This window comes from Pelophylax lessonae (assembly GCF_965119305.1).
Source record: "Pelophylax lessonae genome assembly, chromosome: 1".
Taxonomy (NCBI): Eukaryota; Metazoa; Chordata; class Amphibia; order Anura; family Ranidae; genus Pelophylax; species Pelophylax lessonae.
Genome location: NC_138768.1, coordinates 849,652,433 through 849,724,521, shown reverse-complemented (window position 1 = coordinate 849,724,521; position 72,089 = coordinate 849,652,433). Strand labels below are relative to the sequence as shown.

The 72,089-nt window shown below is 41.3% G+C and overlaps 2 protein-coding genes across 2 annotated transcripts; both read left to right on the top strand.

Moving 5' to 3' along the window:
- Nucleotides 1-2,094: 2,094 nt before the first annotated feature.
- Nucleotides 2,095-2,988, top strand: LOC309549854 (vomeronasal type-2 receptor 26-like; the record flags this gene model as incomplete). The annotated part of the gene is made up of 1 exon (XM_082250351.1): nt 2,095-2,988. The coding sequence occupies one exon, from the start codon at nt 2,095-2,097 to the stop codon at nt 2,986-2,988; it is 894 nt and encodes a 297-aa protein (XP_082106477.1).
- A 33,091-nt stretch (nt 2,989-36,079) lies between these two features.
- On the top strand, nt 36,080-66,712 carry LOC309549844 (vomeronasal type-2 receptor 26-like; the record flags this gene model as incomplete). The annotated part of the gene is made up of 6 exons (XM_082250343.1): nt 36,080-36,336; nt 42,752-43,043; nt 45,751-46,430; nt 53,705-53,810; nt 62,067-62,190; nt 65,808-66,712. The coding sequence occupies 6 exons, from the start codon at nt 36,080-36,082 to the stop codon at nt 66,710-66,712; spliced, it is 2,364 nt and encodes a 787-aa protein (XP_082106469.1).
- Nucleotides 66,713-72,089: the final 5,377 nt, after the last annotated feature.

Genomic DNA, 72,089 nt, shown 5'->3' with positions numbered 1-72,089 from the left:
GGCACCCTCTTTCTATAACTTCTGCATTGGCTAGCTAGCTCCTGCATCCCTCTGACCTTCTGGAGTGGTCCCCTATCCTAGGCAGACCCCGGGGCAGTTTACAGTACTCACGACACTGCTTTCTTGGAAACTCCGGCCCCCACAGCTCCGCTTGGTCTTCAGCACACTGGATCCCTCTCTGCAGCTCAGCTCAACCCTCTGTCCTCTTAGGCCAGTCGCCTAGGACACCCGTTCCATGCTGACAGGAGGAGAGACACCTGTCAACTCCCTCCTGGGACTCTGCTTCCCACCAAAGACATCCTGCCATGTGCTCCCCACAGACTTATACCCCATCCCAGGATGCATTGCGGCAGAATCTGCCCTCTGGGATGGATACAAGTCCTGGTGTGCTATTGGTCAGGTTTCCTCCACTATCCAATGAGAGCACTCATTGGGATACAGTGGTGAGACTCCCCAACTCAACAGTCACACCTGAGAACACATGACTATCTAGATCAGGGGTGTCAGACTGGTGGCCCTCCAGTTGTTGCAGAACTACAAGTCCCATCATGCCTCTGCCTGTGGGAGTCATGCTGGTAACTGTCAGCCTTGACTTATAGTTCCGCAACAGCTGGAGGGCCCCCAGTTTGGCACCTGTGGCCTAGATGAACAATTGGACCCTGCTAATAAGCAGACAAGGTCTCCCCTATAGGTTACCTAGCACCTACCTGGGAGGGTGCTACATCAGTGAAATGGCGACAAACTACGGTATCTAAAAATCTTCATAGGCGATGCTTTAAAAAATTTTAACGGTTACCATTTTAGAGTTACAGAGGAGGTATTTTGCTAGAACTATTTCTCTCGCTCTGATGATCGCGGTGATACCTCATATGTGTGATTTGAACAACATTTACATTTGCGGGTGTGACTTACATATGCGTTTTCTTGCGAGCACGCTGGGATGGGGGCGCTTTTAAAAAAAAAAAAAAAATACTTATTTTATTTTTTCACTGTCCCTTTAAAACAAATTTTTTTGATCACTTTTATTGCTGTCTCAAGGAATGTAAACATCCCTTCTGACAGTAATAGGTATTGACTCTTTATGGAGGGATCTGTGGTCCCTCCTTTGCCCTTAAAAGTATTCAAAATGCCAAAATCAGCATTTTTGAATACTGTCATTTTTTTTTTTTTTTAATCAATGCCATTGGCAGCTACTAAATTTACAGTAACTAGATCAGTGACCTGATCGAAGCCATATCCAGCTTTGTTCGGGACTCCAGCCAGCTGGCGGACGTGCCGGCTGGTCGCTTGGGTCTCCTGTCCCACTGGGCGGAGTGGAGGAAGGCGGTGGGGTGGGGAGGATTGGCTTGTCCTCTCTCACTCCTTGTGATAGCAGTCATCAGTTGTTATTACTAGAAAGCCGACCTCACGGCTCTACTCTAAAAAAAAATGGTACTGAGGTGATGCCTCTAGCTACAGGCATCACCCTGGTACAACCACTTCCTCAACAGGACAGGTACAGGTACGTCAGTTTGTGGGAAATGGTTAAAGCATTTTTGTTGCAGATTGAAGGTCCAGTAGATTGTACCATCTACCACTGACTAAAACCTCGTACACACGCACCGATTGTTGGGCGTCAATTTTTGGCCAACGTCCGATCGGCCGTTTGTCGGCTTGTTAGTATGATGCTTCCGACAACCGACTGCGACTTTTTGGCCCAACAAAATCTGGTGTGCATGCTATAAAATTTTTGTTGGTCGTCACCAGAACGGCCGATTGTTTGTCAGTCAGTACAGATTTCGGCAGACAAAAGTCATATGAGCAAGACTGGGCATGCTCAGAGAAGAAAAAACACACGGAAAGTAAACCAGCACATGACATCACTTCTGCAGTTGGTTGTTGTTGGCCGACAAAATTTGTGTGCAGTCTAGAGCACATTTCAACCAACACAACACTGGACAAAAGACGGCCGATCGGTCGGCCAACAATCGGTGCGTGTGTACGAGGCATAAGTTTACAAATAAAAGTGATGTGTGGTGACAGGGTCTTTTCAAAAACTTTGACAAAGAAGATCATTGTGTTTGTATTGATCTTCCTGCAGACAGTGAAAACTGCATGAAATGTCCTGACGATGAATGGACAAATGAGAAGAGGGATCGGTGTCTTTCTAAATCTGTGGAATTTCTCTCCTACACTGATGATACAATTGTTGCAGTGTTTACAGCTGTCTCAATCTTCTGTTGTCTTCTGACTGGTTTAATATTGGGGATATTTATACATTACCAGGACACCCCCGTTGTTAAAGCTAATAACCAGAACCTGAGCTATCTTCTCCTGGTCTCCATCATGATGAGCTTCCTCTCTGTCTTCTTGTTCCTTGGCCATCCAGTAGATGTGACCTGCATGCTCCGTGTGACCTCTTTTGGTGTCATCTTCTCAGTTGCTGTCTCTTCTCTACTTGCCAAAAGTATCATGGTGTATATTGCTTTTAAATCCACCAAACCTGGAAGTTCTTGGAAAAAATGGATGGGAGCCAAATTTCCCATTTTTACAATGTCTGTGTGTTCATTGATACAAATAATAATCTGTGTTACTTGGTTGTCTATTTATCCTCCCTTCCAGGATCAGGACACTCATACTTATCAAGGAAAGATCATCCTTCAGTGTAATGAGGGTTCAGTTATCGGCTTCTACTCTGTCCTGGGATATACGGGGCTTCTGGCAGCTGTAAATCTGATTGTAGCTTTTTTAGTCAGAACATTGCCAGACAGTTTTAATGAGTCCAAGTACATCGCCTTCAGCATGCTGGTGTTCTTCAGTGTCCGGATTGCCATGATCCCGGCCTATCTGAGCACCAAAGGGGAAGACATGGTGGCTGTGGAGATTTTTGCCATAATGGCATCAAGTTCTGGACTTCTTGGCTGTATATTTTTCCCAAAATGTTACATAATTCTGTTCAGACCTGATCTCAATACAAAAGTAGGATTTCTTAGAAATAAAGGAGAATAATCTATTTGTATGATGGGAATAATATAAATAATCAAAAAACACAGAATCACTTTTCCCATAACACTTGTCTAAGAGCCGGTTCACACTGAGGCTACACGACTTCGGAGGGCAACCTATGAAGTCGCATGCACCGCTGTGCACTGCGACTTCGGCGTGACTTGCAGGGACTTCACATAATGGAAGTCTATGCAAGTCGCTCCGAGGTCGCCCCAAAGTAGTACAGGACCCTTTTTCTAAGTCGGAGCAACTTGTGTCACTCCTATTAGAATGGGTCCTGTACTACTCAATGGACCGCTACTGACCGCGACTTGTCAGGCTGACAAGTCGCCTGACAAGTCGCGGCAGTGTGAATGGGCTCTAAAGCATTTTGCTAGTCTATTAAGAAGAAAATCTGTTGACCACTTTACCACCGGAGGGTTTTGCTGTCTTCCGTCCAGGCCACTTTTTGCGATTCGGCACTGTGCGATTTTAACTGACAATTGCGCGGTCGTGCGAAGTCATACCCAAACAAAATTTACGTCATTTTTTTCCCACAAACAGAGCTTTCTTTTGGTGGTATTTGATCACCTGTGCGATTTTTACTTTTTGCGCTATAAACAAAAAAAGAGCGTTTATTTTGAAAAAATAACAATATTCTTCACATTTTTTTATATGAAATTCCCCCCCAAAAAAATTTAAAAATCAAAATTTTTTTAAATTTTTGGCCAATTTGTTTTTTGCTACCTATGTTTGGTAAAAAAAATCACAATAAGCGTATTTTGATTGGTTTGCGCAAAAGTTATTGCGTTTACTAACTAAGGGAAAGATTTCTGTCATTTTTGGTGTTTTTTTTTTTTAACGCGTAATGGCGGCGATCTGCGATTTTTTTTGCGGGACTGCAACATTGCGGCGGACAGATCGGACCCTTGACTGACATTTTTGACACTTTTGGGGGTACCAGTGACATTACTACAGTAATCAGTGCTATAAATATGCACTGTTACTGTAAAAATGACACCGGCAGGGAAGGGGTTAATTTTATTGGAGAGGGAGGGGTTAATGTATGCCTGGTGCTTACTGACGTGTGTGGGGGGAGGTGACTGAGTGACACAGGGACAGATCGCAGATTGAGCTATGCTGAACCCTGCAATCTGACCCTGCCTGTCACTTAGGAGATCCACCCGCTTTGTTTACACAAGCGGGCGGATCTCCACACTCGATTCCCCAACGATCGGGGAAGAGCGGCGGTAATCACCGCCGCTCCTCCCCTGGCCCGACTCCTGCTGTGACTGAATACAGGGGAGGGGTTCAGCGACGTAGGTCTACGTCGCTGGATGGGAACGAGCCACATTGCCGCAGTAACAGCAATGTGAGCGGGGGTAAAGTGGTTAAGAAGAAAATATTTCTTCTTGGGGGGGGGGGGGGGGTGGTGTTAAGAATGTAGTTAGTTAATTATTTAACATGGAAAAAATAGTTATATACTAGAGTGTGTGCATGTGACGAGATGAAGGTATTTTTGTACAGAGATAAATAATGATCACATACAGTATATATGTATTGATGGATGTACATAGATCTGTTGTTATACTGGTATATATATATATATATATATATATATATATATATATATATATATATATGTGCGTTTGAGTTTTGACTATTGTACCTATCATGTTGTAGTGTCAATTTCTTCTTTAATAAAAATTATCTGATTGAAAAAAAAAATGAAAGGAACACTTTGAAAACACATTAGATCCAGAAAAATCTCATACTGGATATCTATACTGGTATGGACTGTACAAAAGGATGCCACATCCTTTAATGGAAATAAAAATTATCAATCTACATAGGTCTGAATTCAAAGACACCTCAAAAATCAAAGTGAAAAAATGATGCAGCAGGCTAGTCTATTTTGATAAAATTTCATTGCAGCAACTCAAAATGGTCCTCAGTAGTGTGTATGGCCCCCCATGTGCTTGTATACATGCCTGACAACGTTGGGGCATGCTCCTAATGAGACAACGGATGGTGTCCTTGAGTTTTTCCTCCCAGACCTGAACCAGGGCCTCACTGAGGTGCAAACTGGTGGCGTCGGATGGACTGAAACGTAATGCCCCAGAGGTGTTCTTTTGGATTTAGGTGAGGCGAGCGTGGGGCCTTTCAATGGTATCAATTCCTTCATCCTCCAGGAACTGGCTGCATACTCTCGCCACATGAGGCCGGGCATTGTCGTGTACCAGGAGGAACCCAGGACCCACTGCACCAGTGTAGGGTTTGACAATGGGTACAAGGATTTCATCCCGATACCTAATGGAATTCAGGGTGCCATTGTCTAGCCTGTAGAGGTCTGTGCATCCCTCCATGGATATGCCTCCCCAGACCATCACTGACCCACCTCCAAACCAGGTTATGCTGAACGATGTTACAGGCAGCACAACGTTCTCCACGGCTTCTCCAGACCCTTTCATGTCTGTCACATGTGCTCAGGGTGAACCTGCTCTCATCTGTGAAAAGCAAAGCGCATCAGTGGCGGACCTGCCAATTCTGGTGTTCAATGGCAAAATGCCACTTGAGCTCCATGGTGGCGGACAGTGAGCACAGGGCCTACTTGAGGACGTTGGGCCCTCAGGCCACCCTCATGAAGTCTGTTTCTGATTGTTTGGTCAGAGACATTCACACCAATAGCCTGCTGGAGGTCATTTTGTAGGGCTCTGGCAGTGCTCATCCTGTACCTCCTTGCATAAAGGAGCAGATACCGGTCCTGCTGATGGGTTAAGGATCTTCTACGGCCCTGTCCAGCTCTCTTACAGTAACTGTCTGTCTCCTGGAATCTCCTCCATGCTCTTGAGACTGTGGTGGGAGACACAGCAAACCTTCTGGTAATGGCATGTATTGATGTGCCATCCTGGAGGAGTTGGACTGCCTGTGCAACCTCTATAGGGTCCAGGTATCCCTTCATGCTACCAGTAGTGACACTGACCCTAGCCAAATGCAAAACTAGGCTCGTTCACAGAGGAGTCCGCGTGTGTGACCGGTGGACCCGATGTCCGCCGGTCACACTACGATCGTTGGTAGAGTGGGAGAAAGGCGGGCGGCTTATGTAAACAAGCCGCCTGTCATTCTCTCCTGTGTAAAAATGGAGATTCTACATAGTAGAACCGTTGATCTCTGTTTTTACAATAGTAGACATGTCCCACTACAGTTAGAAGCACGCCCCTAGGACACACTTAACCCCTCCCTCTCCAATACAGTTAACCCCTTCCCTGCCAGTGTCATTTTTACAGTAACAGTGCATATGTATAGCACTGATTACTGCAGTAATGTCACTGGTAACCCCAAAAGTGTCAAAAATGTTAGTCAAGGGTCCGATCTGTCCGCCGCAATGTCGCAGTACCGCAAAAAAAATCGCAGATCGCCGCCATTACTCGTTAAAAAAAAAACACCAAAAATGACAAAAATCTTTCCCTTAGTTAGTAAACGCGATAACTTTTGCGCAAACCAATCAAAATACGCTTTTTGCGATTTTTTTTACCAAACATATGTATCATAAAACAAATTGGCCGAAAATGTTAAAACATTTTGATTTTTACATTTTTCTTTGGGGGAATTTCATATAAAAAAATGTGAAAAATATTGTTATTTTTGCAAAATTTACGCTCTTTTTTTGTTTATAGCGCATGATCAAAAAATCGCACAGGTGATCAAATACCACCAAAAGAAAGCTCTGTTTGTGGGAAAAAAAGGACGTGATTTAGGACGTGAAATTCGTTTAGGTACAGCCTCGCACGACCGCGCAATTAAAAAATCGCAAAAAAAACCCTGGTCAGGAAGGGGGTAAAATCTTCCGGGGCTTAAGTGGTTAAAAAGTGTTCCTTTAATTTTCTTGAGCAGTGTAGATTGTATTTCTTTTTTCCATATTTACAAATACATTCTGTTTGGTGTATTAAATTCAATTTTTAATCATAGTTTGTATGAACCAAAGAAAAAAATCTTTAAAAATGCATGTTTTAAATTAAAATGTACTTTAATTGAAAGTAAAACTACATTTTCTGTACATTACCTAATAAAAACATTTTTTGGTTAGGGTCTAATACAGTATATATGCACAGAACGCCACAGCCCTACCAGCTAAGAAGATGAGCAGAGACCCACCCACAGGGCCGTCTTTAACCACTTAAGCCGTGGAGGATTTGGCTGCTCAAAGACCAGGCCCTATTTTGCGATTCGGCACTGCTTGACTTTAACGGACAATTGTGTGGTCGTACGATGCTGTACCAAAATGAAATTGACGTCCTTTTTTTCCCACAAACAGAGCTTTCTTTTGGTGTTATTTTATTAGCTGTGAGATTTTTTTTTTTTTCTCTATAAACAAAAAAAGTGCGCTAATTTTGAAAAAATAACAATATTTTTCACATTTTTTTTTATATGAAATTCTCAAAAAAAAAGTAAAAATCAAATTTTTTTTAACATTTTAGGCCAATTTGTTTTCTGCTACATATTTTTGGTAAAAAAAAAAAAAAAATGAAATAAGCGTATTTTGATTGGTTTGCGCAAAAGTTATTGCGTTTACTAACTGCGGGAAAGATTTATGTCATTTTTTATGTTTTTTTTTTTAACTAGTAATGGCAGCGATCTGCAATTTTTTTTTGCAGGGCTGCGACATTGTGGCAGACAGATCGGACCCCTGACTGACATTTTTGACACTTTTGGGGGTACCAGTGACATTACTACAGTAATCAGTGCTATAAATATGCACTGTTACTGTAAAAATGACACTGGCAGAGAAGAGGTTAACTTTATTGGTGATCAAGGGGTTAAGTGTATCCCTAGGGGCGGGATTCTAACTGTTAGGGGGCGTGGCTAGTGAAGTAATCACAGAGACATACGATCCTGCATAGCAGGATCGCATAGCCTCTGTCAGTACTTCAGGGAGAATGACAGACGGCTGTGTTTACATCAGCCATCTGTCTTTCTCCCTCTCCTGTGGGAGATCGCGAGTGGCCAGCGAACATCGGAGCCACCGGTCACACGCACTGGCTAGGCAGGGAACGAGCGGGGGCGTGAGCGCGCCGCCAGCGGCGCGCACTCGCCCCCTTTAGGCTCTTTGGCAAGTGATGTAGTACTATATCACTTTGCCTGTAAGCGGCTGCGTGCCGCAGTAAATGTACAGGAGGCGGTTGTTATGTGGTTAATATTGATTGGACCCTGGGCAAACATTTTTTGAGCCCCAACCCAGCCCCAACAGCCCCCCCCCCCACCTGAGCCCCCAGAATGCAATTTTGCTCTCTATCTGGTCTGAGGCATACAGTAATTGTCAGCTAGACTAAAAATCAGTTTGCTGCAGCAGATCAGGCAGCAGTTGCGATTGGTTTCAGAGGTTACAGCACACACAAATGGCTCACTGATTAGTTGCTACCACATGCTAAATGGTTGCTAGAGGTTACTGCACATCATTATTGCTCAGCTATTGTTTGCTAGTGTTTACTGCAAAACCTTACTGCTCCCACTCACTGATTGGTTGCTAGAGGTTACTGCACACCAATACCGCTCACTGATTGGTTCCTAGAGGTTAATGCACATCATTACTGCTCACCCATCGGTTGCTAGAGGTTACTGCACATCATTTCCACTCTGATTGGTTGCTAGAGGTTACTGCACATCATTACCACTCACTGATTGGTTGCTAGTGGTTACAGCACATCATTATTTATCACCCATTGGTTGCTAGAGGTTACGGCAAAACCCTACTGCTTCTGCTCACTGATTGGTTGCTAGAGGTTACTGCACATCAATACCGCTCACTGATTGGTTGCTAGAGGTTACTGCACATAATTACTGCTCACATATTGGTTGCTACAGGTTAGTGCACATCATTACTGCTCACTGATTGGTTCCTAGAGGTTACAGCACATGATTTTACTCAATGTTTTCTAGAGGTTACTGCTCATTATTACCACTCACTGATTGGTTGCTAGAGGTTTCTTCACATAATTACCACTATGTGGTTGCTAGAGTTCACTGCACATCATTACTTCTCTCTGATTGGTTGCTGGCGATTATCGCACATCATTACTGTTAACCGATTAATTGCTAGATAGATTATGCTACAAACTCACACAGCAATCCCCTTGCCAGAGTAGAAGTGTTGTCTTGCACTGCAGTAGAATTTAACATGTGTCAGAAAAGATGGGGTTAATGAAGCCAACCAGGATTACATTCAAAACGGTACTGTAAATGAGCATAGGAAGCAGAGAGGCAGAGATAAGTGGCTTTAGCAAATAAAGCAGTGAAAGTTCAACTCAGCAGAGCAAACTAGCTCATTCAGATTGCCAATTACAAAACATACCAGCTGTCTGCTCATCCACGTCCGACCAGTGTGTGTACATGCAGGCATTCCCAGTTATGTTAATAGCAAGCAAATATCAGTTCCGTCAAGCACATGTTCTATTTCAGATTGTAACTTTCGCACCACTTTTCTTATCTTTGCTGCCTTGGGAATGTCATTGCCTCCTCTATGCGATCCTTCCTCACTCATTTTCTGCCACTGCTTTTTAGCGTCTCTCCACTCAGCCAGCTCCGTTGTCAGGCATGGACACCTCCGATCACTGCTTCCCTTTCCATTCAGCTGCATTATGTGACAGGGAACAATTGTTTGGATGTCGGGCCCCACAACAATGACAGGGCCCAGGGCAGTTGCTCCCTTTGCCCCTCCTTAAAGGTGGCCCAGCCCACCCAGCCTATATAGGCTGACGTTCAAGAGACAGTTGCCTTTGTTTGTGAGTGGACTTTGTTAGGATTAATATGCAAAAGAGAGAAGCTAAACTTACTTCTAAAAGGCGGACTTTGTAGGCACAGAGTAACGCTCTGGTTATTTCTAATTTAGGTTTGGATCTTCAGCTGCAGAAAACCACTCAGCAGTATTGTAGAGAATCTGTTAAGTCACCCGACCTAACTCTCTTTACTCATCACAGTGGTTGGATATTTGATACAAGACACAATTGCTAGCAGAAGCACAGCTTAAACAATTATGCAGCAGTGTGAATAGCAGGTGGCAAGACTGGATACACAGAACTAGGCACATAGATTAGCAAGCGGACATACAGGAGCATATATCCTTCTTAATGCAACGTATATGTGAGCAGAGTTAAAGCATGGTAATGATAGTAGTACTGGTATAGACATGGGGGTCCCCAGTGGTGTACTTCAGTAGTAGTAATCTCTGAGGCAGTAGTAACAAGCAGGGTATATGAGACGTGTAGTAGGAGATGCTCCGATGGGTACTTCAGCGGTGCAGGGTCTCTGGTAAGGCTTCCGGTATGAGCGGTTGCATGAACAGTTTGTTTGTGCAAACCGCTGGTTGAAATAGGCGCCTAGAGTATATTGAAGTCCCACAGTGAAGTCGATAGATATAGTGTCAATGTAGATTACCAAGACGCGGCCCAATGTTGCTCCATACTTAAATGTCAATGCGTTTCGCAAGATATACTTGCTTCGTCAGGACTGATTGGGTGGGTGCTGGTATTAGAATCAAAAACACATATCAAAATCAGTATATGTTCAGTTATTACTTGTATCTTTACAAATTATCAGCATATATTATTGTCTACACACAATAATACATTGTATATTTCTGATTCCAATAACAGCACCCACCCAATCAGTCCTGAAGAAGCAAGTATATCTTGCAAAACACGTAGACATTTAAGTATGTCTTAGACATTTAAGTATGTCTTAGTGATCTACATTGAAACTATATCTATTGACTCCACTATTGGACTTCAATATACTCTATGATATACTGTGGTTCTTTATCTCCATAAAATAGTATTGGGTATCTGTTGGCTCCTTGTAGATGGAGGGTGTTATTTAATGCTTTTCTACTTTTGTCGTATTTTACTGCAGTAATGTCACTGGTAACCCCAAAAGTGTCAAAAATGTCAGTCAAGGGTCCGATCTGTCCGCAGCAATGTCGCAGTACCGCAAAAAAAATCGCAGATCGCCGCCATTACTCGTTAAAAAAACCCACCAAAAATGACAAAAATCTTTCCCTTAGTTAGTAAACGCAATAACTTTTGCGCAAACCAATCAAAATACGCTTATCGTGATTTTTTTTTAACCAAACATAGGTAGCAGAAAACAAATTGGGCAAAAATTTAAAAACATTTTGATTTTTACATTTTTTTGGGGGGGAATTTCATATAAAAAAATTTGAAAAATATTGTTATTTTTTCAAAATTTACGCTCTTTTTTTGTTTATAGCGCAAAAAGTAAAAATCGCACAGGTGATCAAATACCACCAAAACAAAGCTCTGTTTGTGGGAAAAAAAGGACGTAAATTTCGTTTGGGTACGGCATTGCATGACCGCGCAATTGTCAGGTAAATTCGCACAGTGCCGAATCGCAAAAAGTGGCCTGGACGTAAGACAGCAAAATCCTCCGGTGGTAAAATGGTTAAGGACTAGGAACATTCCGTTCCTTTTGAAAGTAGCACAAAAGTTGTAGGCTGTATAAGGAGCAACTCCAACTCCACTGTAGACACTGATCCCAGTTCCACTGACTGCAGGAACTACCAGCCCACCTGGCTGCTATTGAAGATTTCCCATGCCAAGGTAAAGGAAAGATATAAAACCAGTGCTACCTTCCAGAAAGGCTTGCTACATGTGACAGTCTTTCCCCTTATAAGTTCCTGACGGTGCTGATGTACCCACACTGTTCTCTTTGCTCTTGCTGCTTCCTCTGCAAGATTCCTTTCAGGTTGAGATGCTGCCAGAATTCTCTCAGGCCCTCCCAAGGCAGAGCCCTTCTCCCGCCCCCCCCCCCCCCGAAATAGGGGTTCTCCTCCCACAATCTCCTCAGCAATCCATCTTCCACCCAACCTCCTTGCAAGCATGACTTATCCATATTTAAGGACTGGCCCATCTGACATGTCAGGCCCACTGCCTGTGGATAGGCTGAGCTCCCTCAAGTATGCAGATCAACCCTCCTGGCCCTCACCCTCCAGTTTCCAGAAGGTTCTCCATCTTTCCAGAACTAGGGGGAGGCACCAGAGACCTTCCTGTATGAGTCATCCAACCCTGAACTGAAGTAAACTTTTCACCCAGATTCAAAGACTTATTTTACCATGAGCCAAAAACAATTGCCTGCAATCCCACAATAGCACACTAAAATGTGCTACAAATGTATAACTATTCTTTCAAATGGAACTCCAAGAAAAAAAACTGAAACAACACAAATTAAATAAATAACAAATATACTAGGTGAGGATGGTTACTGGGTACTGTAAAAATCATACTGCCTGGGTTCAATTCAAGGGATGAATGGTATTGCAAACACAATTGAATTTAATAGGGAGAGAATCTTTGGGAATCTGTTTTCTCCATTTTCAAGGCTAGTAGACAAGGGATTGTAAAACAAAAGGTAGCGGGGCACTCCATAGGAGGACATGAACCAATGCAAAAAATGTTTAAAAAACATTTGGTGAGGAGCAGATCATTTAAAAAGGCTCAAAGTAAAACATACCAAATGCATTTTTCCCTTAACCCTTTCCCAGCCACCAATGTGTAAATGTTGGGCCTCTTCCCCACAACCCTGGGCTGTTTTTGTGGGGCTCTGTGGGCAGGGGGGCTTATCGGAATCTGGTGTATGCTGGGTCAGTGACGTCACAAGGGAGTGGTGCCATCAGGTGATGTCGCTAGGGGGCTCCTCCCCTTAATTATATAAGAACTGTCTACTGGGGAGCCTGCAGTAGACAATTAGCCTTCATTGTGGGTTGAGCATTTTTTTTTTCTTTTTTCATGTTCAGCGGTCTGCATCAGGGGACTTTTTTTTTCTTTTAATAAAGGAATTGTCAAAAATGTTGTGTGTGTTTTTACCCCATACTCATTAACATGGGGGGGGGGGATCTCGGGGCCCCCTTGTTAAAGGGGCTTCCAGATTCTGATAAGCCTCCTGCCAGCAGACTCCCCACCCCAAAGCACCCCCCCTATTTTGAGGGCATGTGGCCTGGTATGGTTCAGGGGGGGCTGCCTAGTATGGATTTTGGGGGGACCCCAAAGGGCCTGGTATGGATTGGGGAAGGACCCCCACGCCGTTTGTTTCACATTTTATTGCCGACAATGGTATTGTATTGCCGACAATTTAAATGCCATTTTTTTTCTTTATAAATGTCTGTTTTGCAGCAGTAGGTTCTATAGACATTTATAGATGAGCCACTTTACAGGCAGACTAAGGGGACTCCCCCCTGGCATGATATTTAAAGGAATTTTTTATTTTTATTGTTCAACTTTTAGCATCATTAAAATCACTGCTCCTTTAACAACAATCTTTTTTAAACTTTTTTTTGCATTGATACATGTCCCCCAGGGCAATAGTTGGGCCCCCATCCCCTAAATATGCATATAACCCTTCAAAATAGGCACTTTTGATTTTTTCTTTTTTTCTTTTTTTTTTTTTAAGTTCGGGCCCCATAGGCGGAGTTCAAACTTTTGCTACGTTCAGAACTTCTGGTGCAAACCCAACTGGAGGGGGGTGTTCGGCCCATCTCTAGTTTACCATCTTAAACCAAAGCTCACAGGAGCAGGTCTTTTGATGGCCTCAGTTCTCAGCCACACCATGATTCCTAAAGCCGCGTACACACGATCAGATTATCGAACGATCTGTCGTCTGTTTTTTGTGGCATGCTCGTCTGATGTGGAAAGTGAAGAGGTTATTTTCATACGAATTTTCCCGTACGACAGAATTCTACTTCAGAAGTGATGTCATGTGCTGGATTGTTTTGTATGTGTTCTTTCTCTCTGAGCATGCCTAGTCTTGCTCTTAAGATTTTTTTCCGTCGAAATCTGTACTAATAAGATGAAAATCGGATGTTGTTTTGACGGACGACAACAATTATATAGCCTGCACATCAGGATTTTGTCAGCCGAAAAGTCGGAGTCGGCTGTCGAAAGCACCATACTAACAATCCGAAAATCGACAGATTGGTCGTCGGACGAATTTTCCCTACAGATTTTCTTATCATGTGTACGGGCCTTTAAATAGCATTAACCAAGGGGGCGCATGCACGGAGCAAAGCTGGACGGACGTTAGAGTCACAGCTCCGCCGGAGGGGAGAGAGAAATACCGCTTCCTCGGGGCCAGATCGCAACTATCTTGGCAAAAAATACTCATCACCCCCGCAGGAATCTCTCGTGCATGCCTTCGGCTAAAAAAAAGCAACGGGGCCGCCCGCCACAGCATTCCTTAACGACATATCTTCTCCGCACCAAGGAGTGTACAAGGATGACCAAAGATGGCGCCCAGCCCTCACCTTCACCTACACAGCCTACAGAGTCGGCTCCGTCACCTCCAGCAGACAACAGCAACCCAAGGGACCGTGAGTACCCCCAAACAGTCACCAAAGCAGATCTGGATGCTGGTTTTGCAGCGATCTATGAAAAGCTTGCTGACAAATTCCAAACCGAGATCCACAAATCCACACATACCCTGACACAGGAAATAACAGCTCTGGGAGGCTGCACTGACCTGCTTGAAACCAAGCATGATGAGCTCGCTATCGCCCATAACGACCTAAGGAAGAATTTTGAGCTCCTTTCAGATAATTATGTTCTGCTCCAATCCCAGGTGGAGGACTTGGACAACAGGAATCGCAGGAATAACCTGCGTCTTAGGGGGATCCCTGAGTCGGTTGTTGATCTCTTCCCTGCAGTCTCCAAATTATTTAATGACCTGCTCCCTGATAAACCAGTCTCAGCATTTACCTGTGACAGGATTCACAGAGCCCTGCGTCCCTCCCCCGGATAAACCTCCTAGGGACATTATTTTATGTCTTAAGGACTTCCTTGTTAAGGAGGACATACTCCGGGCTTCCAGAAATACCCCAAACATTGTGCTGGACGGCCATAGAATTCAAATCTACCCGGATGTCTCACAAGCTACATTAGAGAAATGCCGCAAAATGAAAGAGGTTACCACGTTGCTACAGTCAGCTAGGATCCGGTACAGATGGGGTTTTCCATTTAAGCTTACGGTCCCTCACAATGGCTCAGTATATGTCGTATACAATCTTGCAGAGGGCAAAGAGCTGCTTGTTAAGTTGGGCCTTATGGAGGCCATGCCACCGGCCGCCAACAGATCACCCCCAGACCATCACCCGTCTGGTCTACCCCTGCGACAAGGAGAGACCAACGCAGATGGCGTAACCCCTTCAGAGACAGCTCTCTGTGACACTACAAGATGACCACTTCAAATACACTAAATACGTTTTAACAGTTTTTTTCTTTTTCATGGTTTTTTTTTTGTGGATATCGTGCTGCTCGGTTTGTAGTGAGTGGCGTGGTCGCCCAGTTCAGCAACTACAGGACGCTCTGACTTGTCCTTGGATGTTCATCATTTTTTGTGCTGCACAAGTTATGAATCCTAGACCTAGTTAAATGGTGGCCTTAAAGATCCAAACTATATAGGTTTTTTGCCCCCGTTGCTTTTTTGGCGCTCACCATACCTGATGACTTAATGGGACTGGATAGTCAGACACCTCAGCAGTGTTATACCATCTCAGTTTAATGTTTATATATACCTATCGTGCCTAATGAATATGAGATCTGGGGGGTGATAGTTTATAACTTTTCATATGTTCTCCAGCCCATATAGCATATTTTTGAAATACGGATTGCAGATTTGGATCCAGGGCCTTGTTTTATAACCTTCATTTTTTTTTCTCTCTCCCCTCCTGCTGGTTTGCCCCTACTTGACCGCCTGTGCTGTTACGCGTCTTGGCCACGCTGTTGCACCAATATAGTGGAGCGCGCCTGGATGGGCTGCGTCCCGGCTTGGGCGGTTTTTGGACTTTTTTGTCCATGGGTATTGAAATTTTTTGGATGGGTTTATTGTTTCAGCCCATCCCCCTAGTGGGGCACCCTTACTGGTTGTTCATTTTATTTGTTATATTTTTGCTATTAACGTTCTTTTCAAAAGAAAAGTATAGTTTGTGTTTCAGAAAGTCATCTTCACTGTTGTATGCAATGCTCACCTACCCAGTGGGGCGGCCTCCGGGGACCCTCCCACTCGGCCTTCTCACAGATCTAAGTTTTGCTGTGGCTAATGTGACATATCATTTTCCTCCCCTTCATTCCAGCCATCACCATTAAACATATAGGCTCTTTCTCACTTTTAAACCAATCCTCCTGCAGAGCCCCTTGTTCTTTTGTAATTAACTATGGGTATTAAAATTATCTCACATAATGTGCAAGGTTTCAATTCCCCCCACAAGAGACATAAGGCTTTTAAACACCATAAAAGGCTGGGGGTAGATATAATACTGCTGCAAGAGACACATTTTGCCAAAGATAAACACCCAAAGTTTTTTGATAAAACATTCCAGCAATATAGATGTTCTTCATTTAATATCAAATCTAGAGGGGTTGCAATTTTCATACGTAATGGCATTATGTTTGATATAACATCCTCCTATTGCGATCCTGAGAGCAGATTTCTGATTCTTAGGGGTAGCATAGGGGGAAAGGGGATCACTATAGTTTCTCTTTACGCCCCTAATGATGCTCAAGCATCTTTTTTTAGATCTTTTTTTGAGGTACTTAATCGGTTTGAATCATCCCATATGATTGTTGGAGGAGACTTCAATCTGACGGCATACCCCCTACTAGATAGAAGTAGAATAGTCCCCTCCTCCAAGGCCTTTCCTAAAAGCCTGTCTCGCTCCCTTAGTGATATGAAACTAGTGGATACATGGAGAGCACATAATGTGGGATGCTGGGCATACACATTTCACTCACACCCCCATAATAGTTCAGCAAGGTTGGACTATATCTTTTGTACCCCGGTTCTCCTTGCTAATTCTAGTGATGCTCATATTCGGGTATGCCCCTGGTCAGATCACCAAATAGTCACGATGGAGACAAGCAGTATTGGGATGGATAGATCTTCATTTAATTGGAGATTAAATGACTCTTTACTAAATGACCCCTCACTTACCTCTCAAATATCAACCTCGTTAGAGGAATATTTTACAATTAATGAAGCCTTTGACACCCCTGCCTCCACTATCTTAACAGCCCATAAGGCCGTGATCAGAGGTAAAATCATTGCCCTTGCCTCAGCTAAAAACAAAGCTAGATTGGCCAGTATTCAATCTTTGACAAAAGATTTGGATCGTTTGTATAACCTCCTCGGGACCTCCTCCTCACCATCTCTGTTAGAACAAATCTCCAGTAAAAGAAAGTCCCTGGATGAAGTCCTCTCTAAAGATTCAGAGAGGGCCCTCAGGTGGTCCAAGGCCAAGTTTTTCCTCAGTAGCAACTCAGCTTCCACCATGTTTGTTAAAAAATTGTCTCAAAACATTAGACAAACCCATGTATACAAACTCAGGAGACAGGATGGTAGAGTTGTTTCCCACCTCAAAGAGGTTCTTGATATTTTCACTCAATTTTATAAAAATTTACTCACAGATACCCTCCCCCCCACTGAGCCAGTACCTAACATTACCACATGGATGGACGGTTTGCATCTGCCATCGCTCTCTCCAGAACAGAGAGAGTCTATAGACGCCCCTTGCACAGAGGAGGAACTGCTGTCCATAATTAAATCCTTAAAAACCTCTACGGCCCCAGGCCCAGACGGGTTTTCTGCCCTTTATTATAAATCATTTTCCTCTCTCCTGATTCCTAGACTAACCAAGCTTTTTAACGAAGTCTTGCGTGGGGGCGCCTTCCCGGATGAAATGCTCCTAGCCAACATGTCCCTCATCCCCAAACCAGATAAGGATCACACACTCCCCCAAAACTATAGGCCTATTTCAGTCATGAATAATGAACTAAAGCTCTTCGGCCGTCTCCTAGCAAACAGACTAGCCAGTAGTATAACCCATCTAATCAACCCAGACCAAACGGGCTTTATCCCCGGCAGACAACTTACAGATAATATCCGGTTAGCCGCAAATATTATCCAAGATGCCAACTCATCTAAATCCCCAACATGCCTAGTTAGTCTTGATATTCATAAGGCATTTGACAGCGTTAGCTGGTCATACCTTGAAAACATCCTACCTAGATTTGGTTTGGGAACAGGATTCATTCACGGCTTTAAAGCCCTGTATAACTCCCCACAAACAAGGATACGTTTACCTGGTTGCAATTCTGAATTCTTTCACCTCAAACGAGGCACTAGACAGGGATGCCCCCTTTCCCCCCTGCTCTTTGCTTTGGCAATAGAACCGCTAGCATGTTCCATTAGAAATAATGAAAAGATCTATGGGTACCTGAAGGGAGGAAGGGAATATAAACTCAGCTTGTACGCGGACGATGTGTTGCTATTCCTGTCCAACCCCCACATATCCTTACTAGGGATGATCGAACGGTTCGGGTCCACCATCGGTTCGGCCCGAACATTGGGTGTTCGAGGTTCGGCCGAATTTAGAACTTTTTGCCCAAAAAGTTCGGAATTCGGCAACCAGAACCGCCCAAAATGCAATGCTTCAGGAAATGGGCTTTAAAAGCCCGTGATTGGACCAGAACCATTAGCAAAAGCCAATTGAGGAGGCAGGAGAATGCTAGGAATGTGATTGGAGTGACTAGGGGGTCCCTAGACCAATCATTAGTGAATACGCCCCCCAGTATATAAGATCGCCCCCGCCATATTCCCAGCATTGTTATACTGGACATGGAAGAGAGTGGAAGCAGTTCTGTTAATTTTACTTTAAAAGTGTCATTTAGCTATTTTTAGTGTCAGGAAAGGGATATCTAGTGTAGTTAGAGTGCTCCTTTACACTTAAGTTAGCTTCAAAAATTTAGTTTCTGTAGGGAAAGTGTTAAGTGTCAGGGGACCGTAGTGTAGTGTAGGGTTAACTGACAGTGACTGCTATGGCAGGGTGACAAAACCCTTCCATAGCAGGGTGACCGCTATAGAGAAATGATCATTTCTCTGTGTTGCTTCGGGACAGGCATGTGGCTTCTCACCAGCAAGCATTTTTTATGCTGCAGGGGCTGCCACTGCCAGTGCTTTTTTGAGGACATGTTTGATGTCAGACATGACATCTGAATATGTGTATAGGGGGAATATGTAGACATATATGTCTGAATATATACCCCTAGACATATATAGGTGTGATAGTAGCAGAAATAAATGCTTGCGCTAATGAAATCATTTACAGTAATATATTTCTGCTACTATCACACCTATATATGTCTAGGGGTATATATTCAGACATATATGCCTATATATACACCCTATACACATGTTCAGATGTTTTGCCTGCCTCAAAAGAACCCCAAAAAATGCCAAAAAAACGCTAGCGTCAAAAAAAAAAGATGCCCAGGTGTGTTTTTGCTGGCATTTTTTGGGGGGTTTTGGAGGCAGGCAAAACATCAGAACTTGTGCACAGTACCACTATACACAAGTTCAGATGTTTTTCCTGACTGCAAAGAACCCAAAAAAATGCCTGCTATTAAACCGGCAAGGTGTTACAGCAGAGAAGCCATATTCCTGTGCTTAAAGTTTTCTAATACAAACAATCTTTTTTTTTATGGTTCTGGACATGCTACAGAGCTGAAACTTCACAGGTACACCTTTTAGACCCCCCAGACACAAAATCACACAAAAAAAAGTTCTTAAAAATTGTCATTTTTGATAAAAAAGCCAATTATTGAAAAATTAAAAAAAAAAAAAAAAAAAAAAAAGAGATTTTTTGATTTTTACTTTGGATTTAGTATCTGGGGGGTCTAAAAAGTGTACATGTGAAGTTTCAGCTCTGTAGCATGTCCAGAACCCCCCAAAAATTAGCATTTTCTTATAATTTTTATTAGAACAGGAATACGGCTTCTCTACGGCGCTTTTTCTTGCATTTATCGGGCATTTTTGGAGGCAGGCATGACTTTTTTTGGATTTAGTGTCTGGGGGGTCTAAAAAGTGTACCTGTGAAGTTTCAGCTCTGTAGCATGTCCAGAACCAGAAAAAAGATAATTTTTCAGTAGAGCAGGGATGGTGGGACCCCTCTTTTACACTTATATGATCTTTTTTTGGGGTTCTGGACATGCTACAGAGCTGAAACTTCACAGGTACACCTTTTAGACCCCCCAGACACAAAATCACACAAAAAAAAAGTTCTTAAAAATTGTCATTTTTGATAAAAAAGCCAATTATTGAAAAATTAAAAAAAAAAAAAAAAAGAGATTTTTTTGATTTTTACTTTGGATTTAGTATCTGGGGGGTCTAAAAAGTGTACATGTGAAGTTTCAGCTCTGTAGCATGTCCAGAACCAGAAAAAAAAAAAGATCGTTTGTATTAGAAAACTTTAAGCACAGGAATATGGCTTCTCTGCTGTAACACCTTGCCGGTTTAATAGCAGGCATTTTTTTGGGTTCTTTGCAGTCAGGAAAAACATCTGAACTTGTGTATAGTAGTACTGTGCACAAGTTCTGATGTTTTGCCTGCCTCCAAAATTCCCCAAAAAATGCCAGCAAAAACACACCTGGGCATTTTTTTTTTTTGACGCTAGCGTTTTTTTGGGCATTTTTTGGGGTTCTTTTGAGGCAGGCAAAACATCTGAACTTGTGTATAGTGGTACTGTGCACAAGTTCTGATGTTTTGCCTGCCTCCAAAACCCCCCAAAAAATGCCAGCAAAAACACACCTGGGCATTTTTTTTTTGACGCTAGCGTTTTTTTGGCATTTTTTGGGGTTCTTTTGAGGCAGGCAAAACATCTGAACATGTGTATAGGGTGTATATATAGGCATATATGTCTGAATATATACCCCTAGACATATATAGGTGTGATAGTAGCAGAAATAAATGCTTGCGCTAATGAAATCATTTACAGTAATATATTTCTGCTACTATCACACCTATATATGTCTAGGGGTATATATTCAGACATATATGTCTATATATCCCCCCTATACACATGTTCAGATGTTTTGCCTGCCTCAAAAGAACCCCAAAAAATGCCAAAAAAACGCTAGCGTCAAAAAAAAAAATGCCCAGGTGTGTTTTTGCTGGCATTTTTTGGAGGGTTTTGGAGGCAGGCAAAACATCAGAACTTGTGCACAGTACTACTATACACAAGTTCAGATGTTTTTCCTGACTGCAAAGAACCCAAAAAAATGCCTGCTATTAAACCGGCAAGGTGTTACAGCAGAGAAGCCATATTCCTGTGCTTAAAGTTTTCTAATACAAACAATCTTTTTTTTTTCTGGTTCTGGACATGCTACAGACCTGAAACTTCACAGGTACACCTTTAAGACCCCCCAGATACTAAATCCAAAGTAAAAATCAAAAAATCTCTTTTTTTTTTTTTTTAATTTTTCAATAATTGGCTTTTTTATCAAAAATGACAATTTTTAAGAACTTTTTTTGTGTGATTTTGTGTCTGGGGGGTCTAAAAAGTGTACCTGTGAAGTTTCAGCTCTGTAGCATGTCCAGAACCAGAAAAAAAAGATCATATAGGTGTTAAAGTTAAAGGAGGCTCCCGAACCACATCCCTGTTCTACTGAAAAATTATCTTTTTTTTTTTTTCATGGTTCTGGACATGCTACAGAGCTGAAACTTCACATGCACACCTTTTAGACCCCCCCAGATACTAAATCCAAAGTAAAAATCAAAAAAATCTCTTTTTTTTTTTTTTTTTTAATTTTTCAATAATTGGCTTTTTTATCAAAAATGACAATTTTTAAGAACTTATTTTGTGTGATTAATAGTTAATGGGGCATGACCCAGAACCCTAGGCACTTTTTAGGGGCATTTATTGTGTTTTAGGGCTTAAAAATTGTGTTTTTTGATTACAGAAGTTCGGGTCCCATTGATTTCAATGGGGTTCTGAAATCCGGGCCGAACTTTTTTGAAGTTCGGGTGTTCTGGTCGAACCGAACTTTTCAAAAGTTCGATCATCCCTAATCCTTACCCCAACTACTAAGTATTTCTCACGCCTTATTACGACTCCCTTTATTTGACTAATTTCCCTCCACTGTTTAAAAAACCGAACGCCCTGCTACAATCCTGGTCGTCATATTTCATCTCCTTCCTTGGGAGATGTGTGGCGGTGAAAATGATCATCCTACCAAAACTCCTTTTTTGTTTTAGAGCTCTTCCCATCAACATCCCCAAATCCCATATAACCTCCTTCCAGAGGGATATTTCCAGGTTTGCCTGGCATGGAAAGAGACCTAGGTATAGCAATCAGACGGTTCACACCCCACACCACATGGGGGGCCTGGGTCTCCCAGACTTATGGTCCTATTACCTATCAGCCAAACTCTCCCAAATAGCACAATGGCACTCCAGGGAGGAAGTAATCCCGTGGCTAACCTTTGAGGAGGATTCCATTACCCCCCTTTTTCTTAAAGCTACACTGGTAAACTCCTTGATACTCCCAAGACACTCCCCTTTGCCTAACAAAATAGTTAATCACTTAAATATTTTATGGAGTAAATATAGTTCCCCGTGTGGCCTCCTGTCAGAAGTCTCTCCCTTATTTACATTTTTAGGGGTCTTGGGGTCCCCGACATTCCCCCTGAGCCTTGAGGAACTTACCCCCTGGATAACTAGAGGCCTGACCTCCCTACAATCGCTATCAATAAGTAATTATTTTTGCTCCTTTGACCATCTTATGAGACTTCATAAGCTCCCTGAATCAGAAGAACCCCATTATGAGACCATCAGAAAAAATTTCCAACTTCACTGCTCTCTGACACTACATCCCCCTTACACTACATTTAAATCCATCTGTTGCTCCTCACCCAGAGAGAAAGGTCTAATCTCAAGGTTATACAGACACCTTATTTGCTCCCCATAACCAGATAAATTGAAATACATGCTGAAATGGGAGGAGGAACTAGGTTGCCCGATCTCAACGTTAGAGTGGAACAGTATGCTTTCTAACATGCGCAAATGCACACAATCTTTATCAAGTAGAGAATCATCATTTAAACTCTTTACAAGGTGGTACCTGACTCCTCCCTTGATCCATTCATATTACAACTCGGTCTCCCCCCTTTGTTTCAGGGGGTGCGACCAAGAAGGCACCTATCTGCATCTCTTTTGGAGCTGCGACCACCTTAAACCCATATGGGACAGAGTAAAGAGGTTCTTATCCAGGAAGATGAACACTGAGGCAACCATTAACCCCAGAATGTGCCTACTGTTTTCCAGGGTCCCGGACGCCCCTGCCCCCACATCCAGGCTATTTCACACCCTCATGTCATCAATTCACTGGATGATCGCTTGTAACTGGAGATCTAATAACCTAGTTTGGTCTCAAGTGTTATCTAGGATGGAGAAAGTGAGACTCTCCGAAAAAATATTTCACTCCTTAAACAATACTATGAATGCGTTTAGTGTGAAATGGAATCTCTGGGACCCGCCAAATGAGTGAATTTATTCCCTTTTCTTTGATCCTCTCGATAGTTAATATCTTTAATATAAGATCTTGTGATGCTGGATATTCTGTTGCCTGCTATATCTGATTATGTACACTCCCTGACATGGACACACACATTGTTTGCCTTCAGGATCTGTGTTTCCAACACTGGACTACTTCTCCTACGGTTTCTTTGTAATACTCTTATGTATGATATTTCTGGGTATTGATTATATTCATGCATTGCAATTGTTGTGTTACTGTTTTTTGATATGACTTTCTAATAAAAACTTTTGAAAACAAAAAAAAATAGCATTAACCATACCTGTAAGACCAGGTTGAGGGGCACCACTGTAGGGATCCTTTAAACTGCCTAGTAAGAAAATGTAATTTTCTGCCACAAACCACTGCAAAAACCTTACCTCCTAAAGATCCCTTATTACTAGCTACACTTTATTCTTCTTACCCTATTAAAGCTAGGGAGGTGAATGAGACAACTTTTCCTTGTTGCTGCACATCTGAAAGCGATCAGCCCTGCCCTCCCTCAAAAAGATATGACCATAATCTTAAATCATAGTTTAAGAAATTACCCTTGCGCTATCACTTAAGCCTCGTACAAACGTAACGAATTTCCGCCGACCGGTCATCCGTCTTTTGTCCAGAGTGTGTGTCTGTTGGTTGGAATGTGCTCTAAACTGCACATGAATTTTCCCGCATGACAGAATTCTACTTCAGAAGTGATGTCATGTGTTGGTTTGCTTTCTATGTGTTCATTCATCACTGAGCATGCCCAGTCTTGTTCATAAGATTTTTCCCCATCGAAATCTGTATCACTGAGATGAAAATCGGATGTGTTTTGACGGTCGACAAAAATTATATAGCCTGCACACCAGGATTTTTTCAGCCGAAAAGTCGGAGTTGGTTGTCGGAAACACCATACTAACAAGCCGAAAATCGGCAGATCGGTCGTTGGACGAAATTTCCCGGCCGCATTTCTTCTCGTGTGTATGGGGCTTTAGTAACAGAGATATCTCTTGCAGGAATCAGGTGTAAAGGACAGGATCTCCTGCAGCTCTCAACTCAGCCTTTCAATTAAAACCGTATCAATCAAAGTAGGTATATAATAATAAAGCCGCACTTATCCTAACATAATTAATATCTATAATCAATAAATAAATGTGAATAAACAATTAATAATGTGCTTGATCAATAATAAATGAATAATATATTCAAAGTGCTCCTAGTGCCATCCAATGTGTAAAAATAAAATATATAATAGCATGAATAGTCCGTGAGGTGCAAACTGCTGTGACAAAGGTGTAAGAAGATTATATATAAATCCAGGGACGTCAATACTCAGACAAGTGGGCCGTGACGATACGCGTAGAGACGCAGGGACAGCGACTGGATGCGGAAGTGCGGTATCACTGACCGCTCGTAACGGACAGCTGCATACACCAACTACTGTGAATTTAAATGTAAGTTGCTACTTTTTTTGGTCAATAAATGTTGTGAAATACTACACCAGAGGAAGTTTTTCTTTTTGTCTGCCCCCATTTGGAAGCACACAGGACATAAACAGCTCCCTCCCTCACCCCTGGAAGGTGGAAGTCGGATAGGATCCAATCTAAATACCCCCTTCCAGCATCCCCTTTGGATACACACAGGAACACGGGATTGACACCATCCAAATGCTGTAACCTTACAGCAATAAGGTAAGGGTGTATCGCACCCAGAAGCTTTGCACATCTCCCTATTACACCTCACTGGTTGATTCCTGGAATCACTCACCTGATTTTACACCACCTGATTTGATACCACTTTCACTGCATGATGATTGAAGCTGCAAAAAATCACTGCATGGACTTGATTTATGGGATTTTTTTGATTTCATTGTTTATTAGTTTTATACATCTTATTATCATAATCTTAAACTGGCAAGATATACAATAAGTTCAAAATAAATCTTAGAAAGTATTTTTTTCCCTAAAGTGTAGTGGACACTTGTACTAGACTTCTAGCTGAGTTGTAGTGAGTCAATAAACTGTAATTAAATGTAAGAATTATTGTGATAAACATACAGTAGGTCTATACTCAAAAAAAAAAAAAAAAAACAAAGACAAATAGTAAAGAAATGGGCTAACGTGATGGAGCAGGTAGTGTTTTCCTGCAGTATTCCATGTTTCTAATTTTCCAAACCAAATCTATTTTCATCTTGACCCACATCAAAGAAGCAAGTAAATCCCCCTCTCACAACAGTTAATTTGGCTTTGTTTCACTCCTTTATGTGCCTCTCCTCCCTTAGTAATGAAATCCTTTCAGCAGAGTTGCCTGAAACCTGCCTCCAGGTTTCTCTTTTATTTTATAAAAGTTGGTCTTATCCCGGCTAAATTTTTATTGTGTAATTCATAAAAGGCTTAATGAAAAAAATAAAAACATGATTATTACAGCCTCATGGCACCTTAGGTTGTTGTTAAAGCCCAACTCTATAAAAATAAAAAACATTCACCCTTGCTATGCCCCCACCCCCACACGGACACACTGCAAGGGTTAATTGCTCGGTATTAGGGATGGGTGAATGCTTTGGCCCGAGCATGAGTTCAGGCCGAACATTTGCCTGTTCAGCCGTTCCCCTGAACACCTGAATTTGCAGGCTGTTCTCCGGGTGTTCGCCCATATGAACACCCTGCAATGCACTGAACGCTGCACAGTGCATTCTGCTGCCTGATTGGGCAAAGCTTTGTCCAATCAGGGCACAGTGTAAGCTGGTTGTTAAGGAGCAGGGTTGGGAAGCCAGCCGCGTCGTCCTTAGAAAACCGATAAGTCATCAGCTGTCAATAGGTTTCCCCACTGACAGCTGAACAATAATAAACCATACAAGGCCACATGCCCTCAACATGGGGGGTTGGTGCTTTGGGGCATGGGGGCTCTGCCCCCCCCCACCCTAAAGCACCTTGTCCCCATGTTGATGGGGACAAGGGTCTCCTCCCCACAACTGTGGCTAGTGGCTGTGGGGTTCTGTGGGTGGGGGCTTATTGGAATCTAGAAGCCCACTTTTCAAGGGGGCCTCCACATCCCACCCCCAATGTGAATAAGTATCGAGTATATAGTACCCATACCCATTCATCAAAAAAGTGTCAAAAAGTAGTAAACACAAGAGACAAGTTTTTGAAATTACTTTTTAAAAAAAAGAAAAAAAAGTGTTTGTACAGTAAATCTATTGTCTATCACATTTCTTATATAGGTGGGGCCACCTGGCCATGTCACCTGGTGGCACTGCCCCTTCTGACATCACATGCCCAGCATGCACCAGTCTGTGACTTAAGAAGGGGCGGTGCCACCAGGTGATGTAGCCAGGAGGCCCTACCCCTTACCTATATAAGAAATGTCAAATAGCAGAGCAGGCATTCAGTGGGAGCATTTTTTATTTCTTTTATTTTTTGGGTTGACGGGCAGTGTGATTGATGATGGATTTACATATTTTTTTTATTTTTTACTTTTCAATAAAGGATTTGTCAAAAACTTGTCTCTTGTGTTTATCACTTTTTAAAACTTTTTTTGTGAATGGGTAGGGTACTATATACCCAATACTTTTTAAAGGGGGATTCTAGATTCCAATAAGCCCCCTTCCCGCAGACCCACACAACCACAGCTCAGGGTTGTGGGGAAGAAACCCTTGTCCCCATCAACATGGGGACAAGGACCTTTGGGGTGGGAGGGCAGATCACCCCTGCCCCAAAGCACCAACCCCTCTATGTTGCACCCAACACCCTTTGTTGAGGGCATGTGGCCTGGTATGGTTCAGGAGGGGGGCACTCGTTCATCCCCCCCTTTCCTGACATGCCAGGCTGCATTCCCCAATAAAGGCCCATACACACGAGTGGAAATTGGTTTACTGAATAATTCTCTCCACACAAATGTGAAAAAAGCTGCCTTTTTCACATTTGTATGGAGAGAATTATTCAGTAAACCGTCTTGCATTGAAGATCGTGTCCCTGCTTTTCTTTCTCTTTGATTGGGAGTCCACCGTGACAATACTTCTATTATACTATTTGGACGCCTGCCTCATGACATGCTCATGAACTTTAATAGCATCCAGTCTTAAGCCTCGTACACACGAGTGGAAATTCGGCCGGGAATTTTCATCCGACGACCGATCTGCCGATTTTCGGCTTGTTAGTATGGTGCTCTCGACAACCGAATCCGACTTTTCGGCTGAAAAAATCCTGGTGTGCAGGCTATAAGATTTTTGTCCTCCGTCAAAACACGTCCGATTTTCGTGCAGCCAGTACAGATTTCGATGGGGAAAAACCTTATGAGCAAGACTGGGCATGCTCAGAGATGAAAAAACACAAAGAAAGCAATCCAACACATGACATCACTTCTGAATTAGAATTCTGTCGTGCGGGAAAATTCGTGTACAGTCTAGAGCACATTCCAACCAACAGACACCACTCTGGAAAATGACGGATGACTGGTCGGCGGAAATTCGTTGCGTGTGTACGAGGCTTAAGAGTCTGTTATGGATTTTGGGGGGGACCCCCAAGGCATTTTTTTTTTTCAATTTTGGCCTGTGGTTCCCCTCCAAATCCATACCAGACCTGAAGGGTGATGGCACTTTTTAACCACGAGTCATTTTAAATGGGATTTGATTGTTTTTTTTTTCCCTTTATAAATGCCATTTTTGCTGTAGCATGTTTTATGCATGCTACAGATGTGCCACTTTACAGGCGCATTAGGGGACCCTTCAGGGACTATATTTAAATTAATTTTTCATTTTTATTGTTGCACTTTAGGAATAATTAAAATCACTGCTCCTGAAAAAACTATTGTTTAACCACTTCCTGCGAATCAACGTACCTGTATGTCGGCTTGGAGAAGTGGTTGTACCGGGATGATGCTTGCAGCTGCAGGCATCATCCTGGTACCGTTCTTTAGAGCCCGTAGTCTGCTTTCAGAAGATAACAGTCGATGCGGCTCAGGAGCCACTCGGCTGTTATCCCAGCGAGTGGGAGGGGCCTTTCCGAGGCGCTGCCCTGGTCTGCCGTCCCACCGGGACACCCGAGCAACCAGTCGGCACGTCCGTTGGCTGGTTGAAGCCCCGAACAAAGCCGGATTCCAGTTTACACGACAGCTAACAGCACCAAATTTAAAAAACTGTCAGTATTCAAAAATGCAGATTTTAGACCCCCGATCCCTCCATAAAGAGTACCTGTCACCACCTAATACCGCCACAAGGGATGTTTACATTCCTTGTGACATCAAAAAAAAGTGATCAGATTTTTTTTTTATTTTCATTTTTTAAATAGTGCTAAAATGTAATAAAATAAATAAATAAAAAAATAAATATTTTTTTTTTAAAGCGCCCCTGTCACAGTGAGCTCGTACCCAAAAGAAAACGTTTATGTAAGTCGTGCCCGCAAATGAAAAAAGTGTCCAAACCATACATGTGAGGTGTTGCACCCTGTATTACCTGCAGTCCTAACTCTAGTGAATTTATGAGAGTCTTCTCAGTGGAAGCACATGCAAGCTAATGGATAGATAGGGGGCAGATGAGCCTATTTTGACGCAAACTGTTAGTGAGTTTGGCCACCGTATTCCACCTGAGGCATTTTCATCCAGAGGGAGGACAGGAGGAAGCAGGCTACCCATTATCTAGTAGCACCTGTGTGTGCAAAAAGCGGGTTTGGCTCATTATAATCTGTGAGCCAAACCAGGAGGTGAGCGGCCAGCATTATCATCAATGCACTAAGTCACCTTATGAATTAAAAGCACCAGCACCTGTTCACCTGATATCCGCACAGCGCAGAAAGGATCACCTATTTTTATGAACTTTGCACCATTTGTTGATGATATTCCACTTATTTATATTAATTCATTATTATTAACTAGCACGGGTACCTTATTTTGATATTTTTATATTAAGTTATTATTAATCACAGCTATAGTCTCTTATCACCTGGATTCAAATAATCCGTCATCACATGATTTAAGAGCACGTGCACTTTTATTGTGGTACTCACTTATTTATTTATTGATTTTTATTGTGGTACTCACTTATTTATTTATTGATTTATCATCAGCTCATTGACAGATTTCATCAGTGGTGAACTTGTTTGAAAGCTGGTTGTTAGTTGATTTAAAATGTTTAGGCTAAAAAGCTAAAAATGCAGTTAGTTAACAGTAAAATAAGCATTTTAACGCCTGAACAGCTGAATATCAATATACCTTCCAGGTTTGTCTTACCTTTTTATTGAAGATGAAAGACATACTATAAAATTAATATGCGAATAAAGGCTACAGGAAGATAATGTTGATTTTGAATGTCAGAAGGACACAATCACATAAAACAATTGCATAATAAATGTCCAGCAATTCGCCAGTCAACAGCTTGGGACCCAACAAGAACAAATGGGAAAGGATTAAAAGTTGACCGGGGGACATAGTAAAAAGTTCTGATTGTGTACCAAGAGGTCAAAGCAGTGTTTTGTTTGAAATTTTGCTTGATTAACATTGGTTAAAGCATCAATAAACAACAAAAATACTTCCATAAATCACAGTATCTGTATTTCATTCCATAGAGTTGTTTCAGTCCAGTTCATTTCAAAGGCAAACATCAGTCCAAGAAGATATTTAAGAAAGGTGGCTCGGGATAATTCCTATATAGTTTAAGACAAGTGTACATCCATAAAATGAGGGTTTGAAAGAGTTTTGTTCCCCTAGCAAGTGATCCAAAGGGTTCTCATAGTCAGTAGGTGTAAGAATACTATTTATAGGAGAAACATATTTGTAGGGAAGAAAAATGTTTAGAATGTAGGAAAGGGTAAACCCTCATCACTGCTTTGAATATCAGTTGTTTTCAAGTAGAAGAGTTCATAATGGATTTGACTGTAAGAGCCTTTGAAGGGATCTGTCCTGAAAGCGGAGTTCCGCCCTATTTTACAACTTTGCAGTTTCTGTTAGCTTAAAACAACCTGAAAAAGAATTGGATAGTTATTATTTTTTTGTTTGTTTCACTTACCTTATTTTTTCTGAAAATTAACTTACCTTCCTTCCACTTCCTCCCTCTACGGCCGCGGCCCTTGACGTCACTTCCTGCTTTGCATTGACTCCTGGGAGATGAGCGTCATCAATCCCAGGAGTCAATGCGCCTGCACCGGCGTCACTCGTCACTTCCGGTGCAGGTGTGTCATTCCCTGCTGAATCAATTAGAACAGCTTCTGGGCATGCGCAGAACCAGCTGCGGGATGATGCGCCTGCACCGAAAGTGATGAGCAGGGCATTCTGGGACTCCGACATCACCGAAGAGGACATGAAGAGGGACGCTATGGCTTCAGCTGCCCACCACGCAGATGGCAGCGCTAGACAAGAAATTTTCGAGGTAAGTTTTTCTTCTTACAGGTAAGCTAAACAGGGGACAGTTCAGAGGCTATTGTTGCTTTAATGCACTAGCCCTGACTGCCCTAGGGGTATTTTTAGTTAAAAAATGTATTTTAGGGTGGAACTCCGCTTTAAATATACTATTACTCTAGACTGTCAGAAAGCCAGAAGTACCCCAAAATCGGTGGAATTGGGGGGACTGACTATTTAAATGATATCAAGTTTATGCCAGGCAGACCATCATGAATGAGGAGGATTAAAAACAACCTCCAAAGGTAAAAGTTCTTTATGTGCGGTATAGTATTTTGATCCAGATCAGCTTTTATGAAAATTATTGTAACATGAATCCTATCAAACAAAGACATATCATGAAAGCAATTGCTGTAAGTTTTACAACTTCACATCAGGGAGGTTGAGACTGATTGTAAAAACATAAAGGTCAATTTTGAATAATCTGTATGATTGTCTTTGTCTGATCATGCATATTGTGGAAAGCAATGGCTAGAAACTAATAATAACGTGAGACTTTTTCTATAAAAATAAAATATTGAAAAAATGAAATTACATTTTTTTAAATGTTATTTTTATGACTATGCTAACCCATTAAGACATCCAAAAGGGAAGCAGGAAAAATACCCCAATAACTTATTTTAGTAAAAAAACAAAAATGTCACATAATGCAAATTCAACATCAATCACATAAATCAGATGATTGTCCAGTAATGCAGATCCACATCAATCACAATGCTTGACACCCATGAACCTGCCAAAAGAAAAGACCTGCAGCCCATCAACACATACCCATTGATGGACTTTCGCCAAAGGACATTTCGGCAGAAGGTAGGCCAAAAGACTAGACATGTGGCTTTATTCATTTTTTTTTTTTTTTTTTAATAAAACTTTTTATTGAAAAATTTTCACATAATACAAAAACTGTAACATTGTAAACATCGCCAAAAATGAGCAAACAATAATTCCAGTAAATAAAACATGGCCGTGTAGAATACATATGGAAGATAGTAAGGCACTCTTTATGCATATAGTGAGATGAAGAATCAAATAAAAGGCAAGTAGTCATATATAAACAACAAGGTTAACCCAGCATTATATAAAAGCCGAGGCATTGAAGGCAGAATGAAAGGCTTTATTCATTTTTTTCTTTGGGTGGGTCAGTGGGTTGGTGGGGCATCAGGCATCATGATTAATGTGAATCTACATTGCTAGAAAACATGAATAACAGTGAAAGTACATTGTACATGTACATTTTTGTATTTATTTATTCTTACTAATTAAATGATTTGACAAAAGCTGTGTTTTTTTTTGTTTTTTATACACAGAACAGGGAACAACCCCTCCAGGAGAGCCATGCAAATGCATGCCCTGCCCCTCCTCTGCAGTCCCGATCTCCCATTTATTCTGTTATGTCCCTGGCTGGGACGATCCAGAAGCGATCCAGTGTGTGGATGGATCTTGTCTTCTGAGTGCAAATCGTGTGGTTAAAAGAATGTTGGACTCCCATGCAGCACACATGTTTCTGTGAAAGGGGCTATGGAGGCAGCAGATAAAAAAATAGAACACCATCTCTACATCCTGGCTGCTTGAGCCCAGGGAAGAGCAGTCTGGGACCAAAAAACTGAGTTTCTCTCACCCCCTCTCTTTCTCTCACCCCCCCCCATTTCTTCTCTATCCCCCTCTATCTTACCCTCCCTCTCTTTAACACCCCCTCTATCTCTTCTCCATCACTCCCTCTCTCTTTTCTGCCTCACCCCCTTATTTTTATCTTCCTCACCCCCTCTCTCTCTTCTGCCTCCCCTTCTTACTCTTATCTTCCTCACCCCCTCTCTCCCATCTCCCCTCTCTCTCATCCCCCCTCTCTCTCACTCCCTCACCCCCCCCTCTTTCACCCCCTTCTTTCTCTCTTCTCTCTCCCCCTGTCTCTTACCCCCTCTCCCTCTCAACCCCCCATTTCTTCTCTATCACCCTCTATCTTACCCTCCCTCTCTTTAACACCCCCTCTATCTCTTCTCCATCACTCCCTCTCTCTTTTCTGCCTCACCCCCTTACTCTTATCTTCCTCACCCCCTCTCTCTCTTCTGTCTCCCCTTCTTACTCTTATCTTCCTCACCCCCTCTCTCCCATCTCCCCTCTCTCTCATCCCCCCTCTCTCTCACTCCCTCACCCCCCCTCTTTCACCCCCTTCTTTCTCTCTTCTCTCTCCCCCTCCTCTCTTCTTAACCCCCTCTCTCACCCTCTCCCCCTCTCTCTTTCTCATCCCCTCTCTCTTGCTCCCTCTCTCTCACCTAATCTTTCTTTCTCCCTCATCTCTCACTCCACCTCTCTCTCTCTCTCTCTCTCACCCCCTTCTCTCTCTCACCCCCACTCTCTCTCACCCCATCTCACTCTCTCATCCCCTCACCCCCTCTCCTTCTCTCACCCCCTCTCACTCTCTCATCCCCGCACCCCCTCTCCTTCTCTCACTCCCTCTCTCTCACCCCCTTTCTTTTTTACACCCCCTCTCTCTTTTACGCCCTCCCTCTCTAAACCCCATTTCTCTCTAATCCCCCATCTCTCTCTCTCATCCCCCTCTCTCTCACCCTCTCTCTCTTTAACACCCCCTCTCTCTCTCTTCTCTCTCACTCCCTCTCTCTCATCTCCCCTCTCTATCATCCCCCTCTCTCTCAACCCTACATGGCAGTTATCTTTAAACATGGAAGTGCCCAGCAGCTTCTATGGAAAGAAGCTGGCAACTTCTATGCAGGCTATGCTCCGGTAGATATTTAAATGCCCCTTCTATGCAGCTGAGCTTCAATAACTGAATGATCAGGCTCAAAGAGGTTCCTGGAGGCATGGTTGACAAGCCATCAGACACCTCAAAAGGTCTCAGAAGGCTGCCATCTTTGAACATGCCAGGTTTTTAGTGGCTTCTTAGGAAGGAATCTTAGTGAGCCTAAGCTGCAGACAAGAACTGGGTATTGACCCATTCTTGACCCTGAGTGCCGACAGCTTCCACAATTTGCTGACGGGCCCTTTTGTGCAGATGAGGTGCAATATCTGGAGGATAACTGTCACAAATGCATGTAACGTGGGCAATGCAATATTTTGGTGGGGCTTCACGTGGATGTTGCTTAAGTGTGAGAAGGGACATAGGGGGCCCCATGATCTCCTATTGCCTGGGGGTCCCATGAGTTGTCAGTCCACCCCTGTGGGAAGAGACCCTTATTCTCTTTAACATGTGGCCAAGGTGTTTTGCCAGGGGGATTCTTCCCTGGCAAGGTACCCCCACCATGATGAGGGAATGTAGTCTGGTATTGTTTGGGAAAGGGGGTGAAAGCATTCTTATGTCAGCTACGGAATCTCTATGGAAGTGCCTGATGAGGATGAGTCACTGGTTGTTAGGATGCTGGCGGGTTCCGACACCCTAACCTGAGCCCTGAGCAGGAAGCTGTCACATTTAGCAGTCATAATACAACCGCTGGAGCTGGAGTTTCGTGCAGCTGAGCACTTATTTGTTTGGCCATTCACACAGGAAACTCCATGGACTACATACACAGTGCTGATGTTTCCCTAATACTATTTCTCCTTCTAGTTGAATATTAAGCTATTTTCACTATTGGTGAATGACCTTTAACTCTTATGGTTGAATGTTCCTAACGGCTATTTTTCTCTTAGGGTCGCATGTTAAGGAACGTTACATTTGCCTAGTAAAAGCCAACAAATAAACATTAAACACATATTAAAAAAATTACAGGTAATATTCAGTACATTTTCTGAAAGATTAGACATTCACAAAATAATTTTATTGTATAAACAGATCCCTTAGAGCAGCCTTTTTCAACCAGGGTGCCCAGGCACCCTGGGGTGCTTTGAGGTTTATTCAGAGGTGCCTTGGCTAAATGCCTAAAAATTGATCAAAAATTGTATACAAACCAGCAGGTGGATCAAGCCTGCCTTTTAGTTACACAAAGCCACAGGTTTTCATTATGCACCATTACGACTTTCTAGACACTGGCATCCTAACAACCAATGACGTCATCACTGATCGATTGTAGTTTGTAGAACACACTTTCCCTAAAAATCAGCAGACTCTATCCCTAACAGGATTGATAAGAGATCGTAGATCGGGACTGAGTGCAGACCCCACCCCACACAGCAATATCGATTGTAGTTTGTAGAACACACTTTCCCTAAAAATCAGCAGACTCTATCCCTAACAGAATTGATAAGAGATAGTAGATCGGGACTAAGTGCAGACCCCACCCCACACAGCAATATCGATTGTAGTTTGTAGAACACACTTTCCCTAAAAATCAGCAGACTCTATCCCTAAAATGCCTACAACTCGCCCTGCCTAAAACACTCCGACCTGTCCCTCAATTCTATCCGGACACAAATGTTTTTTTCCTGCCTGTCTGTCCCTAATCAGCAGCCAGCACATTGATGTGTGCTCTCTCCCTGATCTAAGCAGCAGAATGACGCCGCTGCGGCGCTGCCTCGAACTTATAAAGACTTGGTCACATGCTTCAGACAGCCAATCACAGCTACTGATACATTTGCAGGCATGGCTGGGATGGCTTAGGCACACCAGTTAAACGCTTGTTGATTGGCTGTTGAAAGCCCGCCATGAAAAGCGCGCCAAAGCATGCAAAACCCGGAAATAAAACGACCGAACACGGATTTTTACCCGAATATACAGTAAAGTGTTCGTGTCCGTGTTCGGGTAACAAAAATCCAATTATTCGGTACGAACACGAATAATACAGTCCGTGTTCGCTCAACCCTAGTCATCAGTTAATCAGGAGAATATCTGTCGCCTACACAGCATCCTTGTTTGACCCTCTTGTGTCCCTCTCCATCAGAACTGGGGTGACATTAGCTGACTGATGGAAATAATTTGAGGGAAAAGAGAAACATTGGAATACTAGTCAGTACCAGTGTGAAAAATTGTATTTGCTTTGGAAGAATTAATCACCACTAACGTTGGGTGTCCTACATGTGGATGTTGCTGCATTGTGTATTGCTATTAGAACAGTTTTTTACATTTTAGAATGGGGTGCCTCGAGACTGTCCATAATTGTAAAGGGTGCCTTTAGATTATCTATATTTTTTAAAGGGTGTCTTGACTGAAAAAGGATTGAGAAACATTGCCTTAGAGAGAGATGTTTGCTAATATTAAAAGAAACATTAATACAATTAGTTTTGTTGTAATAAATGCTCATAGGAGATATATTCTAGTATTTTGAAGTCATATTTTTATGAACACTGGGTATCTTAAGCCTTTATAAACCTCTCATTGTCTCAGCTTTTACTCACCTTTGGTAGACATTGCTCATCGCCTATGCAGTGTTTAGTAATATTCCTGGATTTCCAGACAAAATGGTTTATGAATACCTGATATTTCGTAGCAATGTACTTTTACAATTGTTTTGGTTACTCGTTTTGTGTGTCCGAACTTCTACTTGTGAGCTCCAGGACTCGGCTTTTCAATGTCGTCTTGTAATAAGGAATTATACATTTGAGTACAAATATTCTCAGGATGGCGATGTGATTATAGGGGGAATTTTCACTGTCAATATGGATGTATCACTATGGCACCTTGAAGGCAGTCCTTTCTACAGCTACATGTGTTCTGCGTAAGTAATTATTATAATCACATTTTATATATTTGCAGGATGTACACAAAACACAACATCTAATGTAATCAGGTCGCTATAAATTCAGGCATTGATCGGATATTTAACCCTTTCACCTCCAGAGCCATTTTTGCATTTTTTTTTTTGCACGTGTTAAGAAATCATCATTTTAGGCCAGAAAATGAGTTAAGAAATGTTTTTTCTTTCTGAAAGCAGAGACCCTGAGTAATAAAATAGTGGTAGTGCATTTTTTATTTTTTTTATTTTACATGATGCTATTTTAATAAGTATAAGAAAAGAGATCAGGCGCCTAGGCAATCAGAGGTTGATTCAACAGACAGAGAGGGAACAAAAATTCCTTCTAATCTATTGCAGGTGTACTACATATAGATAGATAGGGAAATGAGAACTGTTAACCTCATTTCCCTATCTATATGTTTTAATAAGTGAAATCATTTGGTGACTTTGCATCCATTTCAAAGCTTCAGTGTAAAAAGTGTTGCAGTTTGTAATATTGTCAAAAAAGTTGCAAACTTTATTCTTAGTGCATAGAGTTATAACAAAGTTTTATTGTGGCTCAAAACCAATGTGAACTCTTTAATGGCTTGCTGCTTAGCGTATATATATATATATATATATATATATATATATATATATATATATATATATATATATAATATATATTTATATGTAGCACCCTCCAAGGTATGTGCTAGGTAAAGTATAGTGGGCCTTGTCTGCTTATCAGCATGGCCATTATTTTCAGCTAGGCTGGCATGTGTTCCCAGGTGTGCCTGTTGAGTTGGGGAGTCTCCCCACTGTGTCCCAATGAGGGCTCTCATTGGGCAGTGGAGGAAACCTGACCAATAGCACACCAGGGCTTGTATCCATCCTGGAAGGGCAGATTCTGCCACAGAGCATTCTGGGAGGGGGTATAAGTCTGTGGGGAGCACATGACAGGTTGTCTTTGGCGGGAAGCAGAGTCCCAGGAAGGAGGGTATGGCTGTCTCTCCTCCCGTCAGGAAGAATCAGGTATCCCAGGCGGCTGTCCTGAGGGGATAGAGGGCTGAACTGAGCTGCAGGAAGGACCCAGTGGGCTGAGGACCAGCGGAGCTGTGGGGGTCGAGTTCCAGGAAAGCATTCTGAGTCATGAGTACTGTGAACTGTCCCTGGGGGTCTGCCTAGTCAGAGGGGACCACTCCAGAGAAGGTCAGAGGGATCCAGGAGCTAGCTAGCCGGTGGAGATTTAGAGTAAAGGGGGTGCCAGAGTTTAACCCCGAAAAGAGTAAAGGGGGTGCTATTGGTTGGGCCCTGAAGTATACAGTGTTATAGTGTTGAGAGTTGCAGAAGTATATACAAGAGGCTACCTCAGTCAGGAAGGACTGGAGGAAGCAGTGTCAAGGACTTCTGAGCTAACCAGAGCGTCAGAAGTCAGTTTTCATTACAGCAAGTCAGTGATTTCAAGCGCCAGCAAGCGTTGGTCGGCATTCAGCCGGCGTCAAGACAGCGCTGAAAGGTATTTTTCTTTAAAGTGTCCCGATTTGTACTTAGTTGAGCCAGCGGAGTATCCCACTCATTCCCTTCTCCCATCCCCATATAAAATAAACAAAACAAACCAAAGATTCCGGACTGTTCATTGTCTCAGATCTCACACTTGGGTAATCAGCTTAAATGTGCTGTTGGTGTTAACAGTAACCATGGCATTTGTACCCTGATCTCCTCTGTGATAAAAAAAAAAAGCCAGAGACAACAAGGATTTTAACACTTCCAGTTTTATTGCTCTAATTCCCTAGCTGGTACAGATCTATAGTTGATCAGATGCTTTGAAGGACAGGGGAGCTATCAGAGGTCTAACAGACCATAAAGAGTAACTGTCAGTGCCCAAAGCTATCACAAATGGTCTTGTTCCCCCTTTGTGATAGCAATAAAGTTAAATGGAAAAAGTCGAAAAATGTAGATAAAATAAATAAAAAAAAATTAAAAGAACCCCTGCCCCCCCCCCCCCCCCCCAGTGTTCACATGCCAATGTAAACCCACACATAGATCTATATGTGCATACTGTATAAACAGTGATTGTACCACGCATAGGAGGTATTACCATGAACATTAGAGTGAGAGTAATCATTTTAGTGCCATTGCTCGTGTTTGGCGCTAAACTGATAACTTGTAAATGCTTTGTCGTCATTTCACAGGCATGCACAGATTTCAATCTTAAAGTGGTTTTAAACCCACCTTTATAACTTGTACCTATAGGTATGCCTATACTGTAGTATGGCTTACCTATAGGTACTGTAAATATCTCCTAAACTTGCACAGTTTAGGAGATATTTACATTTCATGCAGCCGATGATGTCATCTGCGAATGCACTCTGAAGAAATGGCCACCCGTGCCGTTTCTTCAGAGCCATGCGCCATGACCGGTGGCACCCGTGCGCATGCGCAGGAGTGACGTCACGTGGCTCGGGCCAGTAATACAGCCAGAGTTCGCAGACCCAGAAGGAAGCCGGGCGAAGATGGATGCGGCCGCCAGCGGGAACAATGCGGGCTTCGTTTGCAGTGTCACATAATGTGGTAGTATGTGAGTTTTTTAAACGAAAAATTTGTTCCTACCCCATATGAATATAATGTTCAAATGTTCCAATAATATAAAAAAAAATATTGTGGTAAAGAAATGTATTTATTATTATTTCATCACCAGTATTTATCATTGTTGTATTAACATTAAATTCTGTTTTTGCCAATTTTGGTAAAGACATGCACACCTCTCAATGCAGAGGACCTATAAAAATAAAAAGATGGTACACAAAATTCTTGCAGTTTTTTTCAATTTATATATATATATTTTTTTTAGAACATTTTTTTATTCCTAAATCAGATATAAGTTTTTTTTTTCTTGTAAAAAAGTTCTGTTCATTCTGGTGTTTTTGGGCAGAAAAGTAAAAACAAAACAATAAAAAAAAATTGAGGGGCAGAAAGGGGGTTGGTGGGTGACGAATCAGGTGATTGGTACAAAGTTGGCAGCTGGAACAGGAAACAGAAAAGGCAGCAGCATCAATAGCTTACACTCCTCAGGTACTTCATGGTTTCATTACATTTTTGGGTCAACTGTTCACCGTGAATGCCGGTCCCTCCTTTGAGGAGGGAATTGCTTGACATATTTTGACAATGTGTATGTTGAATGTTGGTCCTCCATCTGAGCTTTTTGTCCTTGCATCTAGGCACTGTTGTGATTCGTCAAACTAGAGGTCCCTGAGCACACTGCATTTCACCCCCCCCCCCAATCACTATGCCATTGATAAATAATTGGCTTTGACCTTTGGCAACAATAGCGGCCAATTCTTGTGATGTGATACAGGCGAAGCCCCCTCGCAGGGTAGGTGGCCCACACGCCGTGCGTAGGAGCCAAGGCATAGATGGCACAGTCTGTGCACACGGTGCCGTCCACCAGGGTGTTGACGTAGTCTATCCAAGACATGGCGGTGATGGGTGTTCATCGGGCGGGTGTGAGAGGAGAAGGGAGAGACGCCTCGTGCTCTTGAAGGGGTGCGCGTGCAGAATCCGTTCAATCTCTATTTTTGGTTAACAATACACTGAATTGTTGCAGAAGATGTGGAAATCATAAAGCCCAACTTTAATGGTTTTTTTTTTTTTTTTTTAATGCCTATATATGTTCTAACTCTCTCCCACTCTATCCAACAATAATAAAATACTTTTTTAGTGGAGTTCTATTTTAAATAATCAAGTGGATAATCAAAGAAAGTGCAGCGCTAAACCAAATCAGAAAATGGATATCCCATAATGAACTGAACAAAAAAATGTGAAGAAATATATATAATTAGAACAATAATAAAATGATAGTGCAGTCCAAAGGAAATAAAGTACGCAGAATAGAAAACATATATCTCAGTGCAGTGAATAATCGCAGAACCGGGTCCTACCACCTTCTGTGCTCCAATCCTCAATGTGAAAACCTTCCACCACTTGTAAAAATGACTGCTAACCAGAATAGAGCAAAAAGGGGAGAGGGGAATGAGAAAATCCCACAATACAATGGGGTTTCTCAGCCTCTCACATGTGTTGGGACTTTATAGGCTACTAGTAAGTGCTGGTCTCGGGGAGAATAAGTAAAACAGCAATTTAATAAAAATATAAATCATTTATTTAACATGAACATACAAAAGTGTAACAGTAGACATGTATTCAATAAAACATGGTATATACGGACATGGTCTGAGACAGCGCAAGCTCCTTGAGGAGAAGCCGTCGGTGTTTTCACATAGGACCGGTGTTTTCTTCCATTAATAGAATACCTCCTGAACATTTACCTTTAAGTGAAGGGTGCACTGGATAAACTGATTCCTCTGCAAACAAACGGATGTTCCCTACAACCATATCTGTGACCACCAGCATTCTTTTGGCGGCTAATAAGGGACATAACTGTGGAGCCTTATGAGATATGCCTGCATATAAACCGGAAACCCCATTCTGATCAAGGGGCTAAGTAAAAATGTCCGTTCTTTAGACAAGCTTTCAGGAATCGCCTGAGGAAGCGACCAAGCGAAACGCGTCGCGATTCCACGTCTACCACAAGTGAACCCTATATTTCTATGATTTCTCATCATGATTTATCATGATTTGTTATATATTCATATTAGTCGCCTTAGTCCTTAGAGGCATTGGGGTTCCAGTGGTTAAAGACTATGTCTTATGACTTATGTGCATTTGTATACCATGTTTTATTGAATACATGTCTACTGTTACACTTTTGTATGTTCATGTTAAATAAATGATTTATATTTTTATTAAATGACTGTTTTACTTATTCTCACTGAGACCAGCACTTACTAGTAGCCTATAAAGTCCCAACACATGTGAGAGGCTGAGAAACCCCATTGTATTGTTATACTAGAAGACTCCAAACATTTCCACACATAACAACGCAATGAATCCGCTCCACATAGATTGGTGTCAAAACAGTGCATTGGACCAGAGAGATAAAGAAAGGCTCCACATAGTGTAAAACTGTATCTCCAAAATGTATTTAACCACTTAATCCCCGGAGGATTTGGCTGCTCAAAGACCAGGGCCTATTTTGCGATTCGGCACTGCGTGACTTTAATGGACAATTGCGCGGTCGTGTGACACTGTACTCAAATGAAATTGACGTCCTTTTTTCCCCACAAACAGAGCTTTCTTTTGGTGGTATTTGATCACCTGTGCGATCTTTACTTTTTGTGCTATGAACAAAAAAAGTGTGACAATTTTGAAAAAATAACAATATTTTTCATATTTTTTTATATGAAATTCCCCCCAAAAAATGTAAAAATCAAGTTTTTAACATTTTAGGCCAATTTGTTTTCTGCTACCTATGTTTGGTAAAAAAAATCGCAATAAGCATAGTTTGATTGGTTTGCGCAAAAGTTATTGCGTCGACTAACTACGGGAAAGATTTATGTCATTTTTATTGTTTTTTTTTTTACTAGTAATGGCGGCGATCTGCGATTTATTTTGCGGGACTGCGACATTGCGGCGGACAGATTGGACCCTTGACTGACATTTTTTACACTTTTGGGGGTACCAGTGACATTACTACAGTAATCAGTGCTATACATATGCACTGTTACTGTAAAAATTACACTGGCAGGGAAGGGGTTAACTTTATTGGTGATCAGTGGGTTAAATGTATCCCTAGGGGCGTGATTCTAACTGTGGGGGGGGCGTGGCATGTGATGTAACCACAGAGACACACGATCCTATATAACAGGATCGTGTGATCTCTGTACTTACATCAGGGAGAATGACCGGCGGCTTTGTTTATATCAGCCGCCTGCCTTTCTCCCTCTCCAGCGGGAGATCGCGAGTGACCAGCGGACATCGGAGCCGCCGGTCACTCGCAAGGGGAAGGCAGGGAACGAGCGGGGGTGGGAGCGCACCTCCGGCGGTGCCCGCTCGCTCCCTAGAGGCTCACGTTGTTTTGCCTGTAGGGGGCTGACTGCCGCCGTAAAGAGTCGGCAAGTGGTTAAAAAAGTAGAAAAACTACATCATTCTTAATAAACAAGCGCTTGTAATATCATCCAGTATATAAGATCATAGTGCAATGGCCTGAATGGGTTTCTTACCATTTCTTACTATATAATATAACCTGGTAATATTCAAGATTGGTCAGCGACAGTGCAGTCACAGTGCTAAGGGTGCTAAGGGTGTCAAGTTAGAGCATCCCCAGTACAGAACCTTGGCAGTTGTTTCCACTTTGCTTTTGCATATATAAGCTGAAGTTGGGAGGGTAATAATGACACCGTCTCTGCAACAGTTTTTAGTAATGTGTTTTATTTTTAAATAATAAAAAACACTTAAACATGACTTATATTTATCATTGAAATGATGGTAACCAGAATGATGCTGTGATATTTTACAGTGTCAGCAGTAGAGAATACAGACACCTTCTTGCTTTAATATTTGCCATTGATGAGATAAACAAGGACCCGAACATTCTGCCCAATGTCACCCTGGGATATCATATGTACGATTCTTGTGGAAGTGTGAATAAAGCCACAAAAGATGTTCTACAGATACTGAGTGGACACACAATGACAGCTCCTAATTATTCCTGTACAAAAGGTGGGACAGTGGCCGGATTTATTGGGGACCTCCAATCTGTGACAACATTACGGATAGCACAATTGTTGGGTTTATATGGATATGCACTGGTAAGTATAGGCCAGTGATGGCGAACCTTGGCACCCCAGATGTTTTGGAACTACATTTCCCATGATGCTCAACTAAACTGCAGAGTGCATGAGCATCATGGGAAATGTAGTTCCAAAACATCTGGGGTGCCAAGGTTTACCATCACCGGTATAGGCTAATGTCTACAAAATATATACCATATATAGAAACTAAAGGATACATATAGCCTAACAGTGAACTTGGAGGGGGATGTGTCCTGTAGTCCTTACTCACTTCATGTTTTTGAATTCTTGAATGACAACTTGGATTCTCAACAACTACAGTATGGTGATTGTCACCGAAGGACAGGAAGTGTTTTATTGGCAGGGTGACCAAAAAAAGAAAACGAATGCAGCTGCCACATCTACTGACTGTTGAGATGCAATATATATATATATAGAAGAAGAGGGACAATCTTCAATGCAAAATGGTTTACTGAATAATTCTCTCCATACAAACGTGAAAAAGGCTGCCTTTTTTACGTTTGTATGGAGAGAATTATTCAGTAAACCGTCTTGCATTGAAGATCGTGTCCCTACTTTTCTTTCTATTGGATTGGGAGCCCGCCGTGACACCTCTCCTTTAAGTGACACAGATACAAGAGAAGTGACTCCCATTATAAGTGAATATATATATATGCCTCATGACATGCTCATGAACTTTAATTGCATCCCAGTCTTAGCCTGTAGGGTTCAATATTGAGTTGGCCCACCCTTTGCAGCTATAACAGCTTCAACTCTTCCTGGTAGGCTTTTCACAAGGTTTACCTGAGTGTCAGTGAGTACTGAGTGTCAGTGAGTACTGAGTACCTGAGTGTCAGTGAGTTCTGACTACCTGAGTGTCAGTGAGTTCTGACTACCTGAGTGTCAGTGAGTACTGAGTGTCAGTGAGTACTGAGTACCTGAGTGTCAGTGAGTACTGAGTACCTGAGTGTCAGTGAGTTCTGACTACCTGAGTGTCAGTGAGTACTGAGTACCTGAGTGTCAGTGAGTGCCTGAGTGTCAGTGAGTACTGAGTACCTGAGTGTCAGTGAGTACTGAGTACCTGAGTGTCAGTGAGTTCTGACTACCTGAGTGTCAGTGAGTATCTGAGTGTCAGTGAGTACTGAGTACCTGAGTGTCAGTGAGTGCATTGGGTGTCAATAAGTACTGAGTACCTGAGAGTCAGTGAGTATTGAGTACCTGCGTGTCAGTGAGTATTGAGTACCTAAGTGTCAGTGAGTTCTGACTACCTGAGTGTCAGTGAGTTCTGACAACCTGAGTGTCAGTGAGTACTGAGTGTCAGTGAGTACTGAGTACCTGAGTGTCAGTGAGTACTGAGTACCTGAGTGTCAGTGAGTTCTGACTACCTGAGTGTCAGTGAGTTCTGACTACCTGAGTGTCAGTGAGTACTGAGTACCTGAGTGTCAGTGAGTGCCTGAGTGTCAGTGAGTACTGAGTACCTGAGTGTCAGTGAGTACTGAGTACCTGAGTGTCAGTGAGTTCTGACTACCTGAGTGTCAGTGAGTATCTGAGTGTCAGTGAGTACTGAGTACCTGAGTGTCAGTGAGTGCATTGGGTGTCAATAAGTACTGAGTACCTGAGAGTCAGTGAGTATTGAGTACCTGCGTGTCAGTGAGTATTGAGTACCTAAGTGTCAGTGAGTACCTGTGTGTCAGTGAGTACTGAGTACCTGAGTGTCAGTGAGTACTGAGTGTCAGTGAGTACTGAGTGCCTGAGTGTCAGTGAGTACTGAGTACCTGAGTGTCAGTGAGTTCTGACTACCTGAGTGTCAGTGAGTACCTGAGTGTCAGTGAGTTCTGACTACCTGAGTGTCAGTGAGTACCTGAGTGTCAGTGAGTACTGAGTACCTGAGTGTCAGTGAGTACTGAGTACCTGAGTGTCAGTGAGTTCTGAGTACCTGAGTGTCAGCGATTGCCTGAGTGTCAGTGAGTACTGAGCACCTGAGTGTCAGCGAGTGCCTGAGTGTCAGTGAGTACCTGAGTGTCAGTGAGTTCTGACTACCTGAGTGTCAGTGAGTTCTGACTACATGAGTGTCAGTGAGTACTGAGTACCTGAGTGTCAGTGAGTACTGAGCACCTGAGTGTCAGCGATTGCCTGAGTGTCAGTGAGTACTGAGCACCTGAGTGTCAGCGAGTACCTGAGTGTCAGTGAGTACCTGAGTGTCAGTGATTACCTGAGTGTCAGTGAGTACTGAGTAACTGAGTGTCAGTGAGTACTGAGTACCTGAGTGTCAGTGAGTACTGAGTAACTGAGTGTCAGTGAGTACTGAGTAACTGAGTGTCAGTGAGTACCTGAGTGTCAGTGAGCTCTCCAGATGTTTTGGAATTACATTTCCCATGATGTTCATGCACTCTGCAGTGTAGTTGAGCACCATGGGAAATGTAGTTCCAAAACATCCGGGGTGCCAAGGTTCCCATCACTGCTATAGAGAATGAGTTACTCTCCCAATATGTGAAATTTAAATGACCTATGTAAGTTAATAAAACATGTATGCCCACTTTAGCATTTATTTCCGTACAGCACTCATTTGAAAAAAGGAAATACAGCTTTTAGTTACTACACAGAAACATGCAAAAAAACATAATATGATATGCAGGACACAAAGGAGTTAGAAAGGAAATTACTAATAAAATAGAAAAAAGCCTGTTTTGATTTGTGAATGATTTCTGAACCTTTGCTCTCCCAGGTTAGTTATGGAGCAAGGGACACATTGCTGAGTGACCAAAGACTTTTTCCAAACTTCTTTCGAACAGTTCCAGATAATCAAATTCAATATAAAGCCATTGTAAAATTGCTGGAAAAATTTCGGTGGAACTGGGTTGGAATCCTTACATCAGATGATGAATACGGAGAGAGAGAACTCCAGCAGCTGAGCAAACTTTTGACAAATCATGGAATTTGTATTGAATTCAAGATTCTAGTGTCTCTGAACATTTTTAATAAAATACCTACAGAGCTTCGAACTTCAAGCACTGAAGTAATCATTATTTGTGGCACAGTTAGTAGAACTTTTTACAAGTTTCTGTACATTTCTGTTAATTATCACAAAGGGAAAACATTTATTCTTCCAAATTCATGGGCGTTAGCAGAAGAATTCTTTCTTATCAGTAACTGCTCTTTGGTGTTCTCCACTCCCAGGTTTTTTGTACCTGGAATGCAAACATTTTTTGATGGCATTCATCCATTTACTCACCCTAATGACCCCCTGCAAGAAGATATTTTGGTAACTGAACATCAATGCCTATCAAATAATGAATTAAAGAATACTCTAATTCCATTAACATCTGGCAACCCTCTTCATTCCTGTTCTATAAAGGAAATCAAGCAAAATTTAAATTTTCCTTTAGAACCAACTCCGTATAGAGTGTACATTGCAGTATATATGATGGCCAAGGCTTTACATAATATGCATTTGTTCATTCATTCAAATGGAACAAAACATAATTTGAACATGCTTATATATAGACACAAGGTAAATGGGTTAAACCAGTGTTTCTCAACCTTTTTTTTAGTCAGGGCACCCTTTTAAATGATGGAAAATCTGGAGGCACCCCATTCAAAAATGTAAAAAATATTTTTAAAGTTTTACATAATGCAGCAATTTCCACACACCTAGGACTCCCAATGTTAAGAGGTGATTTATTCTTCCAAAGCAAATACACCTTTACAAGTTGGTACTGACTAGTATTACAATGTTTCCCTTCTCCGTCTTTTTTTTTTGTTCCATCACTCAGCTCATGTGATCCCAGTGCTGACAGAGAGGGGCAGTGGAGAGTCAAAAAAGGATGCTGTGCAGGTGACCAACATCCTCCTTATCAACTGATGATGTAATTGGTTATTATGATGTCGACAGCTAGAAGGTTTAATGGTGTACAATGAAAAACCATGGCTTTGTGTAACTATAAGGCAGGCTTCAACCACTCGCTGGCTTGTATACAGTTTTTGGGCAATTTTTAGGCATTTTGCCAAGGCATCCCTGAATAGACCTCAAGGCACCCGATGGGTGCCTCGGTACCCTGGTTGAAAAAGGCTGGGTTAAACAAAAAAGGGCAGAAATAGTCATCTAAAGATGAAAAGATAAAAATATTTGGCAGGTCTGATATACGATCAAGCCAAGAGACTGGAGGGATATCCGGGCCGTGCCCTACCAGAAGCATGGGACTTTATAGGCATAGATTGATGGTAAGTTGTGGTAGAAATTCCTAGATAAAGGACCATTATATATGTGACGGTGTTCACTGGAATTTATGGACAGATGGGTGATGGTTTGAATTGCTTCATATTTGTCAGCAAGGTCATTTGTTCCCATTTGCCATGAGGTCTCTGGCCAGGAAGTACAACTCCTAATATGGTCATTCCAGGAAGTTCAATGTGGAGACGAACTGTCTAACAATGTTGCTTTTGTCTGAGGTGGCTTTCCATTCACCTATTGTCGGGTGTGCTAATGAACTCACCTGCTGTCTGCTAAGGGATGTATTGACACTCAGAGTAATGTGTATTGGGGGCTCGTTAGGGAACCATTGTTCTGTGTCTGACTATTGTGTACATTGATTGTCCCCTGGGGCTTCTGTCTCATTACACATAACAGTCCTTCTACTCAAGTTATCTGACCAATCCCTGCTGACTCATTTTCAAGTCCTCATTTGCATGGCGAAAGGAGGACCTGAAGGGGAACTGCAGGTACTTTGCAATTGACCAATAGGAGGGCGGTTGTTGGGGGCAGGATGTTCCAAATTCTGTATAAAAGCGTGCTATGTTCTTCCAATAAATGGTCTTCCTGTTTGAACTTACATACAGCCTGCTTGGTGTTTGTTCTAATGGATTCCGAACGGCACATAGCTGTAGTTCGGATCCCGGAGCCTTGGTTGACCGAGCCATCAGACGTTGCTATCTGCAAGCTGACTCACTAGAAACAGAGGAGTGTCGGGAGAGCGGAAGCGAGCGAGCAAGAGTCTCGTTACAATATATATATATATAAAAATTTATTTTTTTTATTTAAAATACAGATACAATTTCTTAAAAACATTGAAGAACAGACATATATATTTCCAAACAAGGTAAATGAATCATGAATAACAGTATGGATCACATAGGTCCATACTGTTATTCATGATTCATTTACTGGTAGGGTTCTTCAATGTTTTTAAGAAATTGTATCTGTATTTTGAATTAAAAAAATACATTTTTTATATAAAATGGTCCTTTATCTAGGAATTTCTACCACAACTTACCATCAATCTATGCCTATAAAGTCCAATGCTTCTGGTAGGGCACGGCCCGGATATCCCTCCAGCCTCTTGGCTTGATCGTATATCGGACCTGCCCCTTACCAAATATTTTTATCTTTTCATTTATGTTTTAGGGATGTGGCAATGATTGTTTGATTAATGTGAACCAGAATTTTTTTCACTACGTAGTCATCTAAAGATGTTGAACTCTTGATTTTGAAAAATACAGAATTAATGCATCTTTGAGCGTATTATTGCATCATTAAATTATTTTTTTTTAAATGTCAGCTGTATAAGTATCTTAATTTGACTTTAGACTGGGAGAGGAAGAAGCAGCATAACGATCCAATCAGTTGAATTGCAGTGCTCATGTGCTAACAAGGGGCATGCTAATAGGAGGAGAGAGCAGAGCGACAGAGAGATGAGCTTACCAGTCTGCTTTTTTTTTCTTTTCATTGTCAATTCACAGTCTAGGAAAGGGACATGATTGATAGCAGAGTGACAAAACCCTTAAGTGTTACCTAACTGTTTTAGAGAATAATTGGGTCTCCTGTCCTGCCAGACATGCAAGCCCTTTGGCAGGAAGAAAACCCCCCATATACTATATGTATTTTATCTGCGTATTTAGCTGTCATCTTATTACAGAAAAAAAATAAAAAAATCTACAATATAAAGAAGTCATTACATACTACAGTGAGCACACTGGTATGGTGTAAGATCCTCTTTAATTGGTTAAAATAAATATATCGTACTAACATAAGTGACAAAAAGACACAATCAACTCAATGAATGCACTCTTCTGTCCATTAGTTCTTCATTCGAAGATTAACTCCTAATATACTGACTAACGCATTTCAAGGCAGCTCCTATTCATCAGAGTCAACACCATTAATGCCTTTTTTAAAGACCTTACACTATGCCAGTGTGCTCTCTGTTTCATTTACAGTATTTCTGAGGATCCCCGGTCTGCAGAGAGCTGCAAGAAAGTGGATATTTTCTCTGCTACATTATGTTGAATTTGAACTTTGGCAGATATAGACTTGTAGAATTCATCGCTGTTGAGTGCTGACATTAGTTCATTACTTACTATACCATGTCTGACTACCTGCATTGCCATTATTCTTTGGAATAAAGAAAGCCCGCTGCCTGAAGAACCCACTTTATCTGACACTTCTGGAAGTGTCAGATACCTTGTCCCACTCTGATCTGTGGCTCCTCCTACTGATCTATATGTCCCCACAAGACACAAATACCCTGGCTTCTGCCCCAGTGCCTAGATGAGGGTGATGTCACAGGCCTTGTGGTGCAATCCTGGGATTACTGAGGATCTCAAATCTAACAAGAAGATGTTCCTACACAGTGCTGAAGTGTCTTCTTTCTAGAATCCAGCCAAATATATTCATAATACCTTTTTAAAAATGTTTGCAACATTTTTCCTTGGGAGTGTCTATATAAAGTGATTGTAACCCTAAAAAAATGCTCCTGTTCCTTTAAAGCATGATATACTGTATAGCACAGTGCTTGTGACGGACTCCGGACACCCCGACTGGGTATCTCCGCCAAGAAGCTGCTTCCTAAGCTCTGGAACACGAGATCCGTGAATCTGGCTATAGTTACCCCAAGAACTAGGCAGTACCAGTTTTGGAGGAAACCAGAATAAGAACGGTTTATTTAAACACAGGCACAAAGAGATATACATAAATCCCCCCCTCCCCCTTAGCAGCCAATCCACATACACATATACATCCCATAATAGGTTGATCTTAAGGCAGACAGAAACAATAGAACACTGGGATGCAGGTACTTAACAATAACAAACCCCACCCCACCTCAAACTATCTAGCAAGGGTCTATGAGAGACTCCAACAATATTCAAACAATCTGAAATGTCAAATTGTTTATCTTTATATATTTCTTGAGGGAAATAAATAGTGTGTTTGTATCAAAAACTATGAACAGAAGGTACCACATCCCTAAATTGTATAGTATATACGCTGGGAAAGGTATCCCAAATAGTAAACCCACAGTCAGAACCTGAGGTGCACAGGAAGGTACTGGGGTGAGAAAAAGAGGGGGGGAAGAAGAAGAAGGGAAAAAAGAAAAAAGAAAGAGGAAAGGGAGGGAACAAGAAGTGAAGGATAAAAGGAAGGAAAGGGAAAAGAAAGAGGGGGGGGGGGAAAAAAAGGGGGAAAAGGGGAGAAAAAAAAAGAAGGGGGGGGTGGAGAAAATTGGAAACAAGGGGGAGAGCCGAAGAGGACAATAAAAGAGGTGACCCGGAGGTCAGAAGGAAGATGGGAGGGCTGGTGGGACTTTAAAGGTACCAGGTAATTCAGAGTAATAACAATGATATTAAAAACATGAAATATTTATTGACATAACATCTTAAAAACAAAGACTTGGTTATGTGAGTGTGTCTACTGCAGACACTCAACAAGGTACATATATTAGCCTTTCATATAGGTGTATTACCCCTTTCCCCCCCTCTCCTCACTTGGTGGTGGCGGGTTTCCAGTTTCACCATATATATACCCCCTGCCTCATATGCCCCTCCACATCCGCTGGGGAGACGTTTCCTTGGGGAGCACCCTCTTCCGATCTGGCTGGTGGTGGGTCTTTCTGCGGTGGCGGTTTCGGATGCTCCTTGATGTTCCACAATTGCATGCACTTTAAATCTGATGTTTTACATATATGTATGTGAACTAATAACAATTTTTGTTGTTGCCATATTGCACAGGATTTTCAAAGGCATTGCACAATTTATGTGATCCTATTCCCCTGAAGAAGCGGTGCAGTTTTGCCCGCGAAACATGTCGGGATTGGTTTGAGGTTCACCATTGGACCTATATATCTTTAATACCTCTTGCCTTGTGTCTCCTATGGCCTTACATATTCAATTTGTACATATCTGATTCTCATGTACCATTGTTGTACTGTCTGTCTTTGTTTTTAAGATGTTATGTCAATAAATATTTCATGTTTTTAATATCATTGTTATTACTCTGAATTACCTGGTACCTTTAAAGTCCCACCAGCCCTCCCATCTTCCTTCTGACCTCCGGGTCGCCTCATTTTTTGTCCTCTTCGGCTCTCCCCCTTGTTTCCAATTTTCTCCACCCCCCCTTCTTTTTTTTCTCCCATTTTCCCTCTTTTTTCCCCCCCTCTTTCTTTTCCCTTTCCTTCTTTTTATCCTTCACTTCTTGTTCCCTCCCTTTCCTCTTTCTTTTTTCTTTTTTTCCCTTCTTCTTCTCCCCCCCCCCCTCTTTTTCTCACCCCAGCACCTTCCTGTGCACCTCAGGTTCTGACTGTGGGTTTACTATTTGGGATACCTTTCCCAGCGTATATACTATATTTCTTGAGGGATATTGTTCAGAAATATTATTGTCCCAAGTGAAAGAGGCCCTTCATTCTTTCAACACAAACCACACATATAGAACCCAGGATAACCGGGGTAACACGAAATGCAGTGTGGTTGTACAGCGAGTGCAAACCCGAATGGGGTTCTTGGTCACCCTGTGCCTCTAATAGAAACAGAGTGACTTACACACAAGAGGGGCCAGGGAAGCTGGACAAGGAGTTTCCCAACCTCTCTAAAGTAATATGGGTCCCACCAGCCCCCCACCAAAAGTGACTCCCGTCACAGTGCTTTTGCAGTGTAATTTGTCCCAATACATGTTCTACATTGCATGGTTGATCCTGCCTATTCTGTGTTCCCTATGTGTACTGCCAATGGTAATCATGGCTGCTGATCCATGATAGCATGGCCAGATTATGTCCCTCCGTCATCACACTGTGAGTCTCTGCATCTTCCCCTTCCTCGCTCCCTGTCATTTCTGTAGTCTGTGCTCTGAGCCAATCCCCTCTCCTCTCTGCCCCTCCCCTCCTCCATCTATTACCTTGTGGCTGTAAAGTAACATATATAAATTACTTGTATCCCCTCTGTTTTAGGAACATATTAAGTACAGTGTGTGAGTTTTTTTTGTTTTTTAATGGTAAAGCTAAATACCTTGTTTGCCTAGCACTGTTGTGTAGGTCACATGTCCTTCTTCTTCTAGCTTGCATAAGTCATAGGTAAATCTCAGCCCCTACCACTGTACTCCTTTAGATCGGGAAGGAGAGTGGAGGGAGGACATGTGACCACGCAGCAGTGCTGGGCAAAGAATGTATTTAGCTTTATAAATTTTAAAAGCACACATACACACACACACACACTGTACTTAATATGCTCCTAAAACTGAGAGGATACAAGTAATTTATGTATGTGACTTTACAACCCCTTTAATAAGTGAACTTTTTATTCCCTCTGATTCTGTCCACCACAATACCAGTATAAGTTAACCCAGGACACCCTGAACCTGAGAACATACTGAAGTGCAGGTCCTCATGGTCCATTGAGAATCCTCAAGTGCAGGTCCTCGTGGACCAGTGTCATCACTGCACTCTGCACTTACAGTACAATGATGGAAATCACTGAGGACCACGCACTGGAGGGAAGGAAATGAGCCCAGAGCTTGGCATTGAAGGGGACAGGAAACAAGGGGTTACTGAGTACCTGCACCTATTCTCTGAGGAAAAAAAAGACCTGTATAACCAGGTGCATCTCATAAAATTAGAATATCATTAAAAAGTTAATTTATTTCAGTAATTCAATTAAAAAAAAGAAACCCATATATTTTTTTAGATGTGTTACACACAGAGTGATATATTTCAAGCATTTCTTTCTTTTAATTTTGATAATTATGGCTTACAGCTAGAGACAACCCAAAATTCAGTATCTCAAAAAATTTGAATATTTTCACTGTTGGCTTAGTGAAAAGTATGTCCATGTACAGTATAGTATGCACTCAATACTTGGTCGGGGCTCCTTCTGCCTGAATTGCTGCATCAATACGGCGTGGCATGGAGGCGATCAGCCTGTGGCACTGCTGAGGTGTTATGGAAGACCAGGTTGCTTTTAAAGCGTCCTTCAGCTCATCTGCATTGTTGGGTCTCGTGTTTCTCATCTTCCTCTTGACAATACCCCACAGACTCTCTATGGGGTTTAGGTCAGGTGAGTTTGCTGGCCAATCAAGCACAGTGATACCATGATCATATTTAACATAAAAGAAACAATGATCTCGTAAAATGATGATCATGCATTTTTTACAACTTTTCTTTTCAATGATACACCCATAGAGGGAAATAATAATTTGATCATGGAAACAAAAGTTTGAGTACAATAGAGCAGATCAAAACCATAAAGTATAAATAACTCATTGCCTACTCTTTATTCTAGCTGACAGTTAATGGGAGCTGAGAGACCCACCAATAAAAATGTTCCTCAAGGATGGAAAACAAACCAGACTGATCTCTAGCATGTACAAGGGTATCTACTAACAGCCTGCCTATTAATGTCACTGTTTCTTGTCTCTTCAGAATTCTAAGATACAAATCCAAAAAGAAGAGTGATAAGCTACGAAATGTAATATATTGTGGATACCAGTCCTTAGAGGTGGTGGTTATATTAGAGATCTTTATTCAGGTGAAGACCATTTTCAGCAAGTACTGAATGGGCCTGTTAATCTTTCTAGAACTGCAGCATCCTTGTCATTTTCTGGGAGTTTAACAGAAAGCACAAACACTCTTCTGTAAACTACTAATCCCAAAACTTCATGTAATGGTGATGAACATGGGTGTCCGCAGAACATTTTCAGGAGGGGGGCATCATTTTAAGGTCATTCACACCCCACCCCTTTTCAACAATGTCATGAAGGGGAGGAGCTTAGTCATTATATTTATTTTGAGCAGCATGTATTTTTAAAGCATTTGTTAACCTAAAAAAAAATATTGAATCTGTTTCCTTAAAGCATGTGATACAGCACAGTGTTTTGGCCCCTTCTATCACCTAAAATACCTGGCTGATCCTGCCTGGCTATGTCCTCCCCTCTGTAAACTGACCACGGTATGCCATGGCTGCTGAGCCCTGAAACTGTGGTCAGTTTACGTGCCTTCGTCACCTGCAGCTCTCCTGTCCTTCTCTGTCCTCTCTTCCTCCTCTCCCCCTGCCTGTCTGCTCCTGTGTCAGTGCCGCCCCCTCTCTTCCTGCCTGTCTGCTCCTGTGTCAGTGCTGCCCCCCCTCTCTTCCTGCCTGTCTGCTCCTGTGTCAGTGCCGCCCCCTCTCTTCCTGCCTGTCTGCTCCTGTGTCAGTGCCGCCCCCCTCTCTTCCTGCCTGTCTGCTCCTGTGTCAGTGCCGCCCCCCTCTCTCCCTGCCTGTCTGCTCCTGTATCAGTGCCGCCCCCCTCTCTCCCTGCCTGTCTGCTCCTGTGTCAGTGCCCACATCCTCCCCTGCTGCTGTAGTTGCATTTAAAGATTAATATCCTGTCTACAGTCTGTTTAATAATTCTGTGTGCCCCTGTGTCTGTGTTTTACAAGTTTTCAGAGCGCCACTCGCCACTCACATGACCTGCTGACTCTCTCCTCCTCTCCCCTCCTTCTCCCGATTCACATCAGTGAGGAATACTTGGCCCCGCATGCTAAAAGCAACTGTCAGACGGGGAGAGGAGAGAGCCGACGGGTCACGTGAACGGAGCTCGGCCCTCTGAAAACTGGTAAAGAACGCCTTATTTTTTTTAAAACACATACACAGACACACGGGCACACATAATTATTAAACAGACCAGACAGGATGGTATAAATTGGCTTAACAACCACTTGAAAGAGGAAGTTGAGATTCCAGGGGGGGCAATTGCCCCCCCATTGCCCCTACCTGTGGACGCCCATGGTGATGAACAAAGGCAGACATGATTGAAGTCCAAGGCACATGTATGATATTCAGTGTGTTTAAAAATCACAGCTCCCTCCATAGATATAGTGGATGAGTGAGCATAACCAGCCTAGGACAGAAAGGTGGGAGTGAAAATAAAGGAAAGAAACCTGATAACATAAATTAATGCAGCCCACACGTCTAAGGACTGGTAAGATTCAATATATTACATTTTTGTTTTTGGATTTTGGTCTGCTATAAAGGGTAACTTCACTTTCGTGGGGAAAAAAATAACAAAAAAAGAAAAAACAATATAGCGTATGCAATTGCGACATAAATCATATTGTAATTGAATGTTATTTGAAAATGACCTTTCCTTTTTAATCTGCAGCTGTTGTAATGTTCTGAAATTGCAATGCAATATGGAGCTGTTCCTGGAGCTGTTCTGTACACAGAATGTGTACTGACCACACCCCCAGAAACATCATTTCCTGCTTGTGTGATTGGCTCACCAATTTTCCCAGAAGTCTGCTTAATCTCTTCCGGACCGCCCGCTGCCTTTTTACTGCGGCAGTGCGGCCCTCCTGCGCAAAACGACGTAGACCTACGTTGGTTGCGCGCCTGCAGCTACTCTGCAGCGGGGAAGCCGATGCTGCGGGCAGGTGGCTCCAATTGCCGCCTGACACCCACAATCGTTCCCCGCTGAGAGAGAAGAATGGTCAGCTGTTGTAAACTCAATAATGTAAAAGTGGCCCCTGCGCTATCACTTAATCTGTGTGATGTTAATTATGTTAGATTAAGTGCGGCTTTAATATTATATACCTACTGCCTACTGTTGTAAACACAGCTGACCGTTCCTCTCCCTGAAATGTTCATAGAGCCCATGTGATCCTTCTATATAGGATCACAGGTCTCTATGATCATTTCACAAGCTACGTTCCCCCCCCCCCCCCCCACAGTTAGAATCACTCCCCTAGGCTCACATTTAACCCATTGATCACCCACAATGTTAACCTCTTCCCTGCCAGTGTCATTATTACAGTAACAATGTATATTTTTAGCACTGGTTACTGTAGTAATGTCACTGGTCTCCCCAAAAGTGTTATAAATGTCAGTTATGGGTCCGATCTGTCCGCCGCAATGTCGCAGTCCCGCTAAAAATCGCAGATCGCCGCCATTACTAGTAAAAAAAACAATAAAAATGACAATTTTTTTCCGTAGTTAGTAGACGCAATAACTTTTGCGCAAACCAATCAAAATACACTTGTTGCAATTTTTTTTTTACCAAAAATATGTAGCAGAAAACAAATTGGCCTAAAATATTAAACAATTTGGATTTTTAATTTTTTTTGAGAATGTTATATAGCAGAATGTGAAAAATATAGGGTTTTTTTCAGAATTGTTGCTTTTTTTTTGTTTATAGCGCAAAAAATAAAAATCGCACAGGTGATCAAATACCACCAAAAGAAAGCTCTGTTTGTGGACAAAAAAATAATGTCAATTTTATTTGGGTACAGCATTGCACGGCCGCGCAATTGTCCGTTAAATTAACGCAGTGCTGAATCGCAAAATATGGCCTGGTTTATTAAGGGGGAAAATCTTCCGATCCAGAAGTGGTTAAGATATAAGTCAGATTTCTGGCATCCCCTGCAACAAAAATGTCATTTTTGGTGAGATACTACCAATAGGAACACATCTAAAGGGATGCAGACCCAGCAGATTTCCTCATTAGGGCTCTGCAGCTGCCACAGCTGATAGATAAGTATGAAACCCCTCCCATTAGACCCACTCAGCACAGACGAACAAACAGTGATTTCTTCAGAATAAAAAAAGGTAGGAATCTTCCACAAAGTTTGTTAAAATCCTTGTAATGTACAGAGATCACCCAGAGGGGAATGTTTTTTTTTTCAACAAAAGTGAAGTTACGCTTTAAGTTCCAATTCCCAGAAAAGCATAAATGAGAATGTTTTTGAGATTATGGGTCATTGACACACATAATATGTGTTTAGCATTCCGATAAACTATAATTTTTTTCTTTAAAGCTAACTCACTATTTAAAAAAAGTTTTTTGCAAAGATCAATATAATAAAGAAATGTTTTTTAACGGGAAGGGAGATTTACCCAGTTTACTACACATTACCAATTGGGTAATATTTGCAAATAAATGCTATACACATTGGATTGATGTGGGTACATTCAATGGATCAGCACCTAACAACCTTCAGATGAATATTTCAACAAGGTTAATAATATGGAAAAATAATAAGGTGAGTTACAAGTTTGACAGTGGGATTGGGGTTTCAGTGTACTTGAGAGATAAACTGAAAATTGACGACCATTTCTATGAAGAGATTGTTTCAGGCTATACATGCTAAAAGAATAAATGCAAAATGATTACATCTGTACCTAAACTTAAAATTTTAGGACAGTTATTAATTAATTAATTAATTAATTAATTTCTAACCCCACTGAATTAGCTCCCATCTTCATATTTTTTTTTAACATATAATGCTTAAAATAACAGTTTAGAACAGCAAAATAATTTCTGTTTTTGATTTTTACACAACAGATTTATTTTGTAGAGCAGGGTTCATTTTGTCGACTGAAATATTTTCATTGTCAGAATGAAGACTGGTACTGGAGATTTTAGTCAACTAAAATACTATTCAAACTAAAACAATTCAGATGACTAAAATACAACTAAAACTAAAATGGCATTTTATTCAAAAGACTATGACTTAAAACAAGGCTTTTTGTCAGCAGGAACGCGGGGGAACGCAGTTCCGGCACCTCCAGAACTGAATGTATGTAATGGCAAGGGGTGCTGGGGTGTGCTGGAGGGTCTATTGATGCTGGCTAATAGGGAATCTATTGTTGCAATGGATGGGGGTCTATTGTTTCTGGGGAGGTCTTCTGTTGCTCATAGGGGTTTATTGTTGCTGGGGTGGGTCTTTTTCTGCTGGTGGGTCAGTTGTTTCTGGGAGGGATTTATTGTTGAGGGAGGGGTCTTTGTAGCTGGCTGCTGGAGGGTCTATTGATGCTGGCTACTGGGGAATCTAGTGTTGCTGGAGGGGATCTATTTGTTGCTGGAGGGGATCTATTTGCTGCTGGAGGGGATCTATTTGCGCAGAGGGTCTATTGTTGCTGGGGAAGTCTGTTGTTGCTGGTGGGGTATCATGTTGCAGGGAATCAATCATTGCTGGGAGGGATCTACTGTTGAGGGAGGGGCCTAATGCTGCTGGCTGCTGGAGAGTGTATTGATGCTGGATGTTGGAAGTCCATTGTTGCAGGGGTGGATCTATTGTCGCTGGGGTGACCATTGTTTCTAGATCTATTATATTGCCTTTCTTGTTATCGTTAATTCTCTAAAAGAGGTGGTACTGGGAGGTGAGTAGGAGGTGAAACCAAGGAATGGTGCTCGGGGGTGGGTAGGGGACGGAGTTAAGGGGTGACTCAGAAGGGAGGAGTTCCTGCACCTATTCTCTGAGAAAAAAAGCCCTGACTAAAACTAAATTAATGTTTGATGTCAAAATTAGCACTGCTCTGCTGGCCTTTTCTAACTCAGCAACACAATTCTGTCCCAAGCCTATAATAAAAGCACATTAAAGTTTAAACATGTATTGCACTACCACGTAAGAATAAGTAGAGGGAATCTACTAAGCCCTTAAGTCGTAATATTTAATATTTGTAATATATTTAGGTAAGATGTGCAATGGGATTACAGCCAATAGAGTTTACATTTTTTTGTTTTTATTTTACCTTTTAGGCCCCTTTCACACATGCTGTCCGTTTGTCTGTTTTTCATCCATCCGTTGACGGATGAAAAATGAACATCAATGTATCTCTATGTAAAAACGGATGACAACTGATGATCATCAGTTAACATCCGTTTTCATCCGCTTCTGTCAATGTCCGTTTTTTTAAACGTATGAATGCCCTATTTTTCATCCGTCAAAAAAACGGATCGGACGAAAAACGGATGACAACGGATGAAAAACGGATGACAACGGATGAAAAACGGATGACAACTGATGAAAAACAGATAACTGACAAAAAACGGATGAAAAACGGATAACAACCGACGAAAAACGGATGAAAAACGGATAACAACTGACGAAAAACAGATGAAAAATGGATGGAAAACTGATACATTTTGACGTGACTAAACTGATGAACTGAACGGACCGTATGTGTGAAAGGGGCCTAAAAGTTGTACTTTTGTTTGTCAAAAAAGCAATATTTGTGTATGTTTATGAAACTTGATTTTATTTATAAGGACATTATATATTTCAACGGCTAAATCTGTGTCTGCATGCATGCTCAAATCTTAATTCCATAAATAATAACATGTTATTCGTTTTTAATTTCAGGAGCATAAAATGAGTTTGGAAATTCTAAAGAAATGCCTAAATAATGCATTACAATTTAACTAAATTAGATTTTAGATGACTAAAATGTACTGGAGATTTTAGTAGATTAAAATACAACTAAAAGCAAAACAATTCAGATGACTAACATATGACTAAAACTAAAATGGCATTTTAGTCAAAAGACTATGCCTAAAACCAAATCAAAATTTGACATAAAAATGAACACTGTTTTAGAGCTCAAGATTTGTTTGTAGTCTAATGTGATCTGAAAAAAGCACCTGGGCTTTAATGTCCACCAAATGCTGATATTTCAGTTTTTTGTTGGAATTTGGAAAGATAAAATCCCTGAAAGCCTTTTCTGTCTGTCAAGGTTTCTGTCAGTTATTGATACTATTTTTGATTTTTTTTATTTGTTTTAAGAAATTTAAATCTTTTTAACATATTACATACATTTATTTTTTAAATATTAAGAAGAAAATAAGTGAACATAGAAAAATACATTTTCAATGAGGCATAAAAGACTACTAAATATAATTAAATAGTATACATTAAGCAGTAAATAAACATATGTACAGTATGTTAGAAATCTGATGCTAGATCTTAAAGCTCAGCTTTAGCAAAAACATTTTTTAAAATATTTAATTACAGTGGGGAAAGGGTATAACTTTTAACAGCTTTAATTAATATATACTATGTCTCTATTGGGGAAATGTCTCTCCATTTCTTGTCCCAGTGACCAGACAGGAAGTTAGGAGAATTTTCCTACTAGGGACTATAATTTGGCGAACGGTTCTGGCCGAGCAAAAGTTTGGTCCGAACTTTGGCTGTTCACCTGTTGGGCGAACACCCGAATTTGCAGGGCGTTTCGGCGAGTGTTCACCCTGCCAAACGCCCTGCAATGCACTGCCCACTGCACAGTGCATTCAAAGCCCCGATTGGGCAAAGCTTTGCCCAATCAGGGCACAGTGAAAAGCTGGTTGTTAAGGAGTGGGGCTGGGAAGCTGACTGCAACCTCCTTAAAGCAGAGTTTCAGCCTGTATTAAAAAAAAAATTAAAAGTCAGCAGCTACAAATACTGTAGCTGCTGACTTTTACTATAAGGACACTTACCTGTCCAGGTCTGCACTCCTAGCCGATTCATTAATCGGCTTCAGGTGCAGGCGTTGGCATCCTTACTAAGGGAAACTTTCAGCTTCACAACCTGTTTCCTACTGCGCATGTGCAAGTCGCACTGCACATTCTGAATGGTTCCACCATCTTGTGGGACCTGTGTGTACACTCTTTTGGTGAATGGGTAGGGGTACTATGTACCCCATACTTTTTCACATGGGGGACTGGGATCTGAGGGCCCCCTTACAGATTCCAATAAGCCCCCTGTCTGCAGACCCCCACAACCAAAGCCCAGGGTTGTGGGGATGAGGCCCTTGTCCTCATCCCCCCTAGGTGCTTTGGGGTGAGGGGGCAGCCCCAAAGCATCCACCCCCCCTCACGTTGAGAGCATGTGGCCTGGTATTGTTCATGTGGCCTGGTATTCGCTCATCCCCCCCCCCGTTCCTAACTAGCCGAGCTCAAATATGGGTCTGTTATGGATTTTGGAGGGGGCCACATGCTGTAGGCGTAAGGTTCCCCTTAAAATCCATACCAGATCCAAAGGGCCATATTTTTTCTATTTTTCTTACTGCCGGCAATAGTATTGTATAGCAATTTAAATGTCATTTCATTCATTTTTTTTCCCTTTAAAATTGTCAGTTTTGTTGCAGTAGGTTCTATCCATGGTACAGATGAGCCACTTTACAGGCAGACTAAGGGGACCCCCAGGCACTATAATAAAAGGAATTTTTCATTTTTATTGTTGCACTTTAAGCATCATTAAAACCACTGCTCCTGTAAAAGCAATCCTTTTTATAAACTGTTTTGCATTGATACATGTTCCTAAGGGTAGTAACCAACACACCATACCCTTTTTTAAGGCCAAATACTTGCATATAAGCATTTAAAATGGGCACTTTTGATTTTTCACATTCGGGTCCCATAGACTTTATTAGGGTTCGTCGTTGGGGTCAGAAATTTTCTGTAAGAGAGTTCTGGTGCGAACTGAACAGGGGGGTGTTCGGCCCATCTCTACTAGGGACATAGGAAGATAAACAATCCTTCTACACAGTTCATAAAGAAGAGATTTTCAAAAATAAATTAGCTAAGATACTACATCCCTAAACACTTTACATTTAAACCATTACAATTTTTTTTTTAGCTATTAACATTCATCATAGATCCCTGTGGTCAGTTGCTAAAAAACTACCCCTAGAATTGCGGCATTGAAGACATGTGGTGAATTATTTAATAATCACCAAAGAAGTTAATGTGTTACAATTTTAGTATTCAGCTATGGGGAAACCTACATTTCACCATGTCCACCATTTAATGAGGCACCATGGCACATTTTCATGCTACACTTTCTTTACTCCACAAAAATATGTCCCTACCACGAGACTCGGTTATAGTTGCCCATCTGGCCAAAATGTACTACTCTGACTGTTGTGTAGTATACCCAAAATTTGAATCCGAAATTTAAACTGTGATTTAAGATCTAAATTTCAGGACAACTTTTACAAAGTATTTTAAAATGTCCTTGCTTTATTTATAAGTAATACAGCACATTATTCCAGGTACCCCGAGGCCGATGTTCTGAGCGGTGTCTTCCGGGAACAAGGAAAGTTCTTCAGGAAGGATATCACATTTGTTGCTATGATTGCGTTCCGTGTTCAGATGGAGAAATATCAGTCATTGCTGGTATAATTTATGAAAACCAATTATGTAGTTTTGGCCTCTTGTACACAGGAGCATAAGAAAGCACAAAGTAAATTCCCCCCTATTTATGTGCCCAGGAGACACGACTAGCATATTATGAAATACTTACCTTAGAACAAAGCTCTTCCAGTGGCGTCCAGTCACCGCTGACAGCTCTTCCATCTTCCCCCAGCCTTTCTTTAGGGTTTGAGGGCTCCGGTGCTGTGAGTGGCTGGAGCCGCGATGATGTCACTCCCACACATGCCCACCGGAGCCCTCAGTTCTTGCAAGAAGCTCTGAAGGTCCAGTATTCATTTTATCTACAGGTAAGTCTTATAATAGACTTACCTGTAGGTAAAAATAAAACAAAGTGGGCTTTACTACCACTTTAAGTCACATGCACAATGTATTATCTCTGATGTTTAGTCTCCTATAGAAGTTTAGCAGCAGAAAAAACATTTTGCACGCATGATCATGTGAGTTTACTCGTCTGTGGTTAACACACTATATTGGCCAGAATGTTATGTTATTATGACTAATGCTCCTTTTTACACCTGAGTGTAAAAGGTGTTCATTTTCAGGTGTTTTTGTGTTTTTTTGGGGGGGGGGGCGTTTTTTGTGGATGTTTGGAGGCAGGCATTGACATCTAACAAAAATGCTTGTAATCTGCCAAAAAAGAAGCTCATGTACTTTTTTGAGCTTCAGGCGTTTTGCTTTAGGCGACAAAACGCTCAGATTTGAACAGGGGCCATTGAATTGAATGGGATTTTACTTGTTGGGTGTTTTGAGACTTCAGAGATGAGCGTTGAAAAACACTCAGGTGTGAACAGGGCCTTAAGGCTTTTAGCATTAACATGCATTTATACACATCGAGGCGCATTTAAGCAATTATGCTAAAAAGCTCCTCTCCTTTGGTGTTTTTTTTTTTTATGCCTCTAAACAATCCTACTGCTAAACTTCTGTAAACAGCTATGTGTGCATAGATACATAGGTTAACATGGAGGAGCGTTTAGAGATAAAAAAACAGCAGTGTAAATGAGCCCTTAGTGTGGGCGGCTGTATGCGGGCACGGAAATACTTCCAATTTATGTTGTATAGCCTCATGCACTGCACACCGTGCGGCTGTATAAATGTAGACTTAGTGAAAGGGGTTCCAATTCCTTTTCCATATATTCATAAAGGTCCCTAATTTAAGAGAATGAAGTTCGTTTTAATTCCATAAACATTACTGAATATACATATTGTCACACAGAGCAGAGGGATTGCAAATGTTCCTCCTTGGGTGTCAAATACTTTAGTTATGCCACTTTCTCGGGAACTGAGTGAATAATCAATATCTATCAACAAGATACTGGCACAATCCCCGGTTAATTGGGTAAATCTAAAAATATACTAAGCCTAACAAGGGAAAACCTTGTAGGCGAGAAAAATGGGGATTTTAATGTTCCCAAAAAATATCTCAAGAGAGCGAATTATAAAAAATATGAGTATAAATTTTATTGGAGACAAAATATTAAAATCAACACATAATTAGGGGGAAAAAAGGGAAAGAAGAAAAGGGGCGGTAATGAAGAGTATGAATGGATAGAAAGAAGAACGGGGAAACAAGGACAAGAGTAGAGACCTAGGGTCATTTAAAGCACAACGTAGCAAACAAAAGGCAAGGAGCGAATGAGTAGGTACAGAAAAGGAGACTTGATGTTTTAACAATATCTTGCCTTGGCTGACTATGAATATTTGATAAAGGCCTATATATTATTGAGTTGGAAATCTCGGGAGGATGTTATTAGATCCTGGAGATGAGAAAACTAGTATGGATAATGTCTTTGTAACCCATTAATTTAATATGGTATTATATATTCTGTAATTGACTTCTTTGAAAATTCAAATAAAATGATAAATAAAAAAGCAAAAAAAAAAAATCAACACATGAAGATACAGCGTACAGAAGGTGTATCACATAATACAACAAATCCTATAGTGCGGTGAAGCGCCACCTCCTGTGTCCATGCCTGCTTCCTGTGTCCAACAGTAGGTGAAGCTCTGACCTTTGACCTCTAAAGGCCACACCACCTGACCTTTGACCTTTGGGGTGGGTCCAAAACCCTCTCCTGTGTCTTCTCTGTCTAACCCCTAACCATAACCCTAACCCCCAACCCTATCCCTAACCCTCTAATCTTCTAACCCTAACCTACTAAAACTAACACCCTAACCCTAGCCCTAGACCTAACCCTAACCCACAGTCTGGGATTCCTCAGGATCTAGAAATACATATATATATATATATATATATACAGTGTAAAAAACAAATAAAATCCTGTAAATAAGCAATACATCAATATATGTAAATGTACATGTAGCCTTATCTACACAGTGTGATAATATGTAAATCACAACTTTTGGCATTGGGGGGGGGGGGGAGTGACAAAGTGAGGAACGAAAAGAGCCAAACAAAGAAAAATGCAGACAGACTGGAAAGTTAATTGAGTGGTCTAAGCAGGGAGGAGGAGCATGCAAAGCCCTACAGAAAATATTTCCCTGTAATATAATAAAAAATTATCATAAAAAAAGCAAATGGAAATAGCCTAAAAAAAAAAAACCCAAACTAACACTCCACGCACACTAAACCAACACCAGAAAGTGAAAAAGGGGTGCCAATTATATATATTAAACTCACCCAGCCAGGGATGAATACAATCAAGTATTGAGTGCAAATTAACACAAAGCTCAGAAAGCATATTGCTTTCAAACATCACCTAGGATGTATAGGGCATATCCAATAAAGGGAACATTTCCTATATGGCAAAGTGAAAGACAATACAACTGTATTAATAAGTGCCAAAATTTATATTTATAACCAGCCATCAAAGAAGTGAGATAAGGGACAAAAAAATCCATATAGCTTACATACCACATGAGAAGGATCGTAGTAACAACAAACGTTCCTGCTATAGACAAGCCGGCCGAATCCTGGCTGCCAGCCAAAAGGGCCAGTTTAAATGGAAAATAAGTGGCCAATCAGATCCCCCCGACCTCTCCCTTCACTCCTCGATGCCACTTTCTTTTTATTATCAAATCTTTGACTTACCAATCTTGCTAATGTGAATGAGCTGTAAATAAATTCTATTTTAAAAGGGGTTCCCTGAGACCTGGAATTTTTTTCAAGGGATCCTCCAGGGTAGAAAGGCTGCAATATTACAATATATAAACAACAACACTTTTGATCCTAACATATAAAAGCTGGCAAACCAGCCAAAAAACTAATTCACTAAAACCTGTATGATCAAATCCCACCAGGGAGAGGGTTCTCTGTCATAAGAACTGCCATGTCTTGTTCCTCAGCCTAGGAAGGGTGCAACATTTTTTTAGAAATGAGAATTTAAACAATTACCCTCGTTCCTGTCAAAACATCAGACAGGAGCTGACAGTTTATTTTCTCAGATATACAACTGATGCCTCTAAAGAAGGAGTCAAAGGAACAGAGGGTATTAGGGGTTTTTTATCTGCTTCCTGATGACCGTTTGCTACTCTACCTACAGTATATGAACTGGTTAAGGACAATAGATCTAGATATTGCAGCATGCAAAAAAGCAAAATAATATATAATTTTTCTGCTTTAGATAGTGAAAATTGTCAAAAATGTCATAATAGCAAATGGCCAAATAAAATGAAAAACAATTGTGTCGTTAAACTCCAGGAGTTTTTATCCTATAAGGATGATGTTGCTGTTTTTTTTAGTCTAACCTCCTCATTATTTGCGGTGAAATGTCTATTGGTAATTGGACTGTTTGTTTTATTTCGGGACACTCCCATAGTCACTGCTAATAATCGGAACCTCAGTTACATTATTCTCACATGTCTCTTACTGAGTCTACTAAGTGTATTTCTTTTCTTGGATCGCCCGGTGGACATAACCTGCATGCTACGCCAAATCTCCTTCGGAATAACTTTTACTATTGTCGTATCTTCCATCTTGGCCAAGACTATCATAGTTTATATTGCTTTTAAGGCCACCAAGCCCGACACTTTCTGGAGGAAGTGGGTGGGAGTGAAATTGCCTAATTCAGTAATAGTCATTTGTTCATCTGTTCAGGTAGTAATGGGTGTTATTTGGCTGTCAGTTTCTCCTCCATTTCAGGAATCTGACATGAGCACTTATCCTGAGAAGATTATCATTCAATGTAATGAAGGATCTGTTTTGGCATTTTATTTCATGTTGGGCTACATGGGACTTTTGTCTGCTGTGAGTTTTGTTTTAGCTTTCATGGTGAGAACATTACCGGACATATTTAATGAAGCCAAATACATCACATTCAGCATGCTGGTGTTCTGCAGTGTCTGGATCTGTGCCATCCCAGCCTATTTGAGCAGTACGGGGAAACAAATGGTCATTGTGGAGGTTTTTGCGATACTGGCTTCAAATGTTGGAATACTGAGCTGTATATTCTTCCCGAAATGCTACTACATCCTCATTAAGCCTGAGACCAACAACAAAAGAAGTTTGCTATATAGGAACTCTTCATAGACTAAGCAAAAGACTGTCGTTTACTCAGTTGATACAAATACAGTAAACCTAAGTTTTCTTTATTGCTATTCTTTCTTTAGCTCAAACTTGTTTTTTTTTTTTTTTAATTACTATTTTAATCCATAAATCAGTTTTCTGTGGATCAAATAAAAAAGTTGCAAATACTCACCCAATGAGGCACCGTTTCTTTTGTCAAAAACTGATCCAAAAGAGTGCAGCGCCACTTGAATGAATACATATATATTATAAATAAATGTCATAAATATAAGTAAATCTAAGTTAAATAAATAAATATTTAATTCATATTGGAGAAATACAAATAGTGAAAAAAAAGTCTTTTAAAGTGATTAAATATTGAAAAAGTCTAATCTTTATTCACTTTAAAAGGCTTTTTTTCACTATTTGTATTTATTCAATATGAATGAAATATTATTTATTTATTTCACTTAGATTTACTTATATTTATGGAATTTATTTATAATATATATGTATTCATTCAAGTGACGCTGCACTTTTTTTAATCAGTTTTTTTATATTTGGTATGCAGTGAAACATACTTAGTGATAGCAGCCACTCCACTGATTGCACTTTATATTCAACACTTTATTTAATATCACATTTGTATTGTGTAGAGTATTTACTAATTTATTTTGTGGTCAATTATTCCCACTTTGTGCTGATTTTTCTATTTCTATTAACGGTTTCTTTTGTCATAATTTGCCTGGTTGGTCTCTGAGCTCGTAAACACCATAATCCATTCAAGTACTCACCCTGGTATTGAAGGACATAGGTACTAAGGTCAACAACGAGGGGGGAATTCATTGTAAAACACACAGACACCACCATTCAAAAGTAGCTGAGCAGTAAAGAAAAACAGATGGTCATTGTGGAGATTATTGCTATACTGCCTTCAAATGTTGGAATACTGGGCTGCATATTCTTCCCTAAATGCTACTATATCCTAACAAAGCCAGAGAACAAAAGCAAAAGAAGGTTGTTATATAAAAACTCTTCAAAGACTAGACCAGGGATCCTCAAACTACGGCCCTCCGGCTGTTGCGGAACTACACCTCCCATGAGACATTGTAAAACTCTGATATTCACAGACATGACTAAGCATGATGGGAATTGTAGTTCCTAAACAACTGGAGGGCCATAGTTTGAAGACCCCTGGACTCGACAAAAGGACTGTAATTTACTCAGTTGCTACACGTTCTGCAAATCCAAGGTCTTTAACTTTATTCTTTAACTAAATATGTTTCTATGTCATGCTTGTTTTTTAACTACTCCTGCACTGTGGCAAATAGATACTTAAATCAGTTCACTAAGCATAAAATAAAAAAGTTCCAAATACTTTCCCAATAAAGCACCCTTTCTTTTGTCACCACTCGCCTTGAAGAGTTCTGTTCTCATAAGCATAATCACCCATTTTGGTACAGAAGGAAAGCATTGAGAAGGTGTTATTCATAAAACACTCGCATGATATTGGATATTGTAGCACCTCACAGTAACTTCACATCAAATATGTTCAGTTAAGAATAATAGATACCAATAATAATAATACTATATAATAATATAATAATAATATATACCTATAACATTTTTCTTTGTGAATAAACTTTAATTGTTGAAAACGTCATCTTGTAAAGCATTATTTTTTTTATTTTATCACCACTGTATAGAACTCCTTTTCCTGCTTTCCTCAGCTCATGATTATGTAAAACCTGAATATAAGAAATGTTTTAGGAAGAAAAAGAGTTTTGTATTTCTTATTCCCTAACACCTAAATTATTATATACAGTCAGGTACATAAATATTGGGACATCGACAAAATTCTGATCTCTATTAAATTTACCCTCAAATTAAAGCTGAAAGTCTGAAGTTAAAGCACATCTTGTTTGTTTCATTTCAAATCCATTGTGGTGGTGTATAGAGCCAAAAAGATTAGAATTGTGTCGATGTCCCAATATTTATGGACTGTAGTCACATGGTTAGTCTGGTTGAAAAATGACACAAATTCATCTAGTCCAACCAATTGTTTATTTAAAAAAATTGGTCCAGAGATGGACTTTTGATGTCAACTGAGGTGGCAATAAAACTCCAGAACATATAATGAGTTTACAAGAAGTGAACTTGGTTCTAAGTTATACTAAAGTATAAAAACAGTTTAACAGACAATAAAATTAGCTTTTCAACAGTTTAACAGCTGAATGTCACAAAAAATATTTTTATTGAGAGTAAAAAAACACCCTATTTAGGGTGTGAGCCAATAAAGGCTACTAGATGAAGATATTACATTAAAATGGCACTTTCACATAAAACAAAGCAAAAAATAGCAAGAGCAACAAAAATGTCCAGTGGTGTCCAGCTAACAGCATAGGTTCCAGCAAGAAGAACGTGGGGGAGGATTAAAGGTGGACTGAGGGGTTATCAGAAATAGTTCTGTCTGTGTACTAAGAGGTATCAATAACGACTTAACATTAATCAGTTGTTTCAGTCCAGTTCACTTATAGACAAACATCAATTTAAGATATTTAAGAAAGGTGGTTCAGGAAGAATCAATTTGGGAAGAATAAATTTTTTTGCCACCAAGAGTGTAATAGATAATAATTTTCTAATGCTCACTGACATTTTTGCCCCATGTGTTTCCACAATGCGAAAAAGCACCCACACCAGGTTACATTTGCCATGTGATCTACAGTGCATTGAGAAACAGTTTTCCAAAACTGCTTCTTCCTAGGGCACACCATGGGCACACCTAACCATCATGCACGCATCTGAAGCATTTAGAAGATTGACAAAGTCTCATAAGATAAAAATTATGTATAAAAAAAGTATGGACACCATGATAGACCCAGAGCATATTTTTTCTGGAGTAATTATTGTACTCTGTGTAACTGTGCTGCACTAAACAAAATTGAGGTGTATAAATATAACAAAAAATAAAAAACTCAATAAATAACTTGTGAGAAAAAACAAAAATGTCCTTCTGTATTAAAAAGTCCTTATAATAGACTTGTTTCTCAACTGCGAAACATGCAACTGCAAGAACAAGTGTTTCGCCACCGTTGAGGTAAACCATCACCAGAAATAGACCTATAGAGGTTTACAGGAGATCCAGGACCTCCTAACCTAACAGAAAGGTCATATATCAAGCATGTTAGAGAAATCCTTGGCACATGAGAAGACAGTCCACTTTATAGCAGATCTCATACAAGCACACCCACAGATGTCTGATGACCCTTCCAATGGAGATGGAAGGGACCTCTAAGTCTGCTGGACAAATCTCCTTGGATGCCAAACCTGCAGGCAATTGTTGCTAAAAAGAAAACAGAATGGAGATCCATGCTCCACATTATGTTAAACAGGTTAACTTATAACATGAATTAAAAATTAACATTTCACTTATAACAAAATTAAAACACAGCATTGTTAAATATCATCCAAAAGCCAACTCCAAACTGTGATGATGTCATGTGCATGACCCGTTTAATCTGAAATGACGTTCCTAAAAGACTGCAAATGAAACTAAATTTATGTGTATTTGCTTTATAAATCTAGGGAGTTACTTTCTATAATAAGAATATAACATTGGAGATATTGCATATAGTGCAAATAATACAGATTTATAAACAATTATTATTATTTCATTCATATATCGTTAACACCTGTTTAAGGACGTTTAGGCATTAGACAGAGTCAAGGCTAAAAATAGAAAACATCTACACATATTGTCCTGCAGACATCACCCAGGGACCGCGGGGCCCAGACGTCCAATCCAATGAGTCACTGGGGTCAGCCGGGTCACAGCAAAAAGTTGTGAATTCAACATTATTGAGGTAAGATGAAAGAACACCAATAAGACACTATGTCATATAGATAGGGATGTGTTAGGATTAGGGTGTAAACACCTACATTCAAAATGTCCATGCAGTGCCAGTGAGTTTTAAGTTTTAAACGTGCTCCATCTTACAGTAACCAGAGATCAAAAGGTGTCACTCTGAGAGGGTGAATGTTGACAGAAAAATAGGGTATCAATCAATAACCATACATTACAAGTTCAGTGACATGGACATAACTGTATAAGCTTCAAAGAAGGGGTTTATACAGTATCTCACAAAAGTGAGTACACCCCTCACATTTTTGTAAATATTTTATTCTATCTTTTCATGTGACAACACTGAAGAAATTACACTTTGCTACAATGTAGAGTAGTGAGTTTACAGCTTGTATAACAGTGTAAATGTGCTGTCCCCTCAAAATAACTCAACACACAGCCATTGATGTCTAAACCACTGGCAACAAAAGTGAGTACACCCCTAAGTGAAAATGTCCAAATTGGGCCCAATTAGCCATTTTTCCTCCCCGCTGTCATGCGACTCATTAGTGTTACAAGGTCTCAGGTGTGAATGGGGAGCAGGTGTGGTAAATTTGGTGTTATCGCTCTCACTCTCTCATACTGGTCACTGGAAGTTCAACATGGCACCTCATGGCAAAAAACTCTCTGCGGGTCTGAAAAAAAGAATTGTTGTTCTACATAAGGATGGCCTAGGCTATAAGAAGATTAAAAAGACCCTGAAACTGAGCTGCAGCATGGTGGCCAAGACCATACAGCGGGTTAACAGGACAGGTTCCACTCAGAACAGACCTCGCCATGGTTGACCAAAAAAGTTGAGTGCACGTGCTCAGCGTCATATGTCCAGAGGTTGTCTTTGGGAATTAGAGTGCTGCCAGCATTGTTGCAGAGGTTGAAGGAGCTGGGGGTCAGCCTGTCAGTGCTCAGACCATACGCTGCACACTGCATCAAATTGGTCTGCATGGCTGTCGTCCCAGAAGAAAGCCTCTTATAAAGATGATGCACAAGAAAGCCCACAAACAGTTTGCTTAAGACAAGCAGACTAAGGACATGGATTACTGGAACCATGTCCTGTGGTCTGATGAGACCAAGATAAACTTATTTGGTTCAAATGGTGTCAAGTGTGTGTGGTGGCAACCAGGTGAGAAGTACAAAGACAGGTGTGTCTTGCCTACAGTCAAACATGGTGGTGGGAGAGTCATGGCCTGGGGCTGCATGAGTGCTGCCAGCACAGGGGAGCTACAATTCATTGAGGTAACCATGAATGTCAACATGTACTGTGACATACTGAAGAAGAGCATGATCCCCTCCCTTTGGAGACTGTGCCACAGGGCAGTTTTCCAACATAATAACAACCCCAAACACACCTCCAAGATGACCACTGCCTTGCTAAAGAAGCTGAGGGTAAAGGTGATGGACTGGCCAAGCATGTCTCCAGACCTAAACCCTATTGAACATCTGTGGGGCATCCTCAAACGGAAGGTGGAGGAACGCAAGGTCTCTAACATCAACCAGCTCCGT